Source organism: Strongylocentrotus purpuratus, unplaced genomic scaffold (genome assembly GCF_000002235.5).
Source record: "Strongylocentrotus purpuratus isolate Spur 01 unplaced genomic scaffold, Spur_5.0 spur5_scaffold_3, whole genome shotgun sequence".
NCBI lineage: Eukaryota > Metazoa > Echinodermata > Echinoidea > Camarodonta > Strongylocentrotidae > Strongylocentrotus > Strongylocentrotus purpuratus.
Window position 1 is genome coordinate 39,759,565 of NW_022145609.1, and position 72,089 is coordinate 39,831,653.

Genomic DNA, 72,089 nt, shown 5'->3' on the forward strand with positions numbered 1-72,089 from the left:
CAAAAAAATTATCTGGACCAACTTCAAAAACTTCAAAATAGGGCTGGTAGGATAATCCTTAAGATAAACCCTCATAATCATACTTCAACATATCAAATTCACGACCTCTTAAAATGGGAATCCCTAAAAACCAGACGTAAAAAGCACATGTACATAGCGCTGTATAAGATTTTCCATAATTTAACTCCAGACTAAATGCAGAATAATCTCTTTTACAAAGAAACCAATTATGCCCTAAGAAATTTCGATAACTTAGTCTTGCCCAAACCTAAAACTAATTATTGTAAACGAACATTCTTTTATCGCGGATCTAAATTATATAATGAATTACCGATTAACTTACGTAGACCGAACACACTCAATTTATTTCGACAGGGCCTAAATGAATGGATGCTAGATTTTGATGTATAAACTTTTGGTGTAAACGGGGAGAGGGGAGGGATGGTAACAGTCGTATTCATAATGTGTTATAGAGGGTTTGGGAGGGGGTTGTAGATAGTGCGTTTGTAATATTATATTTGTGTAATATTTTGTGTTTTATTTCTATGTTTGATTATTTCTGGACCTCTAGGAAGAACAGAGCCATTTTAATAATGGCTCTGAATAGAGCTTTCCTGCCGTTTTTTTTTTTTTTTTTTTTTTTTTTTTTTAATTCTTGATTTGTATTATTTGTAAATTGTATTCTTGTATGTTTTGAATTTTTATACGGAAAATAAAACCAAACCAAACCAAACCAAACCAAGAAGTCGCAGTTCGTAGGGAAAAAAAACTTGTCGGCCGACCGACAATATACATCTCACCGACTTCAAACTTATGCATTGATGAGGATCGAGCAAGAATACCGACACAGCTGACCCGACACAGCAACATATTTACCCGTGTCTTTCTTGCTCCCTCGACGAGACGACTCCACCCAACAACCCCCTTTTCTCTTTTACTTCCACTCCTCCTCTCTCAGACTCTTATCTCTCCTCTCTTTCATCCCCCGTTTCTTTTGTTTCCCTTTCACTCTTTTTTCTTCTTTTTTTTCTTCATTTTCTTTCTTTTCTTTCTTTTCCTTTCTTTTCTCTCCCCCCTCTCTTTCTTTTTTCTCTTTCTTTCTTCTCTTTTCTTTCCTTTCTTTTCCTTTCTTTCCTTTTTTTTCCTTTCTTTCTTTTCTTTTCCTTTTCTTTTTTTCTTTTCCTTTTCTTTTTTTCTTTTTCTTTCCCTTCCCCTCTCTTTTTTTCCCTCTCTTTTTTTCCCTCCCCTTTTCTCTTTTTCCCGACGGCAGCGCAATTTTACCGACAATATCCTGACAGGTGGGGGGGGGGGGGGTGTCGCACCCCACACCCCCCTTTGGCGACGCCCCTGTCTACAAAGTCAAGTTCATATTAAAGTTTAATGTCAGATTGACCTTACTTGGTTCATCTCGTGATCATGTAAGGCTACAAGAAATGATAATATATATTCTCCTCAAAAATATTATTCTTTAACATTTTTTGGGCAGCCTGAGCTTTCATTACTTTATGGCGCAAGTCTCACACATCAATATTGATGCCAAATTTCTAAAATTTCAACCATCAGTTACTGTGCATCGTCAAATATCGCTGCACTGTACATGGCCAAACAGTCATTTCCCATGGACATATAGGCCCGAATTCACAAAGCAAGGTTTGAGCTCAAACCTTTTGTTTCGCCAAACCTCCTTTTGTTCTTTACAAACCAGGTTTGTAAAAAACGCGTAAAACGCGTCATATGACGTACGAAAACCAAGGTTTGTCGACAAACCTCCTTTGTGAATTCGGGCCCATAATGTACAATGTTAACAAGGCAGAATTGTCATTCATGAATTCTGAATTAATAGCAATAAGTCAAAAGCATTACAGGTATTGATATGAATTGGGCTTAGTCGTGATTTGATGCTATATCCACAATTCGATCATCACTGGTGGGAGGGGGGCACATCCAGTTGTGAGATTACCAAAATGGTCTGGCACTTCTAAGGCTCTTTCAGATATGAATAGCAACTGTGCGCAAGAAAGGTCATATGCGCATTAACTGAGCTCTGTATTAAGATGCAGAAATGTGAAGCCTATAACACTTAATGCTAGCCTCAAGTCAGGTGTTATACCTAGTGACTGGAAGATCGCCCGCACTACCCCTGTATATAAAGGAAAAGGTAATAAAGATGACATCACTAATTATCGCCCGATTTCCGTAGTTTGCCACGTATCTAAAATGATAGAGAAGGAAGTTCAGTTACAATTACTTAACTATCTAAAAGAACACGATATGATTAATGTAGACCAGTATGCATTTCTCCCTCATCATTCTACAATTACCTGCCTACACCGTGTAATTGACGATTTTCATGAATCCCTTAATAATAAGGAATTTGTTGGGTCATGCTTTCTTGACATATCCAAATGCTTTGACTGCGTTGATCATGATTTACTCTTATTCAAACTAGAAAAATATGGCATATATGATAAAGAGATGAAATGGTTTTCAAATTATATTACTGGAAGAAAACAACTAGTTTGTTCCAAGGGTAAGAACTCAGCTATAAAGGAATTATTAGTTGGGGTTCCACAGGGTAGTGTACTTGCCCCTGTCCTCTTCTTATTATTTATCAATGATATATCTGAAGGTCTTAATAATGCAGTATGCTCTATCTATGCTGACGATGTAGTTATCTATGTTACTGGTGATAATATTCATGATGTTACTCTTAATTTACAAAATACAGTGAATGTTTTAAATAGTTGGTATAAAAGGAACCGTCTTAAGATAAATATAAGTAAAACCAAAACAATGTTAATTACGACTAAGTCATCAGAATGTCTAAATATTTACATTGACCATGAACTCATTGAACAAGTCCATTCTATTAGGTACTTAGGTATTATTATTCATGAAAACCTGAAATGGAATGATTATTTAAGACAGTTATGTAAGTCAGTTGCATACAAGATTTATTGCCTTGGAAAATTAGGAAAATTCTTAGACATGACACTTTTGAATACGATATATAAATCTACTATTCAACCTTGTCTTGATTATGGTGTCTCAGTTTGGGGTAACTGTCCTAATAAATTAAAATTACCCCTATTGAGACTCCAAAAAAGGGCAGCTCGTCATGTAACAAGTAATCATGATTATACTAATATCTCTGGTCTTGATCTGATGAAAAATCTGTCTTGGCAAACAATAGAGGATCGACGTGATTATTTTCTATCTACACTAATGTACCAATGTGTCCACGGTCTTGCACCATCCCGTTTATGCAATGAGATTGAAATGTATTTCGACAGACATGGATTGAATACACGTAATGCCAATTCCCTTAATGTTGTGCCGCCTAAACCAAACATTCAACTCTACTGTCAGTCTTTAAAATATTCCGGTGCTAAAGTATGGAATCTATTACCAAATAACTTTCAAAATGCTCAGTCTCTGGATATTTTCAAATTATTGTACAAAAAATCAAAATCGAATCCATTGTAATGACCCCAACCTCTAAGCTGAAACCTTGCATTTGCATATATGACTATATTTTTGTTCTTTAAACTTCTACTTGATATTGTTATATGTAGCCACCATTCATATTTATAATCATTTTTGTTATGGACCTGAATTGTTGTGTTACCATATTTTGTATTACTTTGTATTTATTCTGTATTTTACTTTGTTATACTTGAATTCTGAATACTGAATTCTCATTGTTACTACTTTTTATACTATGCTTTTAATACCAGGTCCAATATGTAAAACAGATTTATTTCTGATCTTGTGTACCTGTATAAATATGTATGAATACTAAATAAATAATATGATCATAAAGATGCTGCTGCGGTTTTTCCATGTCATATCTGAACTAGGCTTTAGAGTTAACTTAGATTGTGTACCATTTCCGACATAGAGATACATTGTAAAGATTTACAAGCACAAGACAGACTAGATAAAAGCAGGAGGACCAATCAAAATCAGCATAATCATTTATTAAAGTAGATATTCATTGATTTTAAAAACTAACTTTGTTTATGTTATTGCAAAGTTGAAACTTTGATTTGACATGGATATCAAAATTCAATGCTTGGAAACATTCGAATAATGATTATTATAAATTACAAAACGCTTAAATGGCCCATGACATCGCAATACAAGTGTATTCCTGTAAGTGTGCAGCCCTGCATACATCTCATATTTTGATATGTTAACTTCTGAATTTGTTTCATAAATTTGTAAATATTTTTTGAAATATTTGCTTTTCAAACTTGCTAAACTCCACCCCCAAAACCTCCAGATCTTATTCTTCTTGTGACATCATATGTCAGTCATCAATTAGCTAACTTGAGAAAGTGGCATGTAACCACCGGTTACAATACCACAAGCAATAGCAACATATAAGTTGCTATGTCAGACATGTCAGACTGAACTAGTATTCTAGAATAGACAATGGTATGTCATTTCCCCAGCTTAGGACACGTTCAAATTAGAATTGCATGCTTCCATACATATGTACAATACATCACCATTGCCTTTGTCTTCCTGTTGATGCTACAGTATCAATAACATCTGAGAATGTATAATCAGGGACTTGATAGAGAAGGACTGGAATCAAGCCGTTCTCCTTTGACCCCATGCTCCAAGTCCAAGCCGCCGAAAAGTTATGCGCTAATCTGCAACTGCTGACCAGGTGGTGAGATAAAAGAGCGCATGAATTTCAGGATTTAGAATTTCTACATCAGAAAATGGTATCACAGCAACTGTTCGCTGTCCCTTTCAATGTTTTCTCATCCATTGTTGAATGTGTAAAGAGTAGAACAAGCGAACACAAATTTGTGTAATTTCATCCTTTTTTTAACTTAAAAAATACAAAAAACACGCAAAAACACGCATTAGCAAACTTAATGTTATTAAAGATTGTAAATCATGGATCAAATAACAGGACATTAAAACATGCACAAATTAGCGCATTATCCTAAACTATTGAGTTTTTGTCAGGATGTAAATTTTCTTTTACCAACTCTGGCACACAAATTATAGGAAGGACGGAGTTCTAAATTTGGAAATGTGTTTGATGCACTATTCCCAATACAATCCCCATATAAAGTTTTTGATTTACACTGACATTTTGCCGGTAATTTAATATTTTGTAATAAATGTAAAACTGGTGCCCGGCTTCCGAAAGTCCCCGCAGTGGAAGCGCGATGTGGAGCGTGGAACTTCAAAGCCAAGTGGAATGTTACACATCCCATTGTTACGCTTTAGAACTCGCGAATGCGTTGAATAAATAACAAGAGTTTCGCCGGCTTGATTCCAGTTCTTCTCTATCAAGTCCCTGGTATAATATTATCTAGATCTTTGGAATAAATCATTGTCAAAAATAATTCCATAAATTGAGGTAAAAAAAAATATTCCAACTATATGAGTGACAGTGTATATATATATATATATATATATACAGAGTGAGTCAGAAAAAATGTCCCACTTTTTAAAAGTTGTATCGTTTGGAGTAAGAATATTTGATCATTCATATTTTAAACGACACAACTTTTGAAAAGTGGGACATTTTTTTCTGACTTACTCTGTGTATATATATTTATAATAAATTAATTAATTAAGAATAATCACCCTGGTTCTGTGCTCCCCTATCTCTTCTCTTATTTCTCTTTCATATTTATATCACACACATGTACAGCGCGCACCCTTGTATGACTGCTTGCCTATAATAAACACTTCGCACATTCACCAACACCATACACACATAATTTGTCTCCATCGCTTCGAGTTGGCTCTCCCTCCCCCTCTTTATGTCTGTCGATCTCTATTAGTCCCCTCTTCCTCTCTCTCTCTATATCGACTACTCATCTGTCTGTCTCTCTCTCTCTCTCCCTTCACGTCTTAGCCCCCCCCCCCTCCCCCTCTACATTCCAATCTAATAATAAGCATATTTTTGTTAGCTTAACATTAAAATTTCCTATTCTTTTTTTTTTATTAATCTTAATGTATTTGATATCATCTGAACATATAGACCTTTCAGTGCAACCCTGCAAGTTGTATTCATGCATTTTAGTATAATTCCATATTCCTCAAAAGCGTTTTCATTTTATGTTTTTAAAGATAAACTTGAGTTCTGGTAAAAAAATAAAATGAATTCTCACAGAATCTAACGAAACTTACACTGAATGTTCAAGAATACAAATAAATGTCATGTGCCAAACAATTTTGGAAGAAAATGTATACTGGCTGAGTAATGAGCATAGAAAGATAAGGAAATCAGGGTAGTACTAGCCCCGACACCATGTGTGTTGTCCCATATACGTCTTTCTGTGTAAGTGATTGTTACTTTACCAAGACTCTGCCAAATTTATGATGATTTTGATGACTCCAGAACCCTGCATTACACACCATTACTTACATGCTATATGATCAACTTTTCTGATCCATTCCACACCTTTTCTTTCACAATGCAATCGCATGACCAGAACTCAAGTTTATCTTTAATTGCCAGTCGCAATGAAGGAATTTCAAGTGCGATTCCATTTTATATTGGACATTGCTTGCTACGTTGATATTCTCCTACACAGGAATAAAAATACAGAAAGCTCAGAAATTGTTTTCACCTTCACCAGCACTCGCCCTTCTCTTCAAAAAAATAAATCATTTTGCAACAAAAGATACAAAGTTGCCATATCTAGCAGGATTTCTCCTGACAAAAAATAAATATAGAACAAGAGATACATTTCCAATCAGGTTAAAGAAGGATCAAGTCAATATACACCAACAATTTAAATATATTGTACAGGACTTCACTTTAGACTCGCCCTCCTTTACTTCAATAGGTATAGTATGTTTTTTGTTCTGTCCTTTTGATCTTGTTATTTTTTTCCTGTATGTGTGTTAGGGGTAGGCTTTCATATAAGGAATCCTTCCTCTCTGCCTATCCCAAATGCTCTCATAAATTGCCATTATTTGTTATCAGTATCTTGTTTTTTGAACATTCCATTCTGTATTTGTATGTTTTAAATGTTTTTATGAAGAGTGTTGAATAAACTTTGAATTGAATTGAACTTACATGAGTGTGCACTCTCTCAGTTAACAACGATGATCATGTTAACAAAAACTCAAAGTAAAACTTGAGTTTCAATTTTGAAAAAATTTATTTTGCATATCAAAAATACAAAATATAAAAACATGCAATACGACAGAAATACACATTATTTTTTTCTTCATGACTGTCACTGGCACGTTCTTTCAGAAAATAAATATCACACACACATGACTTCCATAAAAAGTGATAAACATAAATATATCAATTACATTTCAATGTCAGTGATTTTTTTTTTTAGCAGGTCATTTAATCTTTGAATACATATACATGTAGCACCAATGAATTTGTTTTACTAAGTAAAAAAAATGTAGGAAATTTATAAAAAATAACACAAAGAGGGGTGAGATTCAAAATTAATTTAAAAATGAGATTCTGGTCATGGTCTTTTTCATGAATGGATTAAATATCTGTCAAAAATGTGCTGAGCACAACAAGATACTTGGTCAATGAGAAAATCATATTCATATGTTATTTTCCAAAAATGAGATGAAACTAATCACATAATAATAATAATAATAATAATAATAGTGGGTTCTTGTATAGCGCTCTTGTCAGTCAGATTTGACCCTCCTGGCGCTCCCGATTATTACCCTGGCTTTAGCACGGCTGCCATACGGCGCTCTAGCATTTCAAGAATAAATTCCTACTAGGTACCCATTTACTTCACCTGGGTGGTGGTGGCAAATGAATATTATCTCAATTAGTAGTACAAGGAACATCAGTCATTACGGGCTAACGGCAATCAATAAATTATTAATAGCAGTGACACACGTTCAGAATGTGGCAGATTTTTTAAAACTCATCACCAAGCGAGATTTTGGCAGGCAAGTAGCTAATTACGAGCTTCAGTAATCCCATTCATAGTCTATGTTGTTAATGTTTTCAATAATATTACTCTGAATCAACAGAGTGTTCCTTCGGCAGGCATACATCTTATAGCTGCAATCATCCCATACAGTTTCTCATTTCCTGATTACCAAAGAGCAACGGACTGAAATCTATTGAAGAGTTTCACAGGTGTTTGATGGTCTCCAATGGCAAAGTGACTCTGTACCAGGCATACAAGACCAATTAATGGCAAGTGCTTTACTCTTATTGTTGCAGCATCAGATTTGAATTAGTACAAGAGGTTCACAAGTTTTTAATGATCAGCAGTGTCACTCTAGTGAGACTTTATTTCATCACAGCTAATGTCCACTAATCGTAGGCACAAGATAACATTGCACTGTTTCCCAAGTTTTGATGAGCTGCACCAACAAAGAAATACAGAGAACCCTGCTGTAGCAACCACCTGGTTAGAAAGACCACATCTCCTGAGATTGGTTCTAATTGGCACCTGTACATAAAGACCACCTACCTATAGGGACCACTTTTCTTGACTCCCTTGAGCAGTCTTTATATACGGGCATCATTGTACTGTATCAGGCCTAGTAGAGGTACACAGGAGCGTCAATACTCTGGCCCAAAGCTTTCTCTCTCCTGCTGATCGATTGTCATAGTATCAGATCAAGGTCTACTGCGATTGAAAATCTAGCAGACCCACTGTCTATTACAAACGTAGATGGACAAGTAATAGCTTCAATAGTCCCATCATGAATAGTTTTCTTTGTCCTCTGTACCGTATCGTCGGATGGAAGTCTGCTGCAAGTGCCTCTGCTCTTTCCGCAGCTGGACGTAGAACCGGATCACGTCTGGATGCGCCCTGACGCAGCTCCCGTCAAAGTCCAGGACCCGGAGCCCCTGCAAGCTGGTAGCCCTGGAGAGGGCGACGTACGCCTGGCCGCACTCAAAGACACGGGAGAGGGAGATCTCTACACAGTCCAGAGACATGCCCTGACAAAATGATTGGGAAAAAGGTGATGGATTTCAATCTTTGTAAATCCTGTCCCTTCAAATGTTTTAAAGAGCAATCCAATTTTTTAAAGAGTTCATTTTTATGAAAACAGACAAATCTGAGAAACAGAATAGTGGACAAATAATCAGAGCGTTATGAATTTTTGAAATATGAGCTCACTAAACCTACAAGAATCTCAAATTGGCAATTCGTTTATTGAATTGTGACGTAGACATGGACAACTCTCCTGTTTGCGAGTGAACAAAAGTATCATTAATTACTATTTTTTTTAAGTGCCTTCTCCCATAGGGCATTACTTAAAATGTATAATTACAAGTAAATGCATAATACTGAGCCAAGCAAGATGCTAATTTGAATACCAGTACTGACTTAAGTCATCTACTGAACTAAATACGGCCCCGAGATGTGCATTTGACCAAGTGAAGATGGAACTAAATGGCAGATAATCTGCTAGATGTACAATGGGTAAAGGAAAAAAATAAGAACTGGGGGGAGGGGGGGGGGTTCACAAAACTTGACATCAGTGACAAAACAGTTTTTGTTATAAGCTAGTGAAATACTTGCTTCTGATTGGTCATCAGCAGAATTAAACAATCTTTAATCAATCCTTAAACAATAGACAAAGGGGATTAAGCTTAAATGCGACTGGATGAGATGGGGAAAGGACAATTGTCATCGGACCAAATGACAATTTAACTATTAACATTGAGGGCTTACCTGACTTTTGTGGATGGAGATGGCCCAGGCTAGCTTGAGAGGGAGCTGCCTCCTGGTGAGGATCAGAGATTGACCGATGCACATGGACCAGCGCTCCGGTCTTATCACCTCCTCTAGACCAGACATGAACCGCACCTTGGGGTTACCTATGTGGGACGAGAGGGGTGGGGAGTGTGAAGGGGAGATAAGAGAGAGAGAGAGAGGGGATAGAGAGAGAGAGAGAGAGAGAGAGAGAGAGAGAGAAGGACATACATCAAAAGAGATAGAAAGATATAAAAGATAGAAAGAGAAAAGTGATAGAGATCTCATTCGTTATAACAACAGAAAAGGTAATGTATTTCTCAAATCTGTGTCTATTCAACTCTGTACTCTGTACAAAATACTGAGAACAATGAAAATGAGAGATGACAAACTAAGGTAAAAGCCTGAAAAAAGACACCCATGGAATGAATATTTGTTATCAGAAAACAAACTACAAGTTTCACTTGGGTGTCTCAGTGCGACTATTTTTACCCTCTGTCCTAATTAAGTTGATAATGCTTTTGTGGAATCCTTGTATGGTGTTTTATATGATTGAAAGCAATTGTGCAGGTTGAAATATATAATTTCACATGCTTAATATTCTTCTCAGGAAAGAATTTTCCATGACATTTATGTACTATCTTTCCTAATGCTTTAAAGATGAAGTTGAGTTCTGGTCATGGATTGCATTGTGAAAGCATCGGTGTGGAATCGACCAGAAAAGGTTGATCATCTAGCATATAAGAATTTGTGTGTATTGCAAGGTTCTGGAATCATCAAAATGATAAGAAATTTGGCCAAGTCTTGGTAAGTTACAAACACTGTACACAGAAAAATGTACATGGGAGTGCACGAACATGTGGCGTAAAAATCCTACCCCTCCCCCCCCCCCCCCCGAGTTTTAGGATGTTACATGACATATTTCGAATATGAAGGCATTTGAAGAGCCATGGTTTTCAGGGAACATGTCTTATATGATGTTCTTCCACACTTGCATAAGAATGATAATGCTCACAAATTATTTTCCACCTCTTCCCAGAACTCCACCTTCTCTTTAAGTCTTAGCACCAAGATTGATATGCACTGGCAAGAACACTGGGTATATTACAAATTTTGCTGTAGCTGGTATAAACAAAAGGTTTGACTTGCCCACAAGATCTCAAAATGCACTATACTTTCAAATCACACAAGAAAAACAAGAATAAGTAGCTTTCATTTACCTTTCATCCCTGATTCGAAGCCGGTGACCACTCCCCTTGCTCCATTCACTAGACCTTTATGTACATCCAGATTCTTGGCTAGCATAACCTGTGAGGAGGATATTCATAATAATAATTTCATTTCATTTCATTTATTTTATTTTCATATTTCTCATGTTACATATACATTTCAAATAGGGTAAAGTACAAATTGTTTTTTTCCAATAATACATAATAAATAACAAAGAGAAGTGGTCAGTATGGAGTACTGATTTAACTAAGAGAAATATAATAATAATTAAAGTAAAATTCAGATAGCACTTGATTCTTATGTTTCTTAGCCTTGTACTTGGCATTACCAGAGCGGCCCTGATAAGGCGCCCTGGCATTCTAGGAATTTCTTCCTACCGAGTACCCATTTACATCACATGGGTGGAGAGTGGCAAATGCAGATTAATGTCTCATTAAAAGACACTAGTGCCAAAGTGCAAATCGAATTGGGAACCATGGGATCCACAGTCTGATGACCTATCTACTAAACCGCGATACCTGTATCAGTCTTCTTCTTAATGATTAGACATATTACACAATGCATTTAGAGATTAATTTTTCAGGGCCTGTCTTATAAAGTATCAATTGCAAATATGTACATAAAAGGTAGGTGACTGTAAACTTGCTATCGATTTGGATCAATCGCAACTCTTTATAAGATGGGTTCTGGAACTGACTGAAAATAAATTCTCACAAAATCAAACTACACATACACTGCATGGTAAAACTAAAACTATCAATGTCTGCAAAATGACTTTAGTAGGAAATGTAAAATAATGCACCACAGGTGAATTAATGTACGAGCAAAGAAAGACAAGTATATTGAGCTAAAGAAGTCCAGAGTGCACAGCATGCAGCATTATAAGAGTTGTGCTTTTCAGTGAATTTAATTTAAAGAAACTCTCATCAGTTCTTGGACTTTCTAAAAATGTAGCAAATTCTGTTCATTCTCATCACTACGTATAAATTAGACTTAGTTACAAGTACTGCCGTGTCGTATAAAGTTTGAGAGGGTCATGAAACAGGTGTCACTCGTTTCTTATTATCTCTTTCAGAATAAACATATGACAGTAGAAAGGATATGTCAAGCTGCACAGGAATATCTGAATGATATTGTCCTCATGTATTTTTTTTAAAAAGCTTATTGCAAAAATTTAATGTATGATTTCATGAGAGATGAACTTAGCCCCTAAACAACATCTTCAGCATATCCTTAACCTGAACCAACACTCGTTTTGAAATTAAAATATTAACATATCAAAACACACCAACAAAAATGAAGAACACACTGTACCTGTGCACCAATCTTGAGGTCAATCCTTTGCCTGACCGGACATTGACTGTTGGTCTGTTTAACAAGTGAAGGGTCACTGTCCATCGCTTCAAACACCCTCACATCGCCTATAAAGGAGCAACAAGATAATACCATGCATAATCATACTCTCAACTCATCCTGTATCATCGCAATTGCTCCAAAACCAGTTAATCTTCAGAAATATCTGGTTGGTTTTGGGTAATTTTTAGAGAATAATCCTTTAAAAATGTCATGAATCTTAAATTATTAGCACCATCTGGCATGGTATTTTTACAGTTTTACCCGCAAACTCCTTAGAAAGTAAAGAAATTCCACAGATTCAATAAAAATTGCATGAAGCTTTAAACACTGACTATTGTGCTTTTTAATGTCTCATTGCAAGTGTTGTAGATATAATACCAGAGTGGAATAGAAATATAACTGCTCTAAAATCTATGTAACACAAATGGTTAACTGAAACATGAAAATTAAAACAGTTTTGGAAACAGGATAGTTTGTTTTCCAGTAATTCACATACCGTATTTGCCGGCGTAAAGGCCGCAGTATTTTTGGAAGAGAAAATATCAAAAGGTCAGGGTGCGGCCTATGCGACGAAAGAGTAAAAAAAAAAAAAAAAAAAAAAAAAAAAAAGTAAGTCAAAACCACCACGAATTTGCACATATGGGACTAGATCTTCGAACGGTACAATAACTACACATTTCCACACATCTTACCAACAATTTTATCTTGCATTGTTGACATGAAGACGAAAATTAACTTCCAAAAACAACATCTGCCGATAGATCTTGATCTAAGTTCGTGCCAATGCATTGCAAAAGTAAAAGAAGGGCCCGTTTAACGGAGCCGCCGCGAAGTATCCAACACGCAGAGTCGCTATTTTGAATCCATTTCAATACACAAGAGAGAGGCGCAATGTATACATCACAAAAAACTACATAAGCTAGCATCAGTGCGTGATGGCCGAGCGGTCTATGGCGGTGATTTTCGTCAAATCAATATTTGTATGCAAGAGATCAAATCCCGACTTTGACAATTTTTTTTTTTAAACGTCAAAATCGGGGGTGCGGCCTATTCGGCGGTGCGGCCTTATCACCGGCAAATACGGTATTAGAAAACTCAAATGCTCTAAGTATCCTTTTGATGGCTGAGGAAGTAGGTGTGATTAATTGTTTTTATGATAAAGGAGGTGCATGGATTGTGTTCGACGTATAAATCAAAAGGTTACCTTCACATCAATTTATGTGCAATTTTTTATCTCAACCCTGGTATTTGTAAATGAGAGACTTGAGGGAGTATAACAAGTCCATTGTAAATTTAATAGGCCTGCATCATCCAATTATCACTTAGTGTCTTATCTTTAACCCTTACTGTACTGGGCTATTTTGAGCACCCTCTGACTGGGGGTGGGACCTGGGAGGCCCCCCCTATGATCTCGGTCGTCGAAATGTCCGATAAACACGAAAATTTGCATACTTGTAGATATTTACGTAAGGAACAAGATGGTATAATTAGTTTTTTCCTAATATGCAAATTTTTGTCATTATAGCTTAATTAATTATGCAAAATGCTAATTTTATGCATTTTACAGAAAACTCTACATATTTGTCCATATACTTGTGAAGAATCTTGAAAATGTATTGAATAAATGTTTCCTCCATCTCAAATTCATGAGGTTTCATTATTTTTATGATATTTAAAAATGCATAGGTTAATTTGCATAAATTATGAATACGCAAATTACGCATTCATGAATATCAAATCTGGAACTATATTTAGGGAACTAGAATCATTACAAAAATTGTCAGACTCCACTTTTTGAATGTTGAAACTCATTATTCATATGAAACTTCTTTTCTAACACAAAATAGTTATTTCATGTAATTAATAATGATAATTTATGCAAATTTGATGCGATTTTCAAATTATTATTTTCTTATGCATTTTATTGTTTTTTTATTTCTTATTATATCTATTGTTTTATTTCTAATGTATTCTTTTGTCCTAGAATACATCAAGTTACTCTGAGAAACATATAAAAGCAATTTGATATCCATTCATATCTTCACATTTCTGCTTGTACATGAATATATGCAATAATAGCCCTTTTTTGATGACATGCGCATACTAATTGTTATGTAACACCTTACAGGTATCTCCGATTTTGACGAAAATGGTATCAAAATGTGCGCAAGACTTGAGGGAAAAAAGTCATGAAACGACAATTCAAAATTCCAACAATTGCGGCGCGATCTCCGAAAATGTCGAGGGGTGGGGGGCCTCCCAGGCCCCCCCCCCCCCCAGTACAGTAAGGGTTAAAGGGAGTGTAGCTTGGCAAATACTGGTTAACGCCATCTACGTCTTCTTTTGGACAACTCCACGTAAACGAATGGACTTGATTATAGGAAGTCAGCGACTTAATCTCTACATGGTCAGCATGCACTAGCGTTCGCAAAACGGACCGGAGTTCTCCTTGCGGTCGTGTTGTCTGTAGTCGTACTATACCCGATTGGCCCCGAGTCAGGCCACGGGAAAGTCACGTAGTCTCGTCAGGCTGCACTCCCTTTAAGTCAACTGAAGAGGTCAGAGAGGATGAAGCTCAGTTTAACTAACCTATGAGTTTGTTGAGGTGAACATTGTTGAGTTGGTCTACGTCTTCCTTGTGAGTACACAACCTGGTAGCATGAATGCCTTCTGTGTCCACGCAGTGCTTGGCTGTACCTGTCAAACAGTCAGTAACTTCAGCAGAACAACTGCATCAAATGTGAACAGAATAAATGGAAATTATACATCACCTGTTCTCATACAGCAATTTCAGATTCTACAAGCATGTTTAAAGTAATCAAGGTTTTCATCAGAACTGTCGTTTGGCAATGTCCCAATCTCCTGAACAAAGTTTCTCAAATTGGCTGGGTGAAATGCAAACAGAATAAATGGAAATCCTACATATGCTATTCTTATACAGCAATTTCAGATTATACAAGCATGTTTGTAGTAATCAAGGTTTACACCAGAACTCTCACTTGGCAATGTCCTAATCTACTGTACACAAATTGCACAACTGGTGGGGGGAGGGGGGGGGGGGGATATAACAATAATTAAACATTTTCAGCCTAAATAATGATTATCAATAAGGATAATAAAATCATTTGCCCAGGTAGCTAGTCTCATTAGGCTTTAACTCCTTACTTCTGAATATATGTTGGCAAAATTGCTGTCATAATTTTGAAGATGTATGCAAATTCCTGACAATCGGTCACTCCAAGGCTGAGATCTTAACCCTTACTGTACTGGGGGGGGGGGGGGGGGGGGGGGGGGGCCTGGGAGGCCCCCCCCTCGACATTTTCGGAGATCGCGCCGCAACCGCTTGGAATTTTGAATTGCCGTTTCATGACTTTTTTCCCTCAAGTCTTGCGCACATTTTGATACCATTTTCGTCAAAATCGGATATACATGTAAGGTGTTACATAACAATTAGTATGCGCATGTCAATAAAAAAAGTGCTATAATTGCATATATTCATGTACAAGCAGAAATGTGAAGATATGAATTGATATGAAATTGCCTTTATATGTTTCTCAGAGTAACTTGATGTATTCCAGAACAAAAGAATACATTAGAAATAAAACAATAGATATAATAAGAAATAAAAAACAATAAAATACATAAGAAAATAAATAGTTGAAAATCGCATCAAATTTGCATTAATTATCATTATTAACAAATAACTATTTTGTGTTAGAAAAGAAATTTCATATGAATAATGAGTTTCAACATTCATAAAGTGGAGTCTGAAAATTTTTGTAATGATTCTAGTTCCCTAAATATAGTTCCTGATTTGATATTCATGAATGTGTAATTTGCATATTCATAATTTATGCAAATTAACCTATGCATTTTCAAATATCATAAAAATAATGAAACCTCATGAATTTGAGATGAAGGAAACATTTATTCAATACATTTTCAAGATTCTTCACAAGTCTACGGACAAATATGTAGCATTTTCTGTAAAATGCATAAAATTAGCATTTTGCATAATTAATTAGGCTATAACGACAAGAATTTGCATATTAGGAAAAAACTAATTATACCATCTTGTTCCTTACGTAAATATCTACAAATATGCAAATTTTCGTGTTCATCGGACATTTGACGGCCGAGATCATAGGGGGGGGGGGGCCTCCCATGCCCCCCCCCCCCCAGTCAGAGGGTGCTCAAAATAGCCCAGTACAGTAAGGATTAAGGGGCACACGGCCCTCAGCTCTCAAACCTCTGGAGAAAAAAAGTCTTTTTAGGGTTAAAGTGCTCACCGTCCGACTCTAATCTTCTGTAAGATGTTGATGAACGCTGGATCCTTCTGACGTTTCACTTCCATCAGTTCAAAGTTCACCTGAATACAGCGATGCCACGCTGGGGACTGGATTCATAAAAGAGTTTAAAAAAATCAGTGACAGGTTATTGTGAAGGGCACACTGTACCAAAAGACTTGTAACATGTTGTTATAGAGTATGAACAAATTAGAAGTACATGTACATGTCACAAACGGAGCACAATATAGCAAAGAAATCTAACGATTCATGTACCTGCAGCAACACATAATATATGTGCCATGAACATACCAGTACAGTAAAACCTGTCTACTAAGGTCACTCTAGGGAACAAAAAATATGGCCACTGTAGACAGGTTCTACAACGTACATCTCTTTCTCAGGGGAGACAAAAAACATGGACACTATAGCCAGGTGGCCTTTATAGAGAAGTTGGACTGTATCACTTGTATTGAGGAAATGGGAACCTACACAACAGAACCTATACAGAAGAGATAAGAATTTATCTGAGGCAAATTATAACATGTGCACAGAAGTCAAAAGTAACAGTCATGAACAAAAGTATGTACTTGTGTGCCCTCAGCCAAATTTAATGACCAACTTTTTGCTTGTCAAATTTTACACTTAATTTTTGCTTCTAAAAAATGTGATAACTATTTTCCCTCTTTTGTGAGACTTGTGCCTCTTCTGAATCCAAGATGTGAGGCAGGTTAGGAATAAACCAGAATGTATTTACCTGGAAGCAGAACTTCTGTTTCTCTCCTCTTTTAACGACTGGTGGTAGCTGCAAGAAATCTCCACACAGGATCAACTGAATTCCACCAAACGGCTCATCACAGCGCTTGATTACTCGTGCTACAGCCTGAGGACATACATGTACAACAACAATCATTCTTAATCATAATAAATAACTATTCTTTGTTCCATGCAGAATATGAAACTAAGCACACATGTTGCCTCATTTCTAAAAGAAGAAATGCTACTCTCCGTTTTGCAAAAACCTTTTGGCACATTGTCCCAGAGGTTTTTTCTGAACTGAGATAATTCTATAGTTATGACACAATTTTGTCACATTTGATAATAACATGAGACATTGCCAGGCATAGCGCCAGATGGAGGGGCATAAATAAAAACTTTTTTGTGTACCGTGTATAAACCGCACCCCCGACTTTGAATTATTTTTGGAGGCAAAAAGGTGCGGTTAAATCACCGTTAATTACGGTAGGAAAAATAATCTTAAGATCATGCATGTAATGGAACTTCAACTCCTTAAATGACCAGGGTTTCAGAATTCTTAAGAAAAACATAATTTTAACTTCTAGAGGTGTTGTGGATGAGTGGATGCGTTGCCGGAATGTCGATCACAAGGTCCACGGTTCGAATCCCGCCGCGGCACTAATGTCCTTTGCCAAGACATTGATCTAGATTTGCCACACTCCACCCAGGTGAAGTAAATGGGGACCGGTAGGAAGGAATTCTTTGAATGCTGTGAGCACCGAAATCTGTAGCCTAGCAGAGCCGGGGTAATATTGGAGCGCTTTGAGCACCTTGCAGGGTGGATATGTGCGCTTTATAAATATCTCATAAACATTAAGATAATATGTTTTTCAGAATACCGTCATGAATATTTGGAATTTTGTATGCATCTGAGCTGTACTGATCACATGGACCCCCTTTAACACTATTTCATAACTGTGTGCATACACTCAATTTCTTTTAACCTCAAGTTTGGTGAAGAAATCCCCGTCAATCATAGAGATCTCGTCAACAATCAGATGCTTGCATTTACGCCACTGTTGTCTCCTGGTAGGCCTTGATGCTAGTTCAATGAGCTGTGGAAGTTGTCCTGTGCCTGAACCTATACCTACATAGAAAATGGGAGAATGGAAGTGTAAAACACTAAAGAACTGTTTCTAACTTCAACACTGATGAACATCATGCCTTAATGCAGATGTTGTAATGGCATCATTGATTTGAGTAAATGGAACAATTTATACCAATCTTGTGACAAAAGTACAGTCAGATTACTGGTAGTTAAAACTTAATTTCATCAGACACTATTCTTCAAAAATACTGCTTTCAATGCTGTCATTTATGCTTGAATGGGACTATAACTAATAATCAGTACTAGTATGTTCAACTATTGTTCCCTAGTCTTATTTTAGATGGGAAATTGCAAGTATACAAACAAAAAATTGAAAAAATTAACTAAAAGACTAAATATTTACTATAATATATTAAATTTATTTTTAAAACAATTTTTTTTTATCTATGAGCCACGAAAGGGAACAAAAAAATTGAAGTAGGTGCTTTAGCTCCGCAGACTCCTTTAGTTACAAACCTGCAAACTGATGCAATGTTGTCCCTCCGATGTGACAAGCTGCCACCCCCGTGCTCGCAGTGGCAAAGGTCGAATCCGGTGGGAGGGCACTGATGATGTGCCGAAGCAAGAAAGACTTTCCCGTCCCAGCGCTACCCGTGAAAAAAATGCTCTGCCTGGACAGGACAGCATTGAGAACCCTCTTCTGTTCGTTGGACAGAGGGGGCGTCTTATGCAATGTGTTCAGATGGAGCTTCTTGCGAGGAGCCTCCTTTTGGTTGTGGGGTGGATAGAGAGGAAAGGTCAAATGTCAAAGTTCAAATTATTCAATTTTATTCTAGAAAAATCTCATATACATGAAACAATGTTGATGAATTTGCTATTATTTGTCAAGGTTGTGCCCTTTCTTCAATATGAAATGTAAAACAAGTAGAATGTTATTTGTAAAACCATGATAAATAAAAATGAGTCTTTGCACACACAACAACAACAAAATTTAATAAACAAACACAACATGAAGTAACTTCTCAAAACAATATTACACTAAATCTAATGAATTTCAGGTGATCGAGCATTTGCTTGTGCAGCCCCAAAACTCTGGAATAACTTGCCATTTGAAGTCAGGAAATCACCATCTGTAAACGTCTTTAAGTCAAAACTGAAAACACTTCTTTTTAATTAACTGTACCGTAAATCTAAGCATATCAGGAGCTCTTGTAGCGCAGTAGAATATATACCTAATGTTGGATAGTTTCTGCGCTTTATAAATGTACTATTATTATTATTATTGTACTGAATTTGCCAAAGTACTGCAAAGTGACTACTTTTTTAGACAAATCCATCAACTCACCCGTTCAGCTGGTTTTTCCATTCCATTCCTGCCCCTCTTCTTAGCCCTAGCTGCTGGGGTGGTAGAAGTGCCTTTGGCTTCAGCTATCTTGGCTCTTTGGTTGTTGACGGTGTCCACATCACCCTGGTTCATGGGGCTGATCTCGTTGAACTGCTGGGGTAGCTCAGACAGCAGACGGGTTCTATCACTGACAACCTGAGAAACAGTTAGTTCAACAAAAACAAAAAAATTATTGCCTGGTAATTAAAAAAACAAACACATTGGATGAATAGATAGTTAAAAGATAAATGTTCATTCAAATTATGCCGGGGTAAGAACATATCAAGAGTAACACCAGAAATTTGAGACAGGCAGGTTTATAGCAATTGGGTTCACTCTTTATTTTTGCAATTAGGGTCTATGTGCAAACTTTTGGTAAAGATTTGTATTCATGTCATATCTGAATTTACTATGTTATTACGTCAATACCATCCAAAACAACAATAAAAATTGAGAGGAATATTTCTCTTGGTACTATTTGAAGCAAAAAGAACGTCTACCAAACATTGATCATCTTCACTTGATCACAGGTTCGATGAGGCAATCGATTATGATAAAATCTGAAAGATGGTAATACTACATGCCACATAGGGAAAATATCTCTCATACATGAACTCCAGGCTCTGTGCTTTAATACTAAAGCTAGCAAGGCTTTCAATGCAAGGTGATCTAGTATTACATGAACTGCCAGCTGGTACTCAATTACCATTACTGGGTTTAGAGTGTCATCAGTGGCGGATCCAGGGGGGATGAGGGGCCCGACCCCCACCCTAAGGAAAAAAAAATGTGTAAAAACATGTTAATTTTACCTTTTTTGGGAGTTGCCCCCCCCCCCCCCCTGGCGCTCAAGGGGGGGGGGGGGGGTGCAAATTTTCGAGGGCCAAAACAAAATAAAAATTGGGCCCCCACCCCTAAGAAATCCTGGATCTGCGCCTGAGTGTCGTTATAGTGTATCAATTATCCTCAAAACAGGCTTTGCTCCTGATGTAAGGGGTGTCATGTTAAGTCTATACTGTATAAAAAATATAGTTTCAAATACATTAATACTTCTACAACAAAATATTACAGTTTAAATACACCCTCAGTGAACAGTAAAACGTCTGGCCGAGTAGACTACAAATATTCCAGGCATACATGTACGTACACACTCGGAAAGAACAGGGCACGAACAAAACCCAAGTCAGGCTTGGGATTTGTGCGAGCCCTATATATGCAATGTTATTTTATATTTTCTTCATCGTCCTTATTTGTTACCTAGATAGAATGCCAGGCAAGGTTTATGGGAGGAGTTGGTTTGTAATCATTTTATTATTATCTGTAATGTTCGTTTACCAGCTGAGCACCCATTGTACGATTTAAATACGTGTACTTTTGTCTACACTGTAAGAAAGGAAGGGACAATATAAACAGCACCACCGCATGTTTATTATTATTTCTTTTTTTCTTTTTTGATTCATTTACACTGGTCACTTTTATATCCGTCCTCCATTTATTACCACAAATTATCTCACTGGGGTCTACAGCTTTACAAGCTTGCTTTCATGTAGGTCCCATCATATTTCTCTTAGTTAAATCAGTACTCCATATTGACCACTTATCTTTGTTATTTATTGTATTATGTATTATTGAAAAAACAATTTGTACTTTATTTGAAATGTATACATGAGAAATATGAAAATAAACGAAATGAAATGAAAATATATTCTAGCTAAATTCAAATTACATTTTCAGATGAATGTTTTACAAAAGCTAGCCAGAGCCATGCATCAAGGTTTAGCTCAAGCCCATGACCTCTAATTAATTCACATTCAATTGAATATAAACCACGACACCCTGATCAGTATATGACCAACCTTATCCGTCTTCTTGCATGCCATCTTGAGGGCTAAGCTCTTGAGGAATGACTTGAGCTGATGTGGAGGGCAGTTAGAGATCATCACCTGAAGGCACTTCTTGGGCAGTCTGATGCAGGCCTTGCCATCACTGGCGAACCGACGGTGGAGGACTACATCCTGCATCACCAGGGTTGATGAGGTCTTGCCTGTACAGTTATGAAATGAGTGAGAAAAAGTGTTGCCTTCAGTACTTGACTTCCAAAACAAAAACGAGACAGTCTAAGTCTGTGAATCTCAGTTAGGAAAAACTGGTATAAGGTGAATGTATGCAGGGATCGAGTCGATCGACACTAACAGGCACCCGAGACACATAGGTGATTAAAATTTCAAAACATGTATGTACTGTACAGCTAGGGCTGTGATGTAACGTTTTATTTTATCAGTTGTGGGTCTATAAGGTTAGTCTCAAAATTTTAATCCAAGTCTTTAACCTGTTTCTTCAAAAAATTTAATCCAAACCATCAACGAAAAAAGTTAGTGTGGGGCCCTGCTTTTATGTGTTTATTTTTTACAGCCAAATGAAAAATAATTCTCATCATTTTATGAAAAAATAATTATCTCATGATTTTGCCCAATAAAGTTACAAAATTCCAGGATAGTTAAAGGGGGCATTATAATACATAGAAAATGCATGAGACAAAATAGGAGACTGACTATTTTTTATTTGGGGGTCTGATTTGAGTGCTTTTTCTGAAAGTCCATGAATTGTTGGTGACTTGAAAAAAATGAAAGCTCTTTCTCCGGGTGTAAGTTACCTGATTTCCAGTATAGCTAGGAACCCTGACATACTGTACCTGTATGAACTTTCAGAAGAACATCCCTGAACTCATTCCTTCCTAAGATAAGAGAACCGTTCCTGCACATTGTTCGTTTGGTGACTTCGCCACTGGTGTCTAGCTTTTCAATGGCAACCGAACAGACTAACTCTGGACAATCCATATTGCACTGTCACTAGAGAAAGATATATAAAGACCAAAGAAATTGTTTTCCAGTCTGAAAACTGATTGCAACAGTTTCAACTTACAAAACAACTCAAACAGAAATTAATCCAATTCCTTATATTTTGTAATTTGTATTAATACCCAAATCTGCCTCTGTGAAAGATGCATCCCGACTTTGGTGCACAACAAAGTCCAAACTTTAAAGGCGTTCATGCGTCGGTATATAGTCGTTCGTTAAGTATGGCTAGGCAACTTGGCGAACACTGAGCCATACAGGTATTAGCTCCAAATTCAGGGACACTAGTACGCATAGGAGGGTAATATCCATTGGCTCAGTGTGCTGCCCTCTATAGACCAAAGCTTTAGCACATGTACAATATGAGAACGAAAAATGACAAATTATGATAAAGATTAATGCAAAGTTCAAACTACAATTTAAGACATTAAAGGCATCAAAGACATTATGTTATATTTTTTCAGAAGAAATAGAGGATCCAGACCCAGTGATTAATGAAGAAAGTAACAAGCTAATTGTATCTACAATTAATTAGGGCCCTGTATTAAAATAAAAATAATTAAAAAAAAGATGCAATAGATTCAAATCAATCACACCTTTTTATAACACGGAGCGTAAGGCTGGGATTATATGTCTCCAATTTGTGGGAGAGGCCGGATTCTGTGAGACCAAAGACTCTTTGGTGAAAATAGACTAGATCTAGACAAGTAGTCTATGCATACTCTCAGTCTCAGCTCAGCTCAGCCCCCTATCCCCTAACAAAAAACTGATTTTTAGGTCTTTAGTTTTAGTACCGTAGCTAAGTTAGACTTACATCGAAAGCTTCAGTCTCTGCATGAATTGACATTTGTAGATAGAGGCGGTCGGGGAAGCCAGGATCAGGAGCCAGGCCAGATATAATCTCAGCGTAACATGCAACCATCGATATCGACGGTTGTTCCGCTGAGATTATATCTGGCTCCCCTGACCGCTAGCTCTGTCTACAAATGTCAGTTTTTATTAAAGAATGACCCATACCAGTCGGTTATTTCTGTCTAAATTAGACTCTACTTCACTGTTCACCCATTCAGAATGAGTGCAAAAATCAAGGGTGTACCGTATGTAGCGGGACGGGGACGACTTCAGTCGGGGAGCTGGCCGCCTGGTTGGCTGGATCTGTTCACCTCGCAAAGTTACACTACACTCCATACACAAAACAAAATCACACAAAGAAATTTAACCGAGGCAATTATAAAACCGGGCTGGCCAGACATGCAGAGAAAGACAAATTTCTAAAGATCTCCACAAAAAATTGCTCATCAAATCATGATAATCTTTAAATTCGTCTTAAAGTTACAATTTGTTCTTTTCTTACCCTTATTCCACAGACAAAAGTTCGTTCTTTAAATACGTTCTCCGAGTTTGTGCTTTCACGTAAACATTGGGCATTTAAATAATTGGCCAATGGGAATCCTTTCTGCATGGTCTTGTTATTCTATTGACCAATCGAATTCGCTATCCGTGACGTCATACATAATGACCCAGCTGGTCGAACACGTGCACGTGCTTACGTGTACCTACCCGACCGACCATAGCGAGGTAGTGGCCGACCATAGCGAGGTAGATGTACCGGAATATTTTCTAGAATTCTAAAGATTGACGGTCTTATCTACGTTAAAATGAGTGCTGTGAAGGTAAGTGTAGTATAGATAGATATTTTCTTGGTAATAAGGAAGCCCTGTGCATGCTGTGTTTAAATTGTTGTCACAAATTTGATTGGTGAAATCCAAACAATTAACAATATAAAAAAACATCGCTGAAATTAATAATATACTTGGGACTGTGTAGGGTAACTCAAGGGAGCTCCGCCGCCGAAGCCTTAGGCGGCGGAGCTCCCAGCTCCCTGGAGTTGAGTGTAGGATAGTAAACATGAACATGGTGTGATCATTAATATAATAGAGTCTAGTACTTTTAATCGGGCGTAGTTTGACTTTTACTGCTTTCAAACTGGCTTCTATTGGAGTCACACCTATGAAAGTCCTGATTGAATTTTCCTTATGTAAACTAGATCTAGACCCGAAGCCGAAGGTGAAACCGCCGCTTTCCCTGCTGTCGCTATCATAATGCATGTGAAATTCACTCGCTGTGGCAAGTCCTTGCCGGAGGTGAAGAATTATCACGTAATTATTAAGCCTGTGCCCCATCTAGCTGGCATGCAGCATGTTCAACAAAACGTTAAAAAACAGAGCAGTTTACGATAAAGCGCGCGTACGCTGCGACATTAGGCCATTTTCATTGGTGTTTTAATCGCTGGTTTCTCCAGAACGCATTCACAGTGTCCGGCCCCCCCACTCCGGAGTCGGAATGACCCCATGCGTGTTACCGAAATGTCCGGTAAAGGGGTACTTTTCGTGCGACAAAGTCCGGCCCGAGAATTGTAAAAAAAGGGGTGTAGACCCCTAATAACTTTTCACCCGGTGATTTCTTTAAAAAGGGGGTGTTTTTTCTTTTTTTTCTCTCGTCTCTTTGGACTCCTGAGAAATTATTCCGAATTTAGGGGGGTACACTGAGCATTTTCCATGTTTTATGGGGGTCTCCAAGGCAGGAAAAGCCCGCAAAAAGCCTGCGAAAGGGGGGTTCGGAAATGTTGGCAGTCCTCAGATAGGGGGTGCTTTCAAAAAGAGGGAACGAGCATATGCGTACCCTAAATAACACTGAGTGGGGGGGCCGGGTCACAGTGGCTGTTTCATTGGTGTCACACCGATAGAATGAGAATTTAATCGCATATTTCTCTTCTTTTCATCAGCTATTTAATCGGCTTTTTCTCCTCTGTAGCATTCTGGTTTTTTTATGTTCTCATCTTTTCGGTTTATTTTTCCTGATTTCGTCGTACTTTTGTCTGTTTTTCGCTATTGTCATTGTGTCATCATGCCTTCTACATGTGTTTCTTCATTACTGATCCGGATATTTTTAACAATTCTACTAATTTCACGGCTTTTTACGAATGTTCACTGTCAGGACCACGCCCAACATGCTCAAGGTTCCATTACTTACACGCGTACCGAACTGTTGAGCTACCGGCCCGCCCAGGCCCCGGGTAGCAAACCACGTGGTTTCGCCGATTTCCCGCGTGAAATTCTACCACGGAAAAGAGGAAAGAAAGGTGGGGTTCGACAGCGAGTGAGGAAACGAGGATTTAAACCACCGTTGCCTTCTATCGTTTTTGGTAATGTCAGATCCCTACCCAACAAAATTGACGAACTCCGTGCAAATATACGTTTTCTTCATGAGTATAGAGAATCGTGCCTTCTGTGCTTTACGGAAACATGGCTCCACGAGAATATCCCGGACAGCGCCATAGACATTGGAGATTACGAAATTATAAGAGGGGACAGAACTTCAGAATCAGGTAAATCCCGTGGAGGTGGTGTTTGTGTCTTTGTTAATCATAAGTGGTGCAATAACTGGACTGTGAGAGAGAAGTTTTGTACACCCGACTACGAACTACTAGTTGTTGGGCTTCGACCTTTTTACTTGCCGAGGGAGATTAACAGGATTTTCGTATTAGTTGCATACATTCCGCCACATGCTAATGTTGATATCGCCAGTCAATTCATCGCCTCAAAGGTCAATGAACTCGAGGCACTATCACCGGATTCAGCTAAGATTATTTTGGGTGACTTTAATCAATGCAAATTGGATGAGGTGCTTCCGACCTACAATCAATTTGTTCAACAGACTACACGTAACGATGCCACCCTTGATTTATGTTACTGCAACATTCCGAACGCATTCACATCGAAGTCCTGTCCACAGTTGGGTAACTCCGACCACAACAACATTTTTCTCCTCCCGTCGTACCGACAGAAGCTGAAAAGCAGCAAACCGGTTGCCAGGAAACGGCGTGTGTGGAGCTCCGAAGCCATAGAGGAACTGCGTGCTAGCTTCGATTGCACAGATTGGGACACCTTCGTAGATTCAGCTGAGTCGATAGACGAAGCAGCTACAGTTATATCCGAGTACGTCAACTTCTGCGTTGAATCTTCGATTCCTCTTAAAGATGTAAAGTCATATCCAAACAACAAGCCATGGATTACTCAGGAACTGAAGGTGTTATTGAAACGGAAACGCGAAGCTTTTCTTTCAGGAGAGAAGTCACGTGTTAAGGAGATACAGAAAGAAATCAACCGGCAAGTCGCGAAAGCTAAAGTGCTGTATAAAAGAAAACTGGAAAGGAACTTTAATGAAAACAACCCACGAGCTGCATGGCAGCAAATGCAAACAATGACCGGTTATAAGGACACTAATAGGAGAGTAATGGATTGTAAACAGGATTTTGTTGATAGTCTTAGTGAATTCTATGCCCGATTCGATGTTCATGACTTTTCTACAGAGAATGATGTAATAATAGATAGGCTGTCAAATATTGTAATTGATTCAAATAAGGTAATTGTCTTTAGTGAACATGAAGTTCGAAATGTATTTGCGAAGACAAATGTAAACAAAGCATCTGGTCCAGACCACATTTCTAATAAGGTTTTGAACATGTGTAGTCAACAACTTGCCTATGTTTTTACACGTATTTACCAATTGATCATGAATGCTGGTAGGATCCCTCGTCTTTGGAAATCCTCGATTATTATTCCAGTTCCTAAGATGAAAAACCCTAGTGAACTGAATCAGTATAGACCAGTAGCCCTTACATGCAATCCTATGAAATGTTTTGAACGGTTATTGTTAAAACACCTTAGAAACCATCAGGTTAATATTTTTGACAAGACTCAATTTGCATATCAGAACAATAGAGGTGTAGAAGACGCAGTACTTGTTTTTTTACAGGGTCTGTATAAACATTTGGATACTCCTAGGTCTTACGCTAGGTCTGTGTTCATAGATTTCTCAAGTGCCTTTAATACGATTGTTCCTTACATACTGATAGATAAGCTACTTAATATGAATGCCAAACCATGTCTAGTTAGGATTATCCATAATTTCCTTGTAGACAGACCACAATGGGTTAAGTGTAATAATCTGAACTCTATCATCAAATGTCTGAATCTAGGTGCTCCTCAAGGCTGTGTAATTTCACCAATTCTCTTCTCGCTCTATATTAGTGACTATACCATCACCAATAATAATTGTTCAATAATTAAGTACGCAGACGACACTGTGATAACTGGTTTCCTTCAAGGAGATTCCAGCCCATATGTTAGAGAAGTTGATCAATTTGTAAACTGGTGCGATCGGCACCATCTAGTTCTTAACGTAAAAAAGACCAAGGAAATGGTATTTGACTTTCGTCGTTCCTCTCAGCCTCTTGACTCGTTGGTTATCCATGATCAAAGCATTGAGCGAGTTTCTGAATATAAGTACTTGGGAACAACTGTTGATAATAAACTTAACTGGAATAGGAACACCCAAATCGTAGCAGGCAAGGCGAGTCAAAGGTTATACTTTCTAAGGAAACTAAAGGAATTTCATGTGGATAATAGGATTCTAGTTCTCTTCTACCAATCTCTTATACAGAGTATCCTGACATTCAATTTTTTGTGCACTTTTGGTAATCTTTCAAAACAAAATCGGAGAAAGTTAGATAGACCCAGGAAAATTGCCCAGCGGTTAATTTATTCAGATCTTCCCCCTATCAGTACTGTGTATGAAAAACGTATGTTACTTAAAGTTCACACAATAATGAATGACCCATCACATCCATTACATCATTTTCTTGGATTCAACCACTCAGGTATTCGCCTACGCGTACCGAGGAGCAACCGCTGTCGTTACAGACAATCCTTTGTACCGAATGTCATTCATATGTTCAATGCTAATGTCAAGCGATGACCCTTTTGAAAGTCTCTTGCCAGCCAGTTAGCCAGTTATATATTTATATTTTCCTTGTAACTCTAACACCTGCCAATTGACCCACCGTTCAATCTTGCCTCTGCTCTGTTTTTACGCATAATTAGTATCATAAAGCCGGTTTTTTAAAATGTGCAACATAATGGACCAGTTTCGCAGTGGGTTCGGGTTGGGTGCGTGGGTCTTTGTCGGGGTGCCTGGATGCGGGTGGCTCCATTCACCGTTGGGAGTGGTTGTGCTTTGGTGGGCGGGGTGTGAGTTGCGTACGTTGGTTGTTGCTAGGTTGGGCGAGCTCTAATGTATTGCCAGCCTGGTAGCATCTTTCGTGTGCAACTCGCATTCTGCCTGTTGGAATACGATTGTTCCTGGCGGGTGGGAGGAGTCATTCGTGTCCGCGCACTTCGCGGGGACCTGCGCATTCAACGTGGATACGCTGCGAAACTGGTCTATTACCTCTCAGATAGACAGTTACATGTGTCGTGTATGGACGAGTTCCCCTTCCTTTCCTTTTCTTTCCCCTCCCTCTATTTATACCCTCTTCTCTCCTTACGTCCACCTTTCGTTCCTATCTTTCTCTCTCTCTCCCTCTATCTCTCTATCTCTCTATCTCTCCCCTCCCTCTCTGTCTCTTTCCCCCTCTCCCCTCTCTCTCTTATTACTATTTTTTGCTCCTCAGTCTCCTTACGACTTTTTTCTCACTTCTCAATCTTTGAATGTCGACTTCTTTCTTAAGTTTTCCCTATTACTATGTAATTTATACTTATGCTTTTTGTTAATGTCATGATCTGGTGTGAATTTATGTACATTATGTGACATATCAATTATTTTGTAACTACTTTGTATTATGTTTATGTGCTGCCAGTGGAGGCCAATTTTCTATGTTTTTGAATATGGACCAATAAATTATCTATCTATCTATCTATCTATAGTTATTTCAATAAATTTAATTTAATAAATGTAATTTTATGTTTTCAAGCCGGGTTTTACATCACGTATTCATGAAGATCATACATAACAATATTTAATAATTGTATTTTATTGAATTATTTTGTATATATACTTCATGTAAATATTACAGTTTAATCATTTAATTTCAATTTTTTAATGATCAATAATAATTTTTTTCTTAATACATTATCAAAATGTCCTGCTCCGACTCTCAAACTGTATACCTAACCTTACACCCTTTGAATTTCTATTTATTTCATATCCAAGTATGCAAACCGAACTCAATATTATTATTGTTTTCATTATTTATGATTTATTTACTATGTACTGTTTATATCTGGATTCATTTAAAAGTGTTAAAGCATATAATTATATTTTTATGTCTATGGAATTATTTTTACCTTGTAAATTCACTTGTATCAGCCTCCAGTTGTATTGTTGAATATTCGAATAAAACCTTATCAAAATAAAAAATAAAAAATAAAAATAGTGGCTGTTTCATCGGATGCGTCCGGATGCATCTGATGAAAATCAGGCCAGTTTGAAAGGGGTATTTGATGCACGCATGGCTTTCCATTTACTCTCCTTTTATGAGGATACTCAGCAGGGGCCCGTTCCTAGAAACTGTCATAAGTCTAACTTCTTGACTAAATCAGCGTTAGTGAGCTACTTGTCCGCTACGTGTTTCACGGAGCCCTCTTTGCTAACATCAAGGACAACTTCCTGACTAAGGAGTTATGACGACTCCGACACCGTCACATCTCTGTCATAACTATTTAGTCGATGGGCAGCGCTATCACATGTCATTTATTGGGTAGACTATGGCTAGCAAGATAGGACAATAAATCCTCCAGCTATGATTTTCTACACATTCACTTAAACAGGAAGTTATCATTTCTTTACAGTTAGAAAATCTTTTGAAAATATGCCATGTTTATATTTAGGCTTTTCCCACTTTTATAAACTGATTATACATGTACGCGTTTCTTTACATATTGTAAAATCCTTGAAGGGATGGGTAATCTGCCACAGCAGGCAAGCCATAGTTCGAAGTGTATTCTTTATTTTTTAGACCCATATTGCCTTCGAGATAAATTCTATCTTCAAATGTGTAAAATGAATACATGTAGGTCTAGTTTAAAACATGTGTTTTAATATTTAGAATGTTGAAGTTTTGTCATTTGATTATTCAACTTTATTCAAAACATTGGACACAAATTTCATTACATTGTATTTTTCTAAGAATAATATATTGGTGTATTTTTATAAACTATCAAATGAAAATATCCGGGGGGTACCCATCTCAAGAACAAAACTGATTCACCGGCCATGTAATGAAATACTCACAATTATATTTTACAAGTACTTCTGTTGTATAATCTACACATATTTGGAAGTATATTGCATCTCTTATTTCTTGGTATCATTGTCAATCTTGTTTAATACAAATTCATTTAAATAATTGCATTTTCCCTAATATTACTTTACCATTGCCCATTTTAAAGGGTCACTTGAAGAATTTTCTCGAAGTAAAGCTCATTTTTCACATTGCAATTACTCGAAAAATGGGACCCATGTTTATGTATTTTTTTTGTGAAAAAGTGACCCATTAGAGCAGCACACACCAGTAGGCTACGTCTTATTGTGTACCCCCCCCCCCCCCCCCCCCCCGGTATAATCATTGTCAATTAAATCAAATAAATTTTATTCTTGATCATACATGTTGCTATTTTTTCTCTTTCATAATTCTCTGTTACTGTGTTTTTTCCTCAGATTGGAATCATTGGAGGATCAGGGCTGGACGATCCTGATATTCTTCATTCCAGACATGAGAAGTTTGTTGACACACCCTATGGAAAGGTACAACAAAAAATTATCATTATATTTATAGAACAGAGAAAAGTCTCTATAGTCCTCTTGGTATATTTATGTACCAGATACCTAGAATGTTGTTTGTTCCTTTATTCATTTTTTATTGAATTTATTTTGGAGGGAGGGAGGTGTTTCTTCATTCTTTTCTTCTTTTTTTTTCTTTTTCAGAGGAGGGGGGGGGGGGGGGGGGGGGGGGGGGGGGGGGGGAGAGGGGAAAGGGGAGCAATTGATCATAGATTGACCACAAATTTTCTCAAGCCTGATGCAGTTTGACAGCTGCTGATGTTTAGGGAATTACATGGGTTGAATTTGCTGGTGTTTGAAGTCGATGCCTTTAAACAAGAATTTATCTTCTTTTCTGTGGCGTATCACATTTATCTTCTAACCATATGTGTTTTCAAATCCTTCAGCCCTCTGACGCACTTACCATCGGACAGATTGAGGGAGTGGACTGTGTTCTTCTTGCAAGGTAAACATTAGAATTTTATTAATTTGTATGTAGAGGTGTGCACTGATTTATTTAGAAAATTCATTCACTGTGTGATATGTTTTAATACGATTTGATGGATAATTTTACTGTAGTTAATTTATGTTTGTACAATTATTTCTGTTTTTATGCAACATACAAAATTCTGCAATTCAGCCATCTGGCTTCGAATGAATTTTGAATAAAACAGTTAGCATTACCATTACAATCAATTTATCCAATTGATGTGTGCAAAGCAGGCAGTTAGTCACATTTATGGGTATGCCTTTGCTGTACGCTCTGAATGCATAAAAACATTAACTGAACAAAACTTGCATTTTTAAAGCACCCAGGATGTTTAGGTCAAAAACATCTCCTAATAGAGTTGAAACTTAAAAGATCTTAAGAATTTTCTATATTTTTGTTAAATAAACATGACTTATGAATTACCGACCTGAAAAATGAAGAGGAAAAATTGATTTTTTTGAAACAGTTAAAAAACAATGGAAATTGCTGATCCATCTACAGTGCTAGCTGGAAGCATATTATTTCAGTATTGCAATGAGGAAAGTATAGAAGTGAAATTGATTCAAGCGTACATGTGCCAATTGCTGGATTCTAATGCAACGTTTAATATGTTTCTTTTTTGTTTATAATCAAGTGACTTAATTTTAATGATTATTTTCCTACAGGAATATAATTCTATAATGGTTTTCTATTTTGAGAGAAGATTTTCTTTCCATTATCCAGAAGAAAAAAAATTCAAGGATATTTTTGTTTTCCATTTAATAATCATGAAAAGTCATGGAATTTGTTTTCCTAGGAAGAGCAAAAAACCCTGCTATGTAAAGTGGCATACAATTATTTGCCATCTTGATAGTTGTGTACAGTAAGTCAAACATCAGTATTAGCTACATGTACTTCGTTGTACTTGTGCCTTGAACCTTAAAATAATAGTCCCTTTCAGCAGCTCCTAGAAGCTGTCCCCAGGATGATGATGTGCTGTGTGTCAGTGTAAGTGCCACAGTGAAGTGAGTAATGTTTACACATGTACAGTAAAACATTGACTGCCCAAGGGAAACACAAAAAGTGGTCTTTGAAGACGGGTACCAGCATTTTTTTGTAGACAGGTTCCTTTAGTACATGTTTTAATGAGAAACCATTTTCAAGGGAAACAAAAAATGTGGTCTTTGTAGACAGGTGGTCACTAAAGCAGGTTTGATAGTTAAATGAAATATGAGTACCAGTATGCACTGTGTGTGAGTGAAACAAATGCCATTTGCAGTTTTTCTTACAACAACAAAAAGTGATTCTCTGTTCTTTCATCCAAACAGACACGGACGCAAGCACGACATCATGCCTTCCAAGATCAACTTCCGCGCCAACGTGTATGCCCTGAAGCAGGAGGGTTGCACCCACCTGGTGGTGACGACAGCCTGCGGGTCCCTCCAGGAGCAGATCGCTCCTGGTCACATCGTGGTCCCGGACCAGTTCATCGACAGGACCTACAAGAGGATCCAGACCTACTATGACGGAGAGGAAGGCAGTCCTAAGGGCATCTCTCATATCGCCATGCATTCCCCTTTCTGTGAAAGAACCAGAGAGGTGAGAAGCGTGAAGATTGTTCATCCAGTGGGAAAAGAAAATAATTTTTTTTTTTTTGGAGTTTTTTTATGGATTTGCTTTAGAATTTGATAAAAATGTGATTCAATTTTTGGTATTCCTGCTCCTTGTGCTTACCAGATTTCTGTTGGAAATTACCAGAGCTAGCGTCAGCTAACCTCTCCACTTCCAAGTGTCCTATTTGCAGGCTCCATAATTTGTACAAATCTCAAGACATTAGCATTTTATTTCAAAGAGTCAAATTTTTGGTCACAATGTTTTATTTAAGAATAGATTGGGCGGAGTAATGAGTGTTTTGTTTTATTCACATGTAGTTGAATTCTATTTTTCTATGATTTACTAATACATTATGTGAGATGGCCAAACCATGAAGTTCAGGGTTAATCAAAATCATTTTTTATGTTTTTTATGACATTTTATACTTCTAAAGACATTTGGATTAAAAATGTGATTAATATCTGCATGGTATCAATGATTTTATTGAATTTTATGAAATTATTTGATTACATCTCTTTGATCAGACATACTAATGATTTCAGATGCATATCCATCAGTACTTGTAATACCTACTTATTGAACATTATTATTGATTTGCCTATCTACAGCATCTCATTGCATCAGTCAAGTCGCTGGGTCTAACGTGCCACGAAAAGGGCACCGTGGTCACCATGGAGGGGCCCCGCTTCTCCTCGCGGGCCGAGAGCAAGATGTACCGCATCCTGGGCGGAGACGTGATCAACATGACCACCGTACCGGAGGTTATCCTGGCCAAGGAGCAGGGTCTGTGTTACGCCGCCATCGCCTTGCCAACGGACTACGACAGCTGGAGAGAGTCGGAAGAATCGGTGAGTGGAGAGAGCATGGTGGAATTCTATGTAATATATGTTCAGACAGGGCTCAAATTAATTTTTTGTCCATGGGGCTCTTCCCCAAAAAAAAGAGAACTGACAGGGACTCTTTTTTTAATACAAATTTCATTTCAATTGGTGGTACCCATGATACTCCTAAATTCTTTGCTATTTCATCATTATCAGCATTTCTGGTCCAAGCCCGTACAGGCGCCTCCTCGCCAACTGGTTTCCTTTTACTAAATTTAGCTTTCGGTTGATTTACTGGTCGAGGTTCATTATTTGCTGGTCTTTGGAATCACCAGATTTCAGAGGATTCACGAAATACTTCTCCACGTTTTGGTCCTTGCATGATCGCCTCTATCTAGCTCCAGCAGATATGGGGCGGCAGCATGCACACCAGTATACTACCGGTGCAGCTAGTATAGCCACTGCTGACGGCCGCTGTGCACTGCGAGCTTCCGCTGTTTGTATCTATAATACTCCAAGAGATGTGAAGATGGAAGATATAGCGCAATCTTGCGGCGAAAAAGCGTTCATTTGTTTACAACTAATATGGCAGCCACTAGACACCGAAAAATTTGGGCGAGAAATCCTGCACGCTAACCTAATTTCAATAGTTCCATTTCATTGGTTTGAGGTTTGAAAGTTGAAACTCAATATTGTGTGAAAGTTATAGCAGAAACGATAATCTTTATCCTATAATTCTACGGGGGCGATTTTTAATTTTGCAATCGCCCCCATGAGCAATCTGACGGAGGCGATTATGAAGCTCACGGGGGCAAATTGCCCACCGCCCCCGGTATTTTGAGCTTTGTGTTCAGAGCAGAATGGTGATGGTGAAATAATAATAATAATAATAAAAGTTCAATCTTGTAAAGCGCATAACACATTATGATACAAAGTCTCTATGCGCTTCCAAAGAGCTTTGGAGATCATTACCCTTGCTTTAGCTCCGGCAGCCGTTATCAGTGCACAGTGCATTTCAAGGAATAATCCTAATACATGTAGGTACCCATTTACCTCACTTGGGTTGAGTGTGGCAAAAGTAGGATAATGTCTTGCCAAAGGACATTACTGCCACGGCAGGACTTGAATCGCGGACCTTGAGATCCACATTCTGGTGACATATCCACTCGACCACGACACCTCTACATAATACATTATACTACGTCTTTTTTAACAAGGGTAGCCACATCAGTATTAATAGGGTTCTCCCTGAGAGCCCTGCAATCATAATATAACTCCGCCTTTAGCCAAGCTACCATGAGAAGTCGCTCAAGCATTCAAGGAATTTCTTCCTACCAAGAAGTCAAGTACGCATTCACATCACCTGGGTTGAGTGTGGTAAATATAGATTAATATCTTGCCAAAGGATATTAGTGCCGCAGCGGGGCTCGAACTGCTAGCCATGTGATTCACATAGGCAATCGATCTACTGCAGGATCCGACCAACAATTCAGAATGAATTATAGCCATGTTCTCTTGACATAAGATTCCCATACCAGACCTCGAGATTAGCTTTAATCTGCCTATTTTGACAGTTATTTACTCTCTAAAATGTTATTGTCAGGTATCTCTTGATGTTGTGATGAAGACCTTTGCAATGAATGCTGCTAACGGCAAGAAGGTCCTGCTTGATGTCATTCCAAAGATAGCCAAAGAAGACTGGACAGAAACCATCCAGGGGCATGTGGTAAGAGACAAGAGGCTATTATTATTATTGTTATGAATGTCGAACCTGCTTTAGTGACCACCCGTCTACAAAGACCACAGTTTTTGTTTCCCCTTGAAAATGGTTTCTCATTAAAACATGTACTAAACAAACCTGTCTACAATGACCACTTTTCGTGTTTCCCTTGGGTGGTCGCTATAGATAGGTTTGACTAATAACAATAATAATAATGATACATGAGATTTATATAGCGCCATTATCCATTTTAATTAAATGCTCAAGGCACTTCAAAATATTAGGGAACACATTACATCATGACAAAGAATTGTGTACATTTACATAAGAAAGAAAATTACTTTTATTATTATTATTACTATTATTATTTGTTCTGATGTTATTATTATTAATATTATTGTTGTTGCTGTTTTTGTTGTTTGTGTTGTTGTTGTTGTTGTCATATTTATACAGAGGGTAGTCCCATCAGTGATATGCCCTTGTGCAAATACAAATTTATACTGTCGGGTAAAATGTATTACCGGTATAAATATTGAAAGCCTGCAAATAAAAAGAGAGAGGAGGGGGTGGAGATGGAGAGAGAGAAATGAACAGAAACAGAGACAGGGTGAGACAGAGACTGACAGGATGAAAGGGGGAGGGGAAATGAGAACGGGAGGGGTGAGAGACAGAGAGAGAAAGAGAGAGACTGATAGACATCAGAAATGAACAGGTATAGCTAAAGAAAGGGAGAAAGAGAAAAGATGGTAATGGAGGGAGAACTATTCCAAGGCACTTTCATGTAATTCCACTGCAATGCAGAGGAGTGAAGAGTGATGATTTTGGCAAGCCATCAGATACCAAGATGCAAAGGGTAGGCTAAATTTGGAACACAAAAAAGTGAAATGAGCCTTAGTCTGCCAGCACACACTGCTATTTTAACATTAAAAAATTGTACTTGGCATATCTTCAAAGTAATGTTTTTTTTTAAAATAATAATATATTAAAGCCCCACTGTCCTACTTGTAGCTACTTGCTCCCTCTATAAAGAAAACTTCCCCAATCGGTGCCTGTTGGTCCCCCATGATCCTCTATTTCTTATGTTATTTGAGAGCTGAGTTGATGAGATAGCCACCTGTCAGTGACCTTGCTGTGTGGTCTAATCCCTCCTAGCCACACTAGTGTTGATAAGCTTTAAAGCCGTTCTGCACTAGTTTGGCCAAGGGGGAATAGCTCTCTGCAAGGTCACTGACAGGTGGTTATCTCATAAAAATCAGCTCTCAGTTAACATAAGAAAAAGGGGATCATGGGGGACCAACAGGCACCGATTAGGCATTGTTTGCTATATAGAGGGCACAAGTAGCTATAAGTAGTGCAGTGGGGCTTTAAAGAACAATGGTAGTGTTGTTTTAAGCCCAGATAATTTGCACTGTGCATGATCCCAAGAAATCACATAATCAGAAGGTCATTCATGATGAGCAGATCCCCCTGCTCAAGGAGGCGCAATGGCTTACTGGTAGAGCAGTGGTCTCGTAACCATGAGGTCCCGGGTTCAAAATCAAGCCGATGCGCTAGTGCACTTTGATAAGGCATTAATCCTCATTACCCAGTCCCTCAGAGAGGACTTAAAGCTGTTGGTTCCCTGGTTACTTATTTACAAGCATACAATACTTTCTTGGCAGTCGGGTAAAACAATCATCAAAGAGATGGATTTTTCGATCTTGGTTTTTCGTCATGCTATGCAACTACCTACAAAAAACTGGAATATGAGAAAAATGTATGATTTTTGCTTGTAGTGTAAATGAAGCTAATTACATGTATGTATGTGAAAGTCTTGAAGTGAAGGGGGAAAAGGTCATAAAATGTTGGAAGCTTGTCAGGAAGTTGTCCTTGAATTTTTTTTGGGAGGGGAAGTGATAGCATCTCAAGGCACAGGAATCACGGATTGACTCAACTTCCCCTGGTAATTTAACGTTCCTAGAAGTTAAAGATACACCAACCACTCGTCCTGGATACCTGGGTAGCTACATGTACTCATTTTAGATTCAATTTCATATTTTACTTTGACATGTGACATGTCTGATAATATCTGGGGGGTGTTTCACAAAGATCCTAAGTTGAACTTATCTCTAAGTTCGACTTCAAAATTATGGAAAACTGTTAGCATGTATGAAAATATTTTGTAAAAGTTATTTCAAAAGGCATAAAATTTTGATTCAAATCATTCATATTTTCTATTGGCAAGGAGATTTCATGTTCTTGATGTGGAATTTATAAAAAAGTCTGAAATACTTGAATTTTCGCTTTTGAGTATATTTTATATTAAGGCTACAAATGGCTCTCCATAATATTTAAGTCCAACTTAGAGTTAAGTTTGACTTAGAATATTTTTGAAACACCCCCCTGGTGTAGTTGTCTGGTGTTTTGAATGTTCACTTGTCCAACACACTTTTACTTGACGATTACCGGTAGTCCTGTTTTCGGCCAAGCAAGTTTTAAGCCCATGTACATACGTGAAACTTGATTTGTCCTGATTTATGTTTTATGAGAATGTGATATATTAAGGCTTATATCTAAAAGTATTAAACAAATCTTGTAAATTTAATGTTTTTTTTGTTGTTGTTCTTAGTAATTCAAGAGTTAAAGATGGACTGGTTGAATTAGGGTCATTGTTGAATACTTTAAGACGTAGGCCTAAGTTTAATAGTCACATTATCAAGAAACAGAAATCTGGACATGTCAATTTTCATGTAATTAACAAACTAAAAAGCTTTGTAAGGGTAGGAACAATTTAGTTGTTAACTGCATGTGACATAAATGTGCATTGCATTTCAAACAAACCTGACTGGTAACCAGTATATATATATATGTTTGTATATATGTTTATACATGTCCTTACTTATTCTTTGTTACTGTTATGAGTTTATGTTCATGATTTTTTAATTATTATTATTTATTTATTATTTAACCATTGTTGGTGATAATGAGTCACCCTGTCTAAATATCAGATATTAATCATTAAAGGTATTACAAAGTTTTGGTATGGGGACATGAATTTGGTTCAAATTAACATATTGGAAGCATATGCGTTCCTATAATGTACATTGATCTTTTTCGCGGTTGAAATCGAGTCTAGGGTTATGAAATTATAAATAATAAACTCTTTATGTTGTATAGCTCCCTCTCAAGGTCAAGATATTAATTTAGCTATGAAACAATGTTTCTTGACTAAAATCGACCGATTAGCTATCCCTGTTGGAAATTATATATCCCAACTACATATTCTAAGATTTTCATGGTCACAGCTACCATTGTACGGCCATAGGCGCTATTTGAAATTTATAAAAATTTACCGGGAGCACCGGTAAATTTTTATATTCAATTTTTCTCGAAAACGGAATTGTTTTAGGGGCTAATTTTTTTAGTGCTTATAATACATCCACAGGGGCATCCAAATACATCAAAATTGTAAAGATTCACTATCCACCCAAGTTTCAAAATTTCCCAAAACTTTGAATTACCTTTAAATAAATAAATAAATAACCTGTTCTTTCTTTATCCACAGGCAACAGCCAAAGAAGCCATCATGTGATCCTTCCAAGCTCCTCTCACAACTTGCATCTTTGAAATATCCAGAAAAGCAGCTGCATATAAAACAACCAAGTACTTTTGCCAAAGGCTATTTCTTCTTATTTTAAGGTACCATTTAATTAGTAAAGTATTCATTGACAATGGTGTAGAAAGATTTACGGAATACTGATGCCAAGCTTTTAAATATCTTGTGGAAATTTCTTCTATCAATGACAGGTCCAGGAAGGGTGAAGGGCAAGTGGGGAAAAGAAAAGAAGAACCATAGGCTGATTACCGTTTCTTTTATTCGCATGTCACAGGTTTACCAGTCTTGTGCCCCCTCCCCCCTTCTTCCAGAGAATCCACGATCTGTCACTGTTGTATACTTATACTTATGAAGATGGTTATGGCTATAGAGTTATTCTTCTGGTAGTTGCTTCTTTTTTTTTTAATCCAAAACTTCAAAATATTTATTTCTCTTTTATTTCTCTTTGGTATTGGACATTTATCATTTGGTTTATATTTTGTTTTTCTTCTTGCAATCATGGATAGGTTATCGAACAGTTCAGGACTATAATGTGTATTGTTATTCAAATAACTTTCATCCATTTATTTTCTACATTTTTGTTTCTTCTTCCAATCTTTCTTAAGACACGATTTTACTGGTAATGATACCAGAAAACCACTCACTCATCAATGACCATGTTAAGAGATTTTGTGATAAAGTAAATGATACTCGGTAGTCTAAATGTGTGCTATTAAAGGTAGTGTATCCCTTTTGCAGCCAACATCAAATTCTGTAGAACTTTGCAGGAATCATGAGTATGTCTTGTATGTCCTATCTGTGAAATGTAAATGTAGTAGGGTAAACCCAGGGTAAACAAGACATGTAATTAATATTATTGTTAACGTTATTATTAAATTTTATGAAAGATAGATTAATTGAATTATAAATAAATTGGGCCTTCATCCTGCAGTGGATTGAAAAGGTAAAAGTAAAAGTAAAAGTAAATGAATATACGCTTTGTCAAAAATGTTTACAAAATCAGTTTTAATTTTCTTGAAAATCATGTTAATTAGCTTCAGCTCTCTGTGTAACATCCACACTTTTTAAAATTTATGCATAAAGATTCTTGAACACCTTATTTGAAAAAAATATGTATTTTATTTCGATTATAAATTTTAATTGTTTTCCAACATGTGATTTACAAATTGAATATCAGTATTCATGTACACCTAGAGTAATAGTATTATTACTTAAAAAGCTACGTTGTTAATGCTACGGTCACAAAGGTTCGTACGAACAATAATTTTGTACAAATTTCTGTTTTTCCATTGTCTGAAAATCGTTCGCACGGCGTTCGTAGCAGTTCGTGATGGCATTTGTGACCGAGGCTTTAAGTAAGTAACGATAGCCATCGAGCTAAAAATATTATTAATCTTCCAGCAAAGTAGAAGCATATAGTTATAAGTAATATAATATACATGTGCATGCTTATGAAGCATATAGTGCTTATTTTTTATACACTGTTTATTACATTTGGTATTTACATGTTTAACATTGATATTGATCATTTGCATTAAATGCTTTTTATGTTTACCTTGTATCAACTAAGCCTATAAAATTTGTATAATCAAGAAAATAAATGATTTTGGTACGTGGCATACAATCAACTAGATACAGTTCTTGCCTTTTGTTTGATATTTTCAACCTTTTTTGGATCCAAATTGTTTCAAATCATTCAGGATAGTCAAAGGGTTAATTGGATTCTTGAATATTCCAAATTTGAGACAACTGCAAGGAAGAACATATACCGGTATGTAAACTCCAATTGAGTTCATTATGTATTCCTATTCTTATACATTTTAGTGGGCCACAAACTTTAAATGTGTTGAATATTTTAGGTAAAAATCATAATATTTGGCTTATTACTACAGGGTAAGGTTCTATTCAAACATCATTCAACAAATTTCAAAATTAGAAATGACTCATTTTTTGTGCTCATGGGCCGGAAGAGTGCACCACTAATATCATATTTTCACAAGGTCCCTGGCCATATCTGATTTAACTAGATTGTGATATGAAGTGGGAAAGTTTCATTGGATGCCATCCAGAAAAAATAGACAGTAAAGTGAGAGAGGAGAGAAATTGAGAGAGGAGGGGAAGATGGAGAAAGAGATGAGGGGAGAGAAAGGGAGGGAGGAGGAGGAGAGGGAGAGAGATGAGCAAAAAGAGGAGAGAGGAGGGAGGAGAGAAATAATGGGGCAGAGTTGGAGCTAAAGAGAGAGAGAGAGGAGGGGGGGGGGGGGGGGTGAGACGTGATAGGACAAGAGGAGAGAGAAAGCATGAGTCTCTTGTCCATGGATTAAGATATGGTGGATAGAGAGGGTGTAGATAAATAGGAAGATTGAGAAGGTTGATAAAGAGGGCAAGATGAGATTGAGAGACGGGAGAGAAAATATGACGGATAAAGGGGTAACAAGATAGAGAAAGTAAAGTCAAGGGTAAGGGAGAGAGGTAGAATAGGAGATGGTAGAGAAAGAGAGATAAACAAGGATGAGGGGAGAGATTAAAGAAGAAAATACATTGAATAGGAGGAAGATATAGAGAAAAGAAAATCGAGAAGGAGAGATGGATAGAGACCCTGAGAGCTGAGTTAAATGGGGTGAGAGAGAGAGGGATGGAAGGAAAGACAGTGAAAAGAGAGCGAGAACGAGGAAGAGGACGTTATAGAAAGTGTAGATAACGAGAGTGATACATGAGAGAGGAAGATGAGGGAGTGGAAAGAGAGAAAGAAATAGGAGGAAAGACATCGGTAAAGGATGACAAATCTTGAAATCCCTCGTTACAACAATGGGACAGACTACAGACTGATTTTTTTAAACAACTCATGATCCCAGGGGCAAGAATCTGTCAATTTGGAGTCAAAGTGGAGAAGGTTTTGCTTCGTGATTTGGGTATAATACAGATGAGAGAGATTAAGTTATGAATGACTCAGTGGTAGAGCAGATAGTCTCGTAACCTGGAGTTCCCGGATTCGAAACCAAGTTAATGCGCTCGTGCCCTTTGGCTTCGGTAAGGCATTAATATACAAATAATACACAGCAGTGAGGGCATTAGTAAGAATTACCCACACAAGGTATCTTTGGAAAAGTCTAACCCGCCCGAGGCGATAGCCGAGGGCGGGTTAGACTTTTTCAAAGGTACCGAGTGTGGGTAATGTTACTAATGCCCGAACAAAATGATGTGTATTATTTGTTTTATAAAATTATGACGTGGATCCTTGTTATTTGATAAATCAACCTCATCTCAAGAATGAGATCTAGACTAGGTCTACATCTAAGAGTACGATCTAGACTAGTCTAGATCACTACATTTCTAGATCTAAGTAGAGATTCTAGATCTAGTCTAGAACTCATTGTTTTTTATCTTACTTTTTTAGTCTTACCTTTTATATCATCAGGATCATCCATCATAAACTTGTAAATCAATGCAACAGGTCATAGAAAAACTTGAAATTGAAACTCCAACTGGAACAATGAACGTCTAGACTCGAGTCTACGTAGAACTTGAAGTAGGCCTAGCCTCTAGGCCTAACTTAGAACCCGAACCAGCGAGGTAAAACTAAAAATGTCATTCCAAAGTGCAACTTCCAAACAGCGATAATGTACATCATGACATGTAGAATTGTTTAAAAAGCTGAAATAGTCAAAGTCAAACTCAAGTCAAAGCCAAACATATGTACATGTAGATCTAGGCCTAGCCTACACAAAGTCTTGTCTTGAAGTTGAACATTTAATTATTATAAATGTTCACCACACAATCGTGGATTTGAAAAGTATTTGATGTCGTTGAAAGGTCCTGGTGTACCTTCTCCTGCGAAAGCGAAAAAGATAGTTGTTGATGGGAATTCACATGAACATCTACATTATCTGAGTCACGATCCGGAACTACTATTTCAAGCGGCTGTCTGGTCGTGTGCATGGAATAGGCGCGATTAGGCCTGCTTGGACCAGGTCCAGGACCAGGATCTGGAACCGATTGAGTTGCACTAGGCAAAGTGATGTTTCTTTTCTCGTAGAGATGACTCCCAAGATGTGAGGACATTTGTTTCTTCCGCTCGTGGCTAGTGTTACAGTAATTCCTGAGTGACTGCTCACTGTGGTGACCACTCACTGATTGAATGTCTCGAGACTCGAAACCGGCTCTATCCAGGGTCGTGATGCATGTTGCTCTTAAGCAGTGGTTTGTGTACAACTTTGAGCATCCAGCTTTCTGGGAAATTTGTTTCATCTTATTTCCCATTGTGTTTTTGCCAACTGGAGCATTGCAGTACCAGTTGTCACCATCTTCTGGCTTCTTTGCTTTTGGTTTCTGCCATAGAAAAGGGCAATCTTTGTTCAGCTTCGATACAAACTGCATGAAACTCTCAACTGGACACTTTGAACTTCCAGGTATTTCGTACATCACTCCGTTGTTCGACACCTCATCATCATCCTCACGATTGTTCTTTGTCAATTGATCTCTTTTAGTGATGTATCGAAGTCCGTCTTCATCTGTCTCAAGTCGAAAATCGTCTGGCTTAAGTTCTCGAAGATTTTCTCGACCACGATTACAGAAATATGTCATAAAATCGACGAAGACTTTGTTCTGTAATCCAGCTGGCGTGTCACAATCGAGCACCGACGAGTTTTGTATGATTTCCATGTCACTAGATGAGATCGCGGGTTTGTGCTTGGTGGAACCTTTGCCTTCCTTCTTGAGCTTCACTAAGACGGCTTTAAACATTCTCACACTTTGTGAGAATGTTGCCTTGTCACGAATATCAAAGTTATGCAAGTCCAAAAAGTGTCTCTGTACACCATACCTGATCACTTGCATCGTTTTCTTGCTGTACCACGATCCATCTTCGCGACGGAGACTTGAATAGAACGTGCACAAAACGTCATCCAGTCGAAGCCTGTCGGTTGTGATTTCACCCAATTCAATTTGTTTCAGGCCCAAAAAAGCTTCAAATTTCGCAAAGCCAAACTTTATGCTCTTCTTGGTACTAGCAGAATCAGTCCCATTCAATAACTCTTGCATTTGTGCAGTTGAAAGAATTTCAAAAGTAGGCACTTTAAATGCCGCGGCAGCCATTCTCGCGAGTAAAAGTAAAACGATGAAATCTCAATGGTTACGATAGCAACAACAAGATGTGGTAATGACCGGTCATTACCACTGGGTAATGACCGGTCGTTACCCAAATTACGCGTTAGGCAAAATAAATGCCTGGTCACGTGTATGCTTTCAACCAATCATTTGATTAGGATCTACGTCATCATTTTATAATCCTCATTACCCTGAAGTCACTCGGAGAGGACTTAAAGACGTCGGTCCCCGGGCTGTTACTTACAAGCATACCATGCTCTCTTGGCAGTCAGGTAAAACAATCATCAAAGAAAGAATTGATAATAATAAAATAATAAATGTAAATTTATATTGCGCAACTTACATACAAACATACTCGACTGCGCATACCAATGTAACAAGCACAAGGACAGGATAAAAGGCGAAATGACATGAATTCAGTAATAACGCAAAATAAAAAAATATGCTAAATCATACAGGATATTCAGACCGGACTTTAACGTGTATGCTTGTTGGGCACAACTGGCGTATAAAATAGTAATGGGTTACAACTAACAGCAACATCCTCTGGAAACGTTTCCTGAAACGGGTCACAAACCGACTCCAATTCTTAGTCACTAATTTGGGTACTAGTTATATGTGACCCGGCACCACAAAACCAACAAAAAGTCGCAACCAGCGATTCTCCGTAATCAGCTAAAATGTCAATTTAGGTGAAAAAAATAGATTTTTGTTTTTTTGCATTTTCTGAAAGAGTGGTCTTTTCTGTACCTAGTATCAAAATTTGGAAGTCTAAAACATAGTAGAAGATGTGTTTTAAACGGTTTTTCTAGACCAGTTTTTTTCGCACAGCCTTCGGTCTCTTCCAAAATTTGATCACTTTTCCCGAGCGAAATTATCGTAGTCCGGAAATGGTCGGTCGTTGCTAACGGGTCGTGCTACGCGGGCTGTGATTGGTCCGTTATAGCAATCAGTGCGGCGCGCCATTTTGTTTGTATCCGCTTTCACATCCGAGTTCCAGATTTGCGTTCGTCTTATATTCTCCGTTAACGACTTCGAGTAGCTTGATTGTACATCACATATCCAGAATTTGTTGATCAAGAGTAGACCTAAGAACATTATTATATTTTATTCATTTGAGAGTGACAAGTTGCGAAAAAGTCTACAACGTCGTTAACAATGCCAGGTTTTGTACGTGAGCAGAGCCGTGGGATGGTACCGGGGTGCACCAACGCAGATGCCCGGGTAGCTCGGGCGGTCAACGAAGCGATGATGCGGGGGCTAGCTGCGGGGGATCAGGCCAACCTTACAGCTTTGCTTACTGAACACTTCGGGCAAGACAGCGACGAGAGAATTCCTGATAATGTGGTTACAAATAATTGCCCAGATGTATACAAAACAAGATAGGTGACAAGCAGTGTTATGTAAGGGGGAACAAAAAGACTCCGGGTCCACCATGAATAGTCTAGGCATTGTCTAGTGCAGGTGTCTCGGCACTATGTTGCAGTTCACTTAATCTGTCCAATTACAACTCTATACATTTACAACATAATAACTTTTGAAAGACTTAAGTCCACACATTGAAACCTCAGAAACATAATGAACAGACTATGTTTGACCATCAGGCCGAATTTCAGCCTAATCTGAAAATCTCTTCATAGTGGTTGCTATGGCCTTTTGATTCACCCTTCTATTGATTTCCCTGTGGTTTGCTTGCTCCGCATGCTTGAATAGCCCCAAACTATAAAGCTCTCTTTCTCACAATTTAATACCAGTAACCTCCCTCACCAGCTCTTTTCATTCACTAAATTGAAAGGGTTAGGAAGCTTCAATTTGGACAAGTAATATACCATTTTAATGAGGAGAACTTCTTCTTTCATAATCAGATGAAATCAGGAAAATAATTTTTTGCGACTTTTTGGTGGTTTTGTGGTGCCGGGTCACATATTTTGTTTGCAGCGGATTTAATGACGGCTACAATTATCATAAGAACTTTTTTTAAGACGAGCTCATGCTCTACTGCCGATATTAAAAGGAAAACAAAATCGAAGATTAAGAGATAATAATACTTGGATAGAATCAAATAACCGCTAGGATGTGTGTGATATGTTAATATTTTACAAACGACATGCTGTAATATCTTATTTGTGTAATAACAAAATATATATTACACTAATGCTTCCAAATACATTTTGTTTCAGAAAACTGACTGTACAAACAAGAGAGAGAGTTCGATAGAAGAATGAAATTATTTGCCAAAATACATGTATTCTAAACGACTACTGGAATCGAAATTGCGTCGCCGACGATTCTGGATATAGTGTAAAAGATTAAGTCGACAACTGGAAATCTAGCTCTTTCATCACTTTTTTTCAGCTGAGTGCTCAGCATAAGTTAATCTATTCATTAAACCAATTGAACCATCATATACCTATTACTCTCCTAACCTTGAACTGCGTGAACAACATGATGAAAACTAGCGCTTCCATTTCATTTCAAATCACAAACATATATAGCCAACCTTGACCAAAGTTACACTGATGATAGCAGGGGCGGTGATTTATTTTCATGATCGGTGGGGGGACAAAATGCGAGATTTAGTTCTACAATATTCCCTCGTACGTTTTGAAGTATGTAATGCGAGGGGGCGTAGCGAACGAGCGAGAAGATTTTTGCCCTTTTTTAATAGTCTAAATGCTGCACTCTTTGGCCCTCCAGAGCCTAAAAGTGTGTAGCAGTCTTTAGTCCGTATTTGCTATACATTTGTGTGTGCACTTTTTCAAATTTTCCAGGAGGGGGAGGGGGCGATCCCTCTAATTAAAATGGAGGGGGACGTGTCTCCCCCCCCCCCGTCTTTCAACCCGGGATCACCGCCCCTAGATGATAGAAATCTGAGAATTCCACGTCTAATTCTTACAGATCTTAATTTCGCTATCGATCTCGTAAGATGTCGGAGAGATGATCTCGGTAAGGATCTTCGTCCTGGTCAACGACTTCTGAATGACAAAGAGCTTACCAGGGGTGCAGAAGGCAATACACGAAGGTGACAAGAAGGTCATGTAATACCAATGTCGCGTCGGGATCTCAATCTTTGCGTTCTTGAGCACCGTTCCCATGTGTTTGCCACCAAAAGTGTAATGTTCGATGGAGAGCGATTGGTCGGCGGGTCGGACGCAGGCGACGTAGAGCTGGTCTTTGTCGTTGACGGCTGGATGCAGGTATCCCTTCCTCTTCGTCAATGACCACTCGATGTTGCCGTCCTCGTCGAGCACGGTGATGTTGCCGTGTTTCTGGGTGATGATGGCGCCTGCCGACGTTGTGCATATTTGACGAGGGACGCGCTCGGTTTCGATGACTCGGAGAGGCTTGCCGCCCGCCGGTGAGAAGACGAAGATTTTCTTGAGATCCCAAAAAGAAACGAAGATATGTGACCCGGCACCACAAAACCACCAAAAAGTCGCAAAAAATTATTTTCCTGATTTCATCTGATTATGAAAGAAGAAGTTCTCCTCATTAAAATGGTATATTACTTGTCCAAATTGAAGCTTCCTAACCCTTTCAATTTAGTGAATGAAAAGAGCTGGTGAGGGAGGTTACTGGTATTAAATTGTGAGAAAGAGAGCTTTATAGTTTGGGGCTATTCAAGCATGCGGAGCAAGCAAACCACAGGGAAATCAATAGAAGGGTGAATCAAAAGGCCATAGCAACCACTATGAAGAGATTTTCAGATTAGGCTGAAATTCGGCCTGATGGTCAAACATAGTCTGTTCATTATGTTTCTGAGGTTTCAATGTGTGGACTTAAGTCTTTCAAAAGTTATTATGTTGTAAATGTATAGAGTTGTAATTGGACAGATTAAGTGAACTGCAACATAGTGCCGAGACACCTGCACTAGACAATGCCTAGACTATTCATGGTGGACCCGGAGTCTTTTTGTTCCCCCTTACATAACACTGCTTGTCACCTATCTTGTTTTGTATACATCTGGGCAATTATTTGTAACCACATTATCAGGAATTCTCTCGTCGCTGTCTTGCCCGAAGTGTTCAGTAAGCAAAGCTGTAAGGTTGGCCTGATCCCCCGCAGCTAGCCCCCGCATCATCGCTTCGTTGACCGCCCGAGCTACCCGGGCATCTGCGTTGGTGCACCCCGGTACCATCCCACGGCTCTGCTCACGTACAAAACCTGGCATTGTTAACGACGTTGTAGACTTTTTCGCAACTTGTCACTCTCAAATGAATAAAATATAATAATGTTCTTAGGTCTACTCTTGATCAACAAATTCTGGATATGTGATGTACAATCAAGCTACTCGAAGTCGTTAACGGAGAATATAAGACGAACGCAAATCTGGAACTCGGATGTGAAAGCGGATACAAACAAAATGGCGCGCCGCACTGATTGCTATAACGGACCAATCACAGCCCGCGTAGCACGACCCGTTAGCAACGACCGACCATTTCCGGACTACGATAATTTCGCTCGGGAAAAGTGATCAAATTTTGGAAGAGACCGAAGGCTGTGCGAAAAAAACTGGTCTAGAAAAACCGTTTAAAACACATCTTCTACTATGTTTTAGACTTCCAAATTTTGATACTAGGTACAGAAAAGACCACTCTTTCAGAAAATGCAAAAAAACAAAAATCTATTTTTTTCACCTAAATTGACATTTTAGCTGATTACGGAGAATCGCTGGTTGCGACTTTTTGTTGGTTTTGTGGTGCCGGGTCACATATGGTCCTGAGCATCGACATCGAGCATCGTCAGGCCTGTTGACTCGGAAGGTGTGTCGAAACGGACGTCGGTTTGCGTCTGATCAGCGTTGAAAAGCTTCAGGTCTCGGCAAGTGTTAGTGGCGACAAATCGGCCGTCACTCAAGAAAGCGATGTCGTGGGTTCCGCGATCGTCGCTCTCCATCAACAGCTTTCTCTCCCCGGAATAGATATTAAAGGAATCGACACCGCCGTCGAAATAAGACACCGCGACTTTATCGTATGACATGGCGGCGAGACCGTTCATGGCGTCTTCGCTAGGTAAGTCGACTTCATTGACCACAGTCCACCCTGTGATATGAGCGCCGATCTGCCCGAGGTCAATGACGTCGCTAGCTGATGGAACAAAACATGTTTTTCCGGTAAGGTCTCGGAGTCGACTAGGCGCCATCATGTCTACTTCTTCACCGAGGACGATATCGAGCTCCTGATAGAGATTGTTGTGAGTGATGCGACTCTCTCCGAACAAGAACTTTCTTTTACCTTTGGAAATCATCTCGCTGGACACGGATATTTTCTTTGCCAATGTTCGTGCCGTTTTCGTCATATCGATGAGCTTCCTATAATACATCGCCTCTACCCGAGCAACTTCCTCCATCAAAACTCGTTTGTTTTCATTTAATTGCTTCAGCTTCTCGTCGTAAGCTCGGTTGATCTCGTTCTCCATCTTGGTCAGCATGACCCGGATGTGCTTTTCCTCTTGCTTGACGTCGCCAATGTGTTTCTCGATTTTCGCCCTCCGGACCGAGCTCCTCATGACTAACATGTCGATCTTCTGTCTCGTCTCCGTCTCGTATTCCGCGAGATCCTTGATGGAGTGATCCCTCCCGCAGTGCTTCACCACCGTGCACTTGTGGCAGACGACCTCTTCGCAGTCTTGACAGTAGAAGTCCATCTGCTCCGACGTGTGCTCGGAGCAGGTCTTGGAGATGTGGCCTTCTTGCCTCTTTTTGCTCAAAACGTCATGGACAGAGATAATGCGATGGCTGCCAAAGACGTGCACCATTCGTGTATGCCCTGAGAGGCAACTCTCACACAGATAACCCTCGCATTCGTGACAAAATGAGACAGCGATGGGCTGCTCCTGATCCTGGTCATCGCTCGCCGACTTGATCGGCAGGCAAAGATTACACCTTGGTTTTGACTCGTCGGTATGGTGTTGGCCCATCGAAATGCGATTGATATCCCCGACCAGTCCGTTGAGCGTCACGTTAGAGGACAACCCTTCCACTCGTTTCTCGTTCAAGGGTGTGGCCTCGCGGCAGAGTGGGCAGAGCATGTCGGCATGGTCCGGGTGAAACTCGTCGTACTTCCACAAACACTTCCTGCAGAAGGTGTGCCCACAGCTCAGAAGGGTGGCTTCCTCAAAGGTGTCCATGCAGAGAGGACAGTTCAGGTTTTCTGCAGTGACTTTCCTCAAAGTCGACATTTTTGCAGCCTTTGATGGCGATGCTGGTCAGGTTAAACGTAGATCAAGAAGCTTACATAAAGAGTTGATCAAACGACCTGCACGTGAAAAAAGAACAAAATATTATATTAAAAACACCACACTAATAATTCCATTACATGCCGAAGGGAGAATTATACAATATTTGTTACAGTGCTATATATTTTAAATATACACTAGGAAACGTTTAAACATATTCCAATGACTTTTTGATTGCAGATGTTTACCTGGAGACGTTCCATCTACGAAATACCATCTTCTATAAAAAAAAATAAATAAAAAAAAAACAATACAAAATTGTACTCTTCTTTTCCCAAGCTGCTCGATATACATTATACATGACTGTATAGATAGAAGAAAGTAATTTACAAGACACCTTGCGCTCTTCCGACTGTTCATGATTTCGAACCGGTTATTAATATTGTTATCATTGCTTTTAGTCCCGCTCTGCATGTGGGAGTAAGTACATAATCTTAGACTATCCGGAGGTGTGATTATAATGATCAACTTCATCTATGTGCTACATCTAATTAAATATCCAATATGGCTTACTTAACTGAAACTCGGAAATAGTCCGGAATTATATTATCCATTAAAAAAAAATCATGATTCAGTCTTCGTATTAACGACCATGAATGCTGATAACAGTCTTTGTACGCGTATCTTGAAAATTATATACACTGTTGGTCATAATGGTGGAATAATTATTTTTACCCCAGTTTAGGGAAGGATTTAAAAAAGTTATTTATTTCTAATAGATCTAGATAATGGCATACATTCTCATATTTTATTGAATATTAATTTGCGAGTGTTTGTTTTGCGTGACTGCTAAATCATATGTGTGCTACTATGCTAATCAGCTAGGGAACCTACGTCCTTAAGTCATAATTGACAGTAATGAGGATTAATGCCTCACAAAAGGGCACTAATATATAGCTGATCGACACGATTTTTATCCTGAGGCTTCACAGGAACAAGGCCATTGCTTAGCCCCTGAATCATGACTGTACGCAGTGTTTGCTAGGGTACGTGGCCCCTTCCACAAATCCCCCAAAACGAAGAAAATGCAATAAATTTTCAAAAATTCATTGCATTTCCCCCGGCCCCCAACAGGAAAAATTCCTCTGTATGGCCATGCCTTGAACCATAATGCATGGCCCTACAGACGAATTTTTCCTGTTGGGGGCCGGGGGAAAAAGCAATGAACTTTTGACAATTTATTGCATTTTCTTCGTTTTGGGGGATTTGTGGAAGGGGCCACGTACCCTAGCAAACACTACGTACAGTCATGATTCAGGGGCTAAGCAATGGCCTTGTTACTGTGAAGCCTCAGGATAAAAATCGTGTCGATCAGCTATATATTAGTGCCCTTTTGTGAGGCATTAATCCTCATTACTGTCAATTATGACTTAAGGACGTAGGTCCCTTAGCTGATTAGCATAGTAGCACAGATATGATTAAGCAGTCACGCAAAACAAACATTCGCAAATTAATATTCAATAAAATCTGAGAATCTATGCCATTATCTAGATCTATTAGAAATAAATAATTTTTAAAAATCCTTCCCTAAACTGGGGTAAAAATAAATATTCCACCATTATGACCAACAGTGTAGTATCATGATGTTTACTTGACACTTAAAAAATGGACAATTAGCACAATAATCAACAGATCAATTTTATCTCTTACCTAGTCTGTCAACATTTTCTCGCGTTCTTCTGCTTCCAACTATCACGGTACACTCGTCAACCTGTTTTGCTCCTGACTGTCACTGGCTTTACTCTCGACTAAACTTTTGCAAAACTCGAGAACGATATGAAGAACTTGTTATTTTACCCAAGAAATATAAATGCTCTGTATTGTTCCGTATATTCGCGAGGGAGAGTTTAGAATCGAAACAAATAATCAATCCCACGTGCTGATCTCCGTGGCATCATAGGTTGACGTCAGCGTGTGTTCTTTATTTGTTTAAATACTTCGAATTGAACAATGGATAATCAAGAACTGCATACAAATGTCAGTTTCATTTTTCGCAGTTATTTGTTATACAACAGAATGTTCTCTACTTCCGGATGTCCTTCCAAATTCCCACCAAGGGATAGATGCATCTTCATATCAATTGCTATTGATTTCAAGTTTTGTTCCTTATCACATGAATGTTAAAGTTTTGATTGATCAAACGACAAGTTTTTCAACAAAAGTTTATATTTCCATTCGACATCTCGCAGGGTAAAAAAACTGATGAATAAACATTATCTACTAGTATTTACTTTTGATGTACCCTGATATTCCAATCTTAAATGAACGATAATGTTGAGATACAAATACTAGAATCACGCAGAACAATAACATTATACTTAATGTTGAAATATGGCTAGCTCCTTGAGAGTTGTTATCCTCCACTCATTGACTCATTAAATAGGAGCGAAGGCAACTAAATCTCCAAAATAATGTTCAGCTAGAAGTGTTGAAGCCAATTACTGCTCACGGAGATGTTCCTTGGAGAAATTCTGATCAAGATATACTGGTTTAGGAGAATTAACGATGTATATAAGCCACCCGTGTCTTCAGGATGCGCAGACGGACTGACAAGATCAAGTCAGATGATCATAATGATCCATAATATCCGTGAAATATGCAATGAGACGTAGGACCCTGGATGTAAATTTCCTTGGCGGATATTAGGCGGGAAAAGAGCGGACTAATTGACGGTTTATGAAGATCGAGGAGAAGGTCGTGTGCTCTTAATCAGGCGAGACCGAAAGCGGAGGCGCGCTCGATCATTGTCTGACGATGACGAAATCATGACACACCCAGGGGTGCGTGGAAGGGCCACAGCAGGGGGAAACTTGAAGAAAGTTTGAGGTACTGTGATCTTACCTACTGATAGTCGTATTTCAGGTCGCCAAAAGGTTTATAAACTGAAAGAAATTATGACTTTTTGTAGAAACAGAATTATAATGAGAGAGAGTGAGTGAGAGGGAGAGAGAAAGAGAGAGAGAGAGAGAGGGGATGGGGGCAGGGGAGGGCAGAGGCGGATCCAGGACTTTGTAAAAGAGGGGGCACACACTGTATTCAAAGATTCACTGACCCCCTTTCCCGCACACACACACAAAACACACACACACACAACGAAAGGTCATTCATTCGTCATAGAGTTTTGTGCTTCACTTGTGTTTAAAAAAAGGGGCCATAAATTATGACCCACCCTATAAAAGTGCTAGTAGGGGGAGGATGATTCCTTTAAAACCAAAAATATCACTAATTTTTATGTACATGTTTTGTTCTGATTGTGCTATAAAGTTTTTAAAAGCCCCTACACCTAGAGGCCCCTTTTAGATTCAGTCAGTCTCCTTCAATATATCCGTTCCTATATCCCAGGCATGCAGTGCGCAATAAATAGTCAGCAAAAGTGCAGTTCATTTGTAATATAACTTACATCAGTTTTCTTGTTCAATGAAAAGGATGGAATTGCGAAATTCTTCTTTAATCACACGAAACGACAATATTCAGGCTGAATTTTTCACCAACATCTGATTTTCAAACATTTTCGCATGCACAAGTTATTCAATTTCTCTTTTGTTTTCGCTAGATCTGGTCGACTAGCTCCTTTAATCCTTTGATCATTATAGGCTTAGAATTGTAGAATTCTTACCCAATCCTGCCCTTTGCAGCCTCCCACATTCTTTTATTTTTTGTTGTTGTATCATTATCATTTTTTTTTAGAAGGAAGTATATTTTTAGATAATTGCTCTTCCTCCATGGATGAAAAAGACAAAATTGAAAGGTTGCCAAGAACAAGACTTCATTATAGGAAATACTGATATCGTTTTGAAACATGAACTATACAAGAGGCCAAGTTGTTCTCCTATAAATTAATAATTCCATATTGAGGTCAATTAATAATTCAAGTGATCCCAGTGATCCCGTGATCGGTCAATCAATCAACAAACATGCATTGTTTTGCATTGGAATTAGTGGGTCTACATTAATATATTACATAATTATATAAAATGAGTAATGAAGTCACAAACAGTGTAGCATGGGTGCCACTATTTATGAGGTTTCGGGTTTCGGGTGTGGGGGGGGGGGGCGACCTGAATTATTCGGCAGATTAAATTAACTCAAGACAACATTAACATAGGATGAGGAGGAGAAAGGGCTCCTTTCACTTTTTCTCCATCCCCCCCCCCGTCTCTGACCCTCTCTCTTCATCCTCGCTCTCAATTTCTCCTCCTCTCTCTCTCGCTCTCTCCCCCTCTCTCCCTCTCCTAATCTCTTCCCCCTCTTTTTACGTAAACTCTACTGTTTCAACATTCGATGGGGTTCATTAAAAACCTGCAAATAGCGTGAAGGGGCGTTACGGGACGATGTGTGGGGTGCCCCCTCCCTTCCCACGGCAAAATTTCAAATTTTCAACTTAAGATGGTGACATGTCGGTCTCACATCCCACGCCCTTCAAAATGGTCTCGCATCGCCTCTGCTCACAGTTTCAATTTAACTTGATTTAGCCCTCAAATCTTGGCTGCATGTTGGAATAACTCCATATAGTACCCGAAGTTCAGAATACATTTGGGGATTTTATAAGACATAAACTCGTACTACAATATACATGTACAACCAAACGATAGAAGAAAAAAAATCCTTGAAGTCTATTTTAAGAGTGTATAGTGTGTGTGAGAAATATGGAATCTTTCAACGTCGTAATCTTCAGAAATATCTTACATTTGTTTCGTGACGTCATTGGTATTTATTAGGCTGTGCTTCGTGGTTGTCTATTCAGTTAAAGTTACATCCAGTGGCATGTCCATGATTTTGAAATATAGGGGATCACCCCCCCCCCCCTCCCCATGGTTGGGGCGAAATTCGATGTGAAATTCGATGGGCAACTGGCCAAAAAGTACATGACTTGTAAATTTATTCAGGCTAAACAAAAAATGGTAGATTACCACTTTGAACATGTTGGATCCAGTACTTAAAATGTTGAGTCTGGCCCTAGCATGTTGAAAAAGTGGTCACTCCTCAACCCCTTTAAATTTTTAGAGAGTATACCATTTGGGCATCAATAAATTAGCTGGTCTCTGTAAACGAATTTTTGTGACAAAATAACATTGAAATAACAAATGCACCAAATTCTAGGCGTCATAATTTGTTTTTCTCGATTAGTTATTGTGATCACGGTCGCCATCTATGCAAAGCGAAGTCATTTCATTTTCCACATAATATAAACAATGACAAGATAATCGCAATATCAAACGTAATGATATTACAGAAAATAGATATATACATATATATATATATTTGATATTGTATTTTAGTTTTGTAATGCGAAATTATTCAGTTACAGAAACAAGATTGTTTCGCTAGCTCACGGAATTCTATGTTTTTGTTGATTGTTTGTGTGTTCGTGTGTGTGTGTGGGGGGGGGGGGGGTAGACAGACATACGCAGCATCCGGTTATCGGAGCGCTAGATATTCAATTAGAGATTATAAGCACGATTATGAGCAGACAGGCAGTGGGAAGTATCCTTTTAAGTAGGCCTTAATATGATCATGATTAAGGTGAGGGAACAAATTATTTCCCTTGGCAAAATAACAAAATTAAGCAAGATTATGAACAGACAGGCAGTAAACAGACCGTAGTTTCCCCAGGATGCATGTAGATCATTTTCTAATCTACAGGAATAATCGTTTAATAAATTAGGATGTGTTACGTTAATGGGCTTAATGCTTCATTAAGACTCAAGGGAACAAAAGAAAAATAATTGGAATGGTCGAGCCACAGAGGCACTGAGTCTTTTAATCGTACTAGTTGACTTTAGTCTCAAAAACAACGTAGGCCTTCTTAACCTGTCTTTTCTATTTCTTCCAATAGCTAGGCCTACCTCTATTCTATCAGTGTTAATCATGACTTGTAAGGCCTAATAATAATGAGCCTTATTGGCAATGAAAAAGGCAAGAATGGGGGTCGATCACGCCTAATTATACACTGTATACCTCCTACTTTTCTCAAATCAAAGGGCCTCCCGCCAGGCGCGGATCCAGGATTTCTTGGGGGGGGGGGGGGGGGGGGGGGAGGGGGCCCAATTTGAAATTATGCGAGCCAAATATTGGTACGTGATGGTGACACCAGCAGTGGCGAAATGAGCAAAAAAGTTTGGGGACGGGGGGGGGGGGGGAATAAACAAACAAAATCCGCACCACCCAATACATGCAGGCCCCGCTTAGGTAGGTGGGGGGGGGGGGGTGGGGGGTTGGTATTTACGATTAGGAAGAGCGTTGCGTAAATTGGCGTGGGGTCTGGGGGCGAAGCCCCTGCGGGGGTCAAGGGGTGGAGCCCCCAGAAGCTCAGGGGGTTTATACATTACATAACCGTCAGATGAGCATCAAGGTGCCCGCCTTAGGGCCCTAGGTGGAATCCAGGGGGCAGAGCCCCCGGAAGCTCAGAGGTTTTACGCATTTAATCACGGTCAGATGAGAAAGTGTTGACACCTTATTATTTTGTGTCAAAGGCAGGGCACTATTCTTTCTTTATGAATTTGCCATTTTCCAACAAACGCATACAAAAGTATAATTTACTATACATTGAGGAAAAATCTCGGAAAATTATGTCATTTCTGCAACATTTGTAAATCCCCGGTATCGAATAAGAAATAAACCATGTTTGATTTATATTTGGGGACATCTGTCAGCCCCCCCCCCAGCCCACTCCTCCTCATCAGTACGCCAGTGCCCCCCCCCCCGATCTACACCTTGTTGGCGGGAAAAATCGTAACTGATCTCCCTTACCTTTCTCCTTTCTCTTTTTTTTCTTTCCTTTTCTCTCCTCTTTTTCTTCCTTTCCCTTCCTTATCTCTGTTTTAGGTTTGCTGGGGGAGGCAAGGGCCTTTCGCCCCCCGATCCACACGTTGTTGGCGGGATCAATCGCAACTGATATCCCCCTTCTTTTCTTTTCTTCTTCCTCTTTTTTGTTCCCTTTTAGCTCTCCTCTTTTCCTTTTTTCTTTCCCTTTCCTTCCTTCTATCTTATTTTTTGATGGGGGGGGGGGGGGGAGGTAACAACTGGGAGGCAAAGCCCTTTCGGCCCCCCCCCCCCGATCTCCTTCTTTTTTTCCCTTGTCTTTTCTTCTTCCTCTTCTTTCTTTCCCGTTTCTCTTCTGTTTCCCTTCTTTTCCTTCTTTCTCTCTCTCATTTTTTTTGCGGGGGGGGGGGGGGCAAGGCCCGTTCTCCCCCCTTCCCCCTCTGGATCCGCGCCTGCCTCCCGCGATGGAAAATCACTCATCAATAATTAAGCATTATTATTATTAGTACAAGTAGTAGTAGTACAACTAGTACAATCAACAATATATTGAATAACAAAATATAAAATGAATCGCAAACAATGGTCCAATATTGTTTCATGATTAAAAGAAAGAATCAATTTTCCTTATATTGATAGACAGTTTGATTATTATGCGTTTCCTGATTTTATTTCTTCCACAGTCATAATTATCCTTAGCTCAAAATTCCGTACCTTCAGGTTCTGAACTAGACTACAATTAGATCAATCAAGATGACACACAATGAAGAACGATCACACTGGCTCAAAGAGGGTGCCATTGGAATAAGTGGTGAGTGTTGGTAAACAATCATGATTCGTGATCAATATTGGTATAGCTCCGCGCTTGTCGGCTCGGTGGAGGTGTGGCTGTTTTTCGCTGCTCTGATTGGATGCTTAGCCTTGGAGGTGTGTCCTTGGACTTGGAGGTGCGTCAATAATCTCAGCTTTGCTTTTGGTCGACAATAACATAGACCGTCACCTAGATGTTTGAGCTTTTTCCAATTCGAAGACTGCAATGTTGTTTCATTTCAGTATTTTCAGTAGATCTAGAGCCTTTTTAGGCAAACTTAATCAAGGTTGATATCTGCAAATTATGACACAAATATCACATGCAGTGGATTTTAAATGAAGGAAGGTGGGCATTATAGGACTAGACTACTTCTTAAAATTAGAGCCCGTGAAGATAATTGATACTTGAAGAGCTAGAGGTAATCCCTGAAGCAGCTTTTCCAAGCTATACTGGGATGGGATGTGTTATGACAGCAGGTGAAGACAGGTAACTACAGTGTGACTGAGTCATTTATAGTTTCCTCTTATTTTTGTTGCAGAGGGCGTTACACGAAATAATTATGTTGGTGAGATAAAAAAAAAAAAAAAACTGATTTTTAAAATTTGAAAGAATATAGGGGGTCTACAATTTAAATGACATAATCATCTTTGATCAAAATCGGTTCAGAGACAACTGAAATTTACATAAATATAACCATTTCTAATATTTGTGGTGCCCCACATAGATTTTATTCAGTAATTTTGAACCAGCCGTTGAAAAACGAGATAGCGCACCTTATACGTTTATTCTGTTGGTTATTATACGCACGACCAGCCGCCCCGTGTATTGTTACTGTTGGTAATTAGTATTAATTAATTAATTAATTAATTAACGGTCATCATATTTTTTTTGAAAGCGGAGCTGAATTGGTATGATCGTATTCAATCTAAATTCGCACATTTTGGGGTCTAAAATTACCTTCATAGAAATGACAACAAATAAGAATAAAAGCGATTAAACCATATGCACTTTGAAGGCATTAATTGCGGTCTTAAACAAGAACTTGACTATCCCTTTAAGTTAATATTAGATAAATTTAAAAGGAATACTAGAGAGTAGAGTCTACATGTATTAAATCCTATTTTTACAAATTCATTTGCAAACATGAGTTATTAATTTCCTCTTGTGACACATGCACTGCTTCTGCCAAATTCTGTGTATTTAGGTCACCTTATTGGTTACGGTATGTAAAATCTTATCTCCCTAGACTCTATTGATAACAAGTTTTAAAATATTAGATTCTTCTTCAACAATCTGGCTACCCATGCATTATGGCTCAAGGCATGGAAATACAGAAGATTTTGTTTTGTTGGGAACCGGGGTAAAATGCAATAAATTATTGAAAATTTATTGCATTTTCTGTTGTTTTTTTATTATGAAACTGCCCCCTACCCTAGCCCCCGCTGCGACAGTCATGGTTCAGTGACAAATCAATGGCCTCGTAACTGTAAGGCCCCAGGATCAAAACCATGTCGATTTGCTATATTAGTGCCTTTTTGTGGGGCACTAATCCTCATTACTGTCATTTATGACTTAAGGGCATAGGTCCCCTAGTTGATAAACATAGTAGCATACACATGCTTTAGCAGTCACGCAAAACACACATTGGCAAATTATTATTTAATAAAATCTGAGAATGTATACTATTATCTAGATCTATTATTTTTAAAATTATTTTTAAAATAATTCCATAAATTGGGATAACAAAAAAAAAATTCCACCTTTATGAGCGACAGTGTAGATGAAACAGCAATCCACCGTCATCACTGAGCACTACTTTCCCCGGCCAACACCAAAAAATAGTTGACCAAGAGAGGGCGTTTTACTACAGATAGTTGCTGAATAAGTAAAAGGCAAGTACTTAAAAACCTAAAACCCTTTGCATTTGTACATTGCTAATACCAGCCATTTTCACCGCAAGAAAGTATGTGAAGCCAAAAATGCTTGTTCAGTAATTTCACAGTTGATGTTTGTAATGCATGTAAATCATCATTATTTCATGTTAATTTTTTCGCTCCCAAACCCAATTCAGACGTGTGGTTTTACCTGGTTTATGTGGATCTACTGCCCATGCAATTATTGAATGCCCTCTTGAACTTGCAAAAGTAGGTGTTAAGCATAAGATAAGACAAAGTGATTCAACTTAAAAGAATACAAGTTTTTCAAAGGGACAGTTTTATGGAAAAATATCCTGTTTACCGGTAATATGAAAAACTCAAATTCAATGAATATTTTTAAACGATTGTATAAATCCTATCTTTTATCACTGTATTCAATCTCAAATTAAATAATGTAACGCTTAAGTAAATACACTTTGTAATGTCCTCTCCCTCACCTTTCCTTCTCCTTCCCTTTTTATTTTTTTGTATTAGGTTTCAGGTTTTCTTTGCTTTTCTTTCCCTTTTATCTTTTCTCAACAATATAGTGTATACTTTTTAAGGGGTTGACGTTCATAGGACCAATGGCCCTTTTTGTTAACCCCATATTCTCATAATATATTATTTTCTCCTTCCCTTTGTATTTTTCTTGTACTGTACTGTTAATTCTTTACTTACTTGTATATGCTCTTTAATACACCGTTGACATATTGCACCTATCCTCTAATAACTTTAATTTTATTGTTCTTCAGTGTCAGTAATATACTCATATTACTTTACCTCGTGCAATATCTTTTTGATAATATTATCCTTGTACTTTTAGGATGTTACAATCCGTGCTATTTCATGTAACTCTTGCTTTGTGTGAAACCCCTTTTCCTTCCTCTTCTCTTTGGATCTCATCTTTTTCTTTCTCTTTTCTTTAATTTATTATCACCTTTTTTCCCTTTTTTCTTTCTTATTTCTTCACACAATACTTAATTTGCCCTTTTGTAATATATTTAAATTTTGATGTAATATTTCTAATATATTTAGATTTTGATGTAATATTCGTAATAAATTTAGATTTCGATGTAATGTTTGTAATATATTTAGATTTTGATGTAATATTTGATTTTCATTTTGTTTCATTATGCATGATTTATAGTCATACGTTTTAGTCATTCATATTTTGATCGTTTATTGTGTTGTTTATTGAATTTGTAAATTGAATAATTTCAGCTTCACAGCTGCATGTTCTTTAATTGCAATAAACCGAACCCATTTCAATAGCAAAATTTGCAACTGATATTTGCAATCGATAGCAACGCAACTTTCTTGCAACTCCCCATATGTATGAAATCTGTAACACTCTAGGTTTGACTTGAAATTGAACTAGAAAAACTTTTGCATTCCTGCAACGATGGTTCTTAAAGCACATTGTGTTCTGATATTGCAAAGAGAAAGAGTGCGAAAGATCTTGCCTAAATTTGGGCAAGAATGATGCCAGTTTCACAGCACAAAGACAGATGGGCGGAGGCAATATGACTAAGATAGAGAGAAAGAGAGAGAGAGAGAGAGCATTGATTCAGAGTCTGATAGCTTTATGTAAAGGTATAGTAGTTTGTAAGCATGTAGTTTTCCTTGAAGACATTGTGTCATTGATGTAGTTAAAGTGTATCTCTCTTTCTTTTTTTTTTTCAGATACGAAGACAAACACAACAAACATGGTCTTTTAGTGGTCTTATACATAGTTTGCAAGGGGGGACCCTTGCATTCTGTGTCGTCCTTAACATGTCATGAAATGATCTCTTTTCATTTCTATATAGGAGTGTATGATCAGTCTATCCAAACTATTTAATCGCAGATCATTCCATGAGATGTTAAGGACGGGACAAAATTCGAGGGGGGACCCTTGCATTCTGTGATTACATAGTTTGCAAGGGGGGACCCTTGCATTCTGTGTCGTCCTTAACATGTCATGAAATGATCTCTTTTCATTTCTATATAAGAGTGTATGATCAGTCTATCCAAACTATGTAATCGCAGATCATTCCATGAGATGTTAAGGACGGGACAAAATTCAAGGGGGAACCCTTGCATTCTGTGTCGTCCTTAACATGTCATGAAATGATCTCTTTTCATTTCTATATAGGAGTGTATGATCAGTCTATCCAAACTTTGTAATCGCAGATCATTCCATGAGATGTTAAGGACGGGACAAAATTCAAGGGGGGACCCTTGCATTCTGTGTCGTCCTTAAGATGTTAACACTTTCTGACGTTAATGACTTTCAAAAATAATAAACTACTTGTACTCCTTTGTTGAGAAGGAGGGGGTGGCCCCTAAACAAAAAAAGAAAGAATGAAAAATCAATAGGAAGAAAAAAAAATGCTTAAAAAACACGAGTAAGAAAGTCATAGCCGGGAATCGAACCCTAGTACTTCTGCATTTTAAAGCAATGTCTTATCCACATGACCTCTGCGCTTCACTGATGTTAACTTGTTCGGTTCAAGATGTAACCACTTTCTGATGTTAATGACTTTAAAAAATATGCTGATAAACTAATTTTACTCCTTTGTTGAGGAAGGGGGGGGGGGGTGGCCCCGAAACAAAACAAAAAAAGAAGGAAAAATCAATAGGAAGAAGAAAAAAATGCTTAAGAAAACACGAGTTAAAAAGGTATAGCCGGGAATTGAACCGAGCAGGCGCGGATCTACGGGGGGGGGGGGGGGTTTAGGGGGTTCAAACCCCCCCCCCCCCTTGGGCGGCCCAAAAAAAAAAAAAAAAGAAAGAAAAAAAGAACGCACGCTGGAGAGAAACCCTTTCAAGTGCAAATATTGTGAGAAGATATTCAACTCATCTGGTAACTTAACCAAACACATGATAAAAAGGCTGGATATAACTGTGTATTAAGCTGTTACTTGATTTAAAAAGACGTTATCATGCACTGCTTTTTATGGTCTCCATTGTGTTAATAGATGCCAGGAAAACATCACTTACGGGGTTCAAATAAACACCCCAAAAAAAATCGGCTCGCCGCTACGCGGCTCGTGGACGATGCTCTGCATCGTCATTATTTTGGTCAAACCCCCCCTCTTTAGCAAAAAGCTAGATCCGCCCCTGCCGAGTACATCTTCATTGTGAAGCGATGTCTTATCCACATGACCTCTGTGCTTCACTGTTATTGACTTGTTCGGTTCAAGATTTTAACACTTTCTGATGTTAATGACTTTAAAAAATATGGTGTTGACCTACCTGTACTCCTTTGTTGAGGAAGAGGGGGTGTCCCCTAAACAAAAAACAAAAAGAAGGAAAAATCAATAGGAAGAAAAAAATGCTTAAAAAAAATGAGGTAGAGGGGCATAGCAGGGAATTGAACCGAGTACATCTTCATTGTGAAGCGATGTCTGATCCACATGACCTCTGTGCTTCACTGTTATTAACTTGTTCGGTTCAAGATTTTAACACTTTCTGATGTTAATGACTTTAAAAAATATGCTGATGACCTACCTGTACTCCTTTGTTGAGGAAGAGGGGGTGTTCCCTAAACAAAAAACAAAAAGAAGGAAAAATCAATAGGAAGAAAAAAATGCTTTAAAAAAATGAGGTAGAGGGGCATAGCAGGGAATTGAACCGAGTACATCTTCATTGTGAAGCGATGTCTTATCCACATGACCTCTGTGCTTCACTGATATTAACTTGTTCGGTTCAAGATTTTAACACTTTCTGATGTTAATGACTTTAAAAAATATGCTGATGACCTACTTGTACTCCTTTGTTGAGGAAGAGGGGGTGCAGGTGAGGGGGTGTCCCCTAAACAAAAAAAGAAGGACAAATCAATATGAAGAAAAAAAAGATTAAAAAAAACGAGGTAGAGGGGCATAGCAGGGAATATTGAACCGAGTACATCTGCATTGTGAAGGGATGTCTTATCCACAAGACCACGTGTGCTTCACTGATATTAACTTGTTCGGTTCAAGATGTTAACACTTTCTGATGTTAATGACTTTATGGAATATGCTGATAAACTACTTGTACTCCTTTGTTGAGGAAGAGGGGGTGGCCCCTAAACAAAACAAAAAAGAAGGAAAAATCAATAGGAAGAAAAAAAATGCTTAAAAAAACACGAGTTATAAAGGCATAGCCGGGAATTGAACCGAGTACATCTGCATTGTGAAGCGATGTCTTATCCACAAGACCACTTGTGCTTCACTGTTATTAACTTGTTCGGTTGAAGATGTTAACACTTTCTGATGTTAATAACTTTAAAAAATATGCTGATGACCTACCTGTACTCCTTTGTTGAGGAAGAGGGGGTGTCCCCTAAACAAAAAAAGAGAAGGACAAATCAATATGAAGAAAAAAATGATTAAAAAAAAAACGAGGTAGAGGGGCATAGCAGGGAATTGAACCGAGTACATCTTCATTGTGAAGCAATGTCTTATCCACATGACCTCTGTGCTTCACTGATATACTTGTTCGGTTCAATATGTTAACACTTTCTGATGTTAATGGCTTTAAAAAATATGCTGATGACCTACTTGTACCCCTTTGTTGAGGAAAAGGGGGTGTCCCCTAAACAAACAAAAAAGAAGGAAAATCAATAGGAAGAAAAAAAAATGCTTAAAAAAACACGAGTTAAAAAGGCATAGTCGGGAATTGAACCGAGTACATCTGCATTGTGAAGGGATGTATTATCCACAAGACCACGTGTGATCACTGATATTAACTTGTTCGGTTCAAGATGTTAACACTTTCTGATGTTAATGACATTAAAGAATATGCTGATAAACTACTTGTACTCCTTTGTTGAGGAGGAGGGGTGTCCCCTAAACAAAAAAAGAGAAGGACAAATCAATATGAAGAAAAAAATGATTAAAAAACGAGGTAGAGGGGCATAGCAGGGAATCGAACCGATTACATCTGCATTGTGAAGCAATGTCTTATCCACATGACCTCTGTGCTTCACTGATATTAACTTGTTCGGTTCAAGATGTTAACACTTTCTGATGTTAATGACTTTAAAAAATATGCTGATGACCTACTTGTACTCCTTTGTTGAGGAAGAGGGGGTGTCCCCTAAACAAAAAAAGAGAAGGACAAATCAATATGAAGAAAAAAAAGATTAAAAAAACGAGGTAGAGGGGCATAGCAGGGAATTGAACCGAGTACATCTGCATTGTGAAGCAATGTCTTATCCACATGACCTCGGTGCTTCACTGATATTAACTTGTTCGGTTCAAGATGTTAACACTTTCTGATGTTAATGACTTTAAAAAATATGCTGATGACCTACTTGTACTCCTTTGTTGAGGAAGAGGGGGTGGCCCTAAACAAAAAAAGAAGGAAAAATCAATAGGAAGAAAAAAAATGCTTAAAAAACACGAGTTAAAAAGGCATAGCCGGGAATCGAACCGAGTACATCTACATTGTGAAGCAATGTCTTATCCACATGACCTCGGTGCTTAATAATAATAATAATAATGAACATTTGTATAGCGCCTTTTCTACAAGTAGATACAAAGCGCTTCATTAACATATACAATGAACAATTAACAAAATAGAAAGATGCTTAACAACAGACATGTATGTAACAATATAGGAATGAACAAAATAAAGGGTAAGACAGGTAATAGAAGAGCAAGAACAAGTGCTGGTAAGCGGGCATTAGTTAAACAAGTGTGTTTTGAGGTGTTTTTTGAAAGTCATTAGAGAATCAGCAGTTTGTACAAAATTGGGGAGATTGTTCCATGATTTTGGAGCAGTGGCTATGAATGCCCGCTTACCAGCATTGGTTCGACACCTTGGGGTATCTAAAACTGTACGAGTGTTGGATCTTAGGTTGTAACTGGAGTGCCTAACATGAACGAGATCAGTAAGATATGAGGGAGAGAGATAGTGTAACGACTTAAAGACAAGGGTGGAGGTCTTGAAGAGCACTCGCTGTTGAATAGGAAGCCAATGCAGAGAGTTCAACAAGGGCGTGGTGTGTGTGCTCTTTGGTTGTTTGAAGATGAGGCGTGCAGACTGGTTCTGGAGAAGCTGAAGACGGTGAATGTTCTTTGCTGTTGTGCCACTCAACAAACTGTTACAGTAATCAAGACGAGATAAAACTAAGGCACGGACTGCAGCATGAGTGGTACTTTCGTCAAGATATTTTCTAATCCTGCATAAGTTCCGGATATGATATTTGACAGTCCTGACTACATTTGAGACGTGAACATCTGGCAGCATGAGGTTGTCAAAGACGACGCCAAGAATACGCAGCTTCTTTGACGGTTTAATCACAGTCCCATCATGAAGAGTTAGAGTGAAGTTCTGGAGCAATCGTTGATGGACTTTCGAAGCAAAGACTACTAACTCAGTTTTGTCTTGATTAAGTTTCAATTTGTTGGATGTCATCCACCTGTAGACATCTCTCATTGCATCCCGTAGTCTGCATGCAGCATGATCAACAGAGTCCTGGCTAGAAGGGTCGCATTGTATATACACCTGTATATCGTCGGCGTATACATGATAGCCTATGCCATGACTGTAAAGGATATCAGATACAGGTTTCGAGTAGAGCGTAAAGAGCAGCGGGCCCATCACCGATCCTTGCGGGACACCGAACTCCAACCTGGTGTCTAGTGATTTCACTCCTCTGATTCGCACATGTGATAGTCGGTTGCTCAGGTATGATCTAAACCAGTGCAGTGCTGTGCCAGAGACACCATATTCATCCCGAAGCCTTGTCAGCAAGATCGTGTGGTCAAGAGTGTCAAATGCAGATGACATATCTAGCGACAGTAGAATGACGCATTTCCGATCATCCAGAGCACATAGGATATCATTCTGAAGACTCACCAATGCAGTCTCAGTACTGTGATTTTCCTATATGCAGACTGTTTAGGATCACCAAGGCTGTTGTCTTCCAAGTAGTTGGCTAACTGTGATGAGACGACTCTTTCCATAAGCTTGGCTACAAACCTTATGTTCGAAATGGGCCTGTAGTTTTTCATTCTTTCTTTGTCAAGTCCTGGCTTCTTCAAGACTGGTGTCACAGATGCAACACCTAGAGATGATGGAAAATCGCCTGATGCCAACGATGCGTTGATGATATGCGTCAGCTTTGGCAGCAAAACAGGAAGGTGACGCTTCAGGAGCCACGTTGGAAGAGGATCCAAAGGACATGTCTTGTTGGGTGAGCGTTTGATCAGCCTCTGAACCTCCTCTGATGTGACCAACTGGAACTCCACGAATGAAGGGGCTGAGATTGCCATACCATTTGGATTGTCCAATTCGTCAACGTTTAAGTCATCTATACATCTCCGCAAGTCTCTGATCTTCTCACTGAAGAATGTGCAGAATGTAGAGGCAAGCTCAACTGATGAATCAGCATCTGGGAGAAATCGTTTACTCTTATTCAGGAGATGCTTCAGTTCTCTATACATGTCCTTTGGAGTACTTTCAGAAAACAGGTCATTGTAGTAGAACCGTTTAGCCCTTGACAGAGCTTCAGCTGCAGCAGCTTTAGCTTCACAGTAGGCCGATCGATCGCTATCGGGATTGACTTTAAGGGATTTACGCCATTTCCGCTCCTGTCTTCTGCGTTCACGTCTTGCAGCATCAACTTCTTCGTTGTACCACTTTGGCCTGTGACGAACTTGCGTGGTGCGGAGACATACAGGCGCATGGATATCCAGGACACGCTCCATGTCTCTGTCAAGATTGAGCACGCAACTGTTTACATCTTCCGCCAAGGGTTGATTGTCAAGGAAACTGGCAAGATCATCGGCAAACAACGTGTGATCAATGTTGCTGAATTTGCGATATTCCTGTGGCCGTTCATCTGTAGATGGTCTTTCACCACGGATCATGCAGCTCACGGCTACATGGTCGGACATGAGGCTCGGATCTGTACGTATGGAACAGAGAAGATTCTCATCTTCCCTCGCAATCACTACATCCAATGTATGGCCGTGTCGATGAGTTGGCTTTGATATGTACTGCTTGAGTCCTGCGGATTTCAGCGTATCTACAACGCGTGCGACATCAGGTCTCTCGGGACAGTCATAATGGACATTCAAATCACCTAAAAGCAGTAGCTTCCCAGGAGTCTGATTCATGTCATCGATGAAGCTGTCAAATTCTTCGAGGAACGTAGATGTTTTCAGACCATTCGTGCTGGATGGTGGTGGACGGTACACAGCAACATAGTTCACCGAACGAGCTTTGTCTGTAATAATGCAGTGCTCAAATGTTGTAAAATGAGGATCAATAGTCACTTGATGTAGTTTCAGATCAGACCTGACCAGAGCACCAACACCTCCGCCACGACCGCCAGTGCGTGGAACATTGGTGAAAGTATAACCACTTCACTGATATTAACTTGTTCGGTTCAAGATGTTAACACTTTCTGATGTTAATGACTTTAAAAAATATGCTGATGACCTACTTGTACTCCTTTGTTGAGGAAGAGGGGGTGGCCTTAAACAAAAAAAAAGAAGGAAAAATCAATAGGAAGAAAAAAAATGTTAAAAAAAACACGAGTTAAAAAGGCATAGCCGGGAATCGAACCGAGTACATCTAAATTGTGAAGCGATGTCTTATTCACATGACCTCTGTGCTTCACTGATATTAACTTGTTCGGTTCAAGATGTTAACACTTTCTGATGTTAATGACATTAAAGAATATGCTGATGACCTACTTGTACTCCTTTGTTGAGGAAGAGGGGGTGTCCCCTAAACAAAAAAAAGAAAAGGACAAATCAATATGAAGAAAAAAATGATTTAAAAAACGAGGTAGAAGGGCATAGCAGGGAATTGAACCGAGTAAATTTGCATTGTGAAGCAATGTCTTATCCACAAGACCACGTGTGCTCCACTGATATCAACTTGTTCGGTTCAAGATGTTAACACTTTCTGATGTTAATGACTTTAAAAAATATGCTGATAAACTAATTTTACTCCTTTGTTGAGGAAGAGGGGGTGGCCCCTAAACAAAACAAAAAAAGAAGGAAAAATCAATAGGAAGAAAAAAAATGCTTAAAAAAACACGAGTTAAAAAGGCGTAGTCGGGAATTGAACCGAGTAAATTTGCATTGTGAAGGGATGTCTTATCCACAAGACCACGTGTGCTTCACTGATATTAACTTGTTCGGTTCAAGATGTTAACACTTTCTGATGTTAATGACATTAAAGAATATGCTGATAAACTACTTGTACTCCTTTGTTGAGGAGGAGGGGGTGTCCCCTAAACAAAAAAAGAGAAGGACAAATCAATATGAAGAAAAAAATGATTAAAAAAACGAGGTAGAGGGGCATAGCAGGGAATCGAACCGAGTACATCTGCATTGTGAAGCAATGTCTTATCCACATGACCTCTGTGCTTCACTGATATTAACTTGTTCGGTTCAAGATGTTAACACTTTCTGATGTTAATGACATTAAAGAATATGCTGATGACCTACTTGTACTCCTTTGTTGAGGAAGAGGGGGTGTCCCCTAAACAAAAAAAAGAAAAGGACAAATCAAGATGAAGAAAAAAATGATTAAAAAAACAAGGTAGAGGGGCATAGCAGGGAATCGAACCGAGTACATCTGCATTGTGAAGCAATGTCTTATTCACATGACCTCTGTGCTCCACTGATATTAACTTGTTCGGTTCAAGATGTTAACACTTTCTGATGTTAATGACATTAAAGAATATGCTGATGACCTACTTGTACTCCTTTGTTGAGGAAGAGGGGTGTCCCCTAAACAAAAAAAGAAAAGGACAAATCAATATGAAGAAAAAAATGATTAAAAAAACAAGGTAGAGGGGCATAGCAGGGAATCGAACCGAGTACATCTGCATTGTGAAGCAATGTCTTATTCACATGACCTCTGTGCTTCACTGATATTAACTTGTTCGGTTCAAGATGTTAACACTTTCTGATGTTAATGACTTAAAAAAATATGCTGATAAACTAATTTTACTCCTTTGTTGAGGAAGATGGGGTGGCCCCTAAACAAAACAAAAAAAGAAGGAAAAATCAATAGGAAGAAAAAAAATGCTTAAAAAAACACGAGTTAAAAAGGCATAGTCGGGAATTGAACCGAGTAAATTTGCATTGTGAAGGGATGTCTTATCCACAAGACCACGTGTGCTTCACTGATATTAACTTGTTCGGTTCAAGATGTTAACACTTTCTGATGTTAATGACATTAAAGAATATGCTGATAAACTACTTGTACTCCTTTGTTGAGGAGGAGGGGGTGTCCCCTAAACAAAAAAAAGAGAAGGACAAATCAATATGAAGAAAAAATGATTAAAAAAACGAGGTAGAGGGGCATAGCAGGGAATCGAACCGAGTACATCTGCATTGTGAAGCAATGTCTTATCCACATGACCTCTGTGCTTCACTGATATTAACTTGTTCGGTTCAAGATGTTAACACTTTCTGATGTTAATGACTTTAAAAAAATATGCTGATGACCTACTTGTACTCCTTTGTTGAGGAAGAGGGGGTGTCCCCTAAAAAAAAAAAAAAAAGGACAAATCAATATGAAGAAAAAAAGATTAAAAAAAAAGAGGTAGAGGGGCATAGCAGGGAATTGAACCGAGTACATCTGCATTGTGAAGGGATGTCTTATCCACATGACCTCTGTGCTTCACTGATATTAACTTGTTCGGTTCAAGATGTTAACACTTTCTGATGTTAATGACTTTAAAAAATATGCTGATGACCTACTTGTACTCCTTTGTTGAGGAAGAGGGGGTGGCCCCTAAACAAAACAAAAAAAGAAGGAAAAATCAATAGGAAAAAAAAAATGATTAAAAAAAACGAGGTAGAGGGGCATAGCAGGGAATTGAACCGAGTACATCTGCATTGTGAAGGGATGTCTTATCCACATGACCTCTGTGCTTCACTGATATTAACTTGTTCGGTTCAAGATGTTAACACTTTCTGATGTTAATGACTTTAAAAAAATATGCTGATAAACTAATTTTACTCCTTTGTTGAGGAAGAGGGGGTGGCCCCTAAACAAAACAAAAAAAGAAGGAAAAATCAATAGGAAGAAAAAAAATGCTTAAAAAAACACGAGTTAAAAAGGCATAGTCGGGAATTGAACCGAGTAAATTTGCATTGTGAAGGGATGTCTTATCCACAAGACCACGTGTGCTTCACTGATATTAACTTGTTCGGTTCAAGATGTTAACACTTTCTGATGTTAATGACATTAAAGAATATGCTGATAAACTACTTGTACTCCTTTGTTGAGGAGGAGGGGTGTCCCCTAAACAAAACAAAAAAAGAAGGAAAAATCAATAGGAAGAAAAAAATGCTTAAAAAAACACGAGTTAAAAAGGCATAGTCGGGAATTGAACCGAGTAAATTTGCATTGTGAAGGGATGTCTTATCCACATGACCTCTGTGCTCCACTGATATTAACTTGTTCGGTTCAAGATGTTAACACTTTCTGATGTTAATGACTTTAAAAAATATGCTGATGACCTACTTGTACTCCTTTGTTGAGGAAGAGGGGGTAGCCCCTAAACAAAACAAAAAAAGAAGGAAAATTCAATAGGAAAAAAAAAAAAGATTAAAAAAAACGAGGTAGAGGGGTATAGCAGGGAATTGAACCGAGTACATCTGCATTGTGAAGGGATGTCTTATTCACATGACCTCTGTGCTTCACTGATATACTTGTTCGGTTCAAGATGTTAACACTTTCTGATGTTAATGACTTTAAAAAAATATGCTGATAAACTAATTTTACTCCTTTGTTG

At 38.4% G+C, this 72,089-nt stretch overlaps 4 protein-coding genes across 5 annotated transcripts in view; 1 reads left to right on the forward strand and 3 right to left on the reverse strand.

The window, feature by feature from the left end:
• Positions 1–7,126: 7,126 nt before the first annotated feature.
• On the reverse strand, positions 7,127–24,095 carry LOC580276 (ATP-dependent DNA helicase PIF1). 2 transcript variants are annotated; one of them, XM_030995623.1, is made up of 13 exons: positions 23,998–24,095; positions 22,481–22,637; positions 21,645–21,832; positions 19,753–19,947; positions 18,924–19,173; positions 18,304–18,446; positions 17,319–17,444; positions 16,565–16,671; positions 14,865–15,004; positions 12,234–12,340; positions 10,910–10,997; positions 9,669–9,814; positions 7,127–8,929 (listed from the first exon to the last, which is right to left on the reverse strand). In XM_030995623.1, exons 2-13 carry the CDS (start codon positions 22,623–22,625, stop codon positions 8,687–8,689), a joined length of 1,878 nt encoding a protein of 625 aa, XP_030851483.1. In that variant the 5' UTR covers positions 22,626–22,637; positions 23,998–24,095; the 3' UTR covers positions 7,127–8,686. The 2 variants fall into 2 exon arrangements, with proteins under 2 accessions (XP_030851483.1, XP_030851484.1); XM_030995624.1 differs by lacking the exon at positions 23,998–24,095 and adding an exon at positions 23,740–23,826.
• Positions 24,096–24,227: 132 nt separating this feature from the next.
• Positions 24,228–40,336, forward strand: LOC580214 (S-methyl-5'-thioadenosine phosphorylase). Its single transcript, XM_780287.4, has 7 exons — positions 24,228–24,316; positions 31,203–31,289; positions 31,712–31,770; positions 33,102–33,372; positions 33,996–34,235; positions 35,812–35,934; positions 39,473–40,336. Exons 1-7 carry the CDS (start codon positions 24,302–24,304, stop codon positions 39,497–39,499), a joined length of 822 nt encoding a protein of 273 aa, XP_785380.2. The 5' UTR covers positions 24,228–24,301; the 3' UTR covers positions 39,500–40,336.
• A 9,000-nt stretch (positions 40,337–49,336) lies between these two features.
• LOC105446105 (probable E3 ubiquitin-protein ligase MID2) lies at positions 49,337–53,237 on the reverse strand. Its single transcript, XM_011682498.2, has 2 exons — positions 52,517–53,237; positions 49,337–50,886 (listed from the first exon to the last, which is right to left on the reverse strand). The coding sequence occupies exon 2, from the start codon at positions 50,807–50,809 to the stop codon at positions 49,337–49,339; it is 1,473 nt and encodes a 490-aa protein (XP_011680800.2). The 5' UTR covers positions 50,810–50,886; positions 52,517–53,237.
• The window catches only part of LOC115928580, a 26,166-nt gene continuing 4,938 nt past the window's right edge, over positions 50,862–72,089 (reverse strand). The window contains exons 2-4 of the mRNA XM_030995933.1: positions 67,181–68,689; positions 66,243–66,419; positions 50,862–50,886 (exon numbers count right to left, since the gene is read on the reverse strand). Coding sequence (XP_030851793.1) covers positions 50,862–50,886; positions 66,243–66,419; positions 67,181–68,689 — 1,711 coding nt within the window. The remainder of the gene's footprint in view (positions 50,887–66,242; positions 66,420–67,180; positions 68,690–72,089) is intronic.

Coding starts and splice junctions, on each gene's coding strand:
- LOC580276 (XM_030995623.1), bottom strand. CDS start 22,625: ATGGATTGTCCAGAGTTAGTCTGTTCGGTTGCCATTGAAAAGCTAGAC. Junction 19,948..21,644: donor CATGCAAGAAGACGGATAAG/GTTGGTCATATA, acceptor ACTGTTTCTCAG/GTTGTCAGTGATAGAACCCG. Junction 10,998..12,233: donor ACCTCAAGATTGGTGCACAG/GTACAGTGTGTT, acceptor TCCTCCTCACAG/GTTATGCTAGCCAAGAATCT.
- LOC580214 (XM_780287.4), top strand. Junction 34,236..35,811: donor GGAGAGAGTCGGAAGAATCG/GTGAGTGGAGAG, acceptor TGTTATTGTCAG/GTATCTCTTGATGTTGTGAT. Junction 35,935..39,472: donor AAACCATCCAGGGGCATGTG/GTAAGAGACAAG, acceptor CTTTATCCACAG/GCAACAGCCAAAGAAGCCAT.
- LOC105446105 (XM_011682498.2), bottom strand. CDS start 50,809: ATGTCGACTTTGAGGAAAGTCACTGCAGAAAACCTGAACTGTCCTCTC.